Source organism: Acinonyx jubatus, chromosome A2, assembly GCF_027475565.1.
Source record: "Acinonyx jubatus isolate Ajub_Pintada_27869175 chromosome A2, VMU_Ajub_asm_v1.0, whole genome shotgun sequence".
Lineage (NCBI taxonomy): Eukaryota > Metazoa > Chordata > Mammalia > Carnivora > Felidae > Acinonyx > Acinonyx jubatus.
This window is the reverse complement of record NC_069383.1, coordinates 98,948,036-99,020,124: the sequence shown is the minus strand read 5'-3', so window position 1 is coordinate 99,020,124 and position 72,089 is coordinate 98,948,036.

Below are 72,089 nucleotides of genomic sequence, written 5' to 3'. Positions count from 1 at the left end.
ATCCCATTGTTCTGTATTGCTCTCTTCAGTCTTGTCGCTGCTGGCTGGGTGTGGAGGTTCATGTTTCCCTGGGTCCCACTGCAACCAGGCGTAGGATTAGAGGAGGACTGCGGTGCTTTCTAGCCCTGCCTGGCACTACCTTCTTCAGTCATGTCGATGTCAGTTTGATGCCAAGGGTCAGTTACCCAGAGGAGCCGAATGTCGTGGCAGTGAGCAGAGAGGGAAGTGATGGAAAACCAGCAGCTTGCCAGGCCCACCGACACCATCCCAGGAGGGAGGTCAGTGTATTTCCTGTTTCCATTGTTGAGGAGCCAGATCAGCTCCCTGCTCAACCTGCTGGAAGCATCCTGGAAGACTGTGAGCACGGCTGCTTGCCTCCTTAGGGCAGAATGGCGTGTGAGGTGAGGGGGTTGCAAGATCAGTTTCCCATGGGGCCTCCGCCAAAACCTTTGGAGAGGGGGAAATTTTCTGATGGGTGTTTCACTGAAGGTGGGCCGGCATTGCCAGAACGATTTTTTGCTGTCATCCGTTCCCTCATCCTTTGGTTCAAGGAATAGGCTTTATGGAAACTCTTTCTGTCTATTCCTTGTGGGGGTTTATGCAGCACCCTGATTGGAATATATTAAGGAGAACAGGGACATTTTTCCAATTTGGAGGTCTGTAGGCAGTCCCCTTCCATGTTCGGAAACTTCTCTGGTTGTTAATTGTGTTATCTCCAGGGTCCTTTAGTTGTAGGGGGAAGATGGGGAATGAATGGGACCATTTTGGCAGAAGGCCTATATACAGCTTTTGATATAATGTAGCTACTGCCCCTACAATTTTCTTCTTTTCAGGAGGGTTTGTCCATTCCTGTCCCTTTGATTTTTCTATGCAAGCTGCAGAATGAGCTAGTCAATTATTTTTTTCACAAATATCTATTCAGAATTTAATTGGTATTTCATTTAATATGAAACAAATGCGGAGAGAACTGACATCTTTATTGAGTCTCCCAATGCATGTAAACATGATATTTTCTGTTTATTTATGCCTGTTTAAGTTTATGCCAATACTATATTGAAGCTTACAGCATAAATATCTTTTTCACCTTTTATTATATTTATTCTGAAGTATTTAATTCATTGCTATTGTAAATAGTATCTTTGAAATTACTTATTAATTCTTTGTTACTGAATATATGAATATATATTCTAATTATTTAATATGAATATATGAATATATATTCTAATTATTTAATCCTTGAATGATCTTGATACACGCTGATTTCATCCACCAATAGTGCAGTTTTGTGGATTTTTCCTTCTTCTTTTTTTTTTTTTGCCTTACTTTATTACTCAAACTTCTAAAATAATACCTAATAGAAGCTATCAAAACCTTTGATTTTTTCTGAATTCAAAAAGAAGGAATTCAATATTTTTCTTTAATTTTTAAGTATACTCTTATTTAAACACACAGTATTTATTTGATTTATGTACTTAGAACGTTACAACAGCGATAATAACTCTTGGTTTTTATATGCTTCAAAGTACATTTCCTCCTTTCTCCAACATAAAAGTATCTTGGAATTGTAATCCCAGCATTTATCTATTTCTGCTTTCTGGATATGTTGCTCTGTTTTATTATACCACTGATTTTTGGTTGTTTCATGTGAAAAGATTGGGAATCTGATTCCCCTTTTTCTTAAATGTATTATTTTCTCTCTGTGGGAGTTTTATGAGTTTTGTTTTGTTTTGTTTTGTTTTTGTATCAGTGACTTTTAGAAATTCATGGATGTATGCTATTATGGTTGCTTTGTCTTAATTACTGTGTTCTTAGTTCACTTTTTTCAATCTTAGAATCAAGTCTTTATTGGGCTCAGTGAAATAAGTTTAGGATCATCAGTATTTTTCCATATCTCATTCTCGATGTTACCAAAGCCTTATTTACACAGTACTGTATTGTCTGGATTTAGTCTTTCTGTTCTTTACATGTGTTTTTACCCTTTCAAGACAATAGTAAAAGTCGGCCTTACATTATTCTTTAGGCAGGATTATCTCTTTTGTTTACATTAACAACGTCTGATTGTTGCTCTGATTCTTTGCACCTTGGACCATAGAGCCTGGTCCTATGTCTGGTGGTTATTCTTCCCGCATGGGTCTTGTTTCATCTTTGTGTTTGGCAGTTACGTTTTAGCATAATTGTATTGACTCTTGGTCACTTTCTCCTGAGGTCCTCTTTTATCCCTAAACGTGGTGAGAGGCCATCAGGATCACCAGCCCCAGCTGGTGGCATGTTAGCCCGTGGTGTCTGTAAACTTGAGCAAAGCGACATTGTGTGCCTTCGCAGATTAAGTTGCTCGGCCACCTGCATTCTAGTCAGGTGGATGTGATCAGAGCCAAGAACTTTCGATGTTTCTGAATTAAACTGAATCAAAGGGAGTGGGGGCCGGGATTAGGCAGGAAGCTTTGCTTTCCTGTGGCAATATGGAGGGTTGATCATGCTATCCTGCTTCCGCTTGTCACAACTCCTCAAAATTCTCAAGTTTTAGGCATCTGAAAAGGTTTCCTTTCCAATTACTATAGTCCAGCTATAGATAATGTGTAAATGAATGCCCATGGCTGTATTCCATTAAAACTTAGGCACAAAGTGGTCCCGTGTGTATTTTGCAACTCAAGTATTATATAATAAATTGGAGACAGATAAAAGGAAAATTAAAAAAAAGACAGAATAGAATAGAAAATATTCTACGAAGAGAAAACTAATTAAATTTTCTTTCCAAATAATATGATTTTCTACAGCGAAAGCCCAAGAAAACAATATAATTATAATATATATGATTATATATATTGTAATTTAAATTATAATAATATATGATATTATAACATAATAATTTACAAAATTATAATGTATATGATCACATATATTATAATATAAATTATATGTTTATATATAACATAAATTATATGTTATAATATATATGATATAAATTATGTGATCATATATGTTATAATATAAATTATAATAATATATGGTAATATATATTATTACAATATTGTAAATTATAATATAATATATATGTTACTGTAAGTTATAATATAACATATATCATATATGGTATTATAGTATAAATTATATAAACACAATATTATATTATATTGTATATGTAATATAATAAAAACAATTCAGAATAACCAGAGTTAAGTAAGATAGCTGAATGTACAACAGGAAATAAATATCAACATTGTAGAAACCAAGAACAACCAATGAGGCAGTGTTATTTTTTTGAAAGCTTCAATCACGATAGCAAACAAACTCAGATTTTGAGGAATGACTAAACACTGTGGAGAACACTATGAAATACTTTTTAAAGATATAAAATAAAATTAATTAAAGGGAGATGTAAATTATATTCATGGAGGGAAAAATCATATATACAGCAAAGTTTAATTCTTTCCAAAAGATATTTAAAATCCAGTCAAGATTTTAAGTTATATTTCACAAAACTTTACAGACCAATTTGAATAGTTATAAGCATGAAGAAAGTATAATTAAAAAAAGAAAGAATACAGAAAAAGAATTTGCCCTATTAAGTACCAAGGTTATAAAAATAAACCAGCATATTTTTGATATAGAAATGTACAAGTAGACCAATTAAAACTGTTGATCCCAGAAACAAACCAACATCAATATGGAAACCTGAAATATGATAGAAGATAATTTTATAATGAGTAGGAAAATGATGAACTATAGTAAAAGAAACAAACAAACAAATTTGAATCCTTAATGGAATATTTTTAAATTAAAATACTATAGAATATTTTTCTTCATAGTTTTATTTCTGTTGTTGAGTTAAATTAAGAGTTTTGGAAATCTACATGCCATCTTGCATGCTTTTCCATTGAAAAATGACATTATTTCATTTAAAGTTTAATGAGTTACATAAGATGAAATTTCCAACCTGATTAAACATTTAAAAATAAATCATTACATTGCTCTTTGAAAATTTCAAAAGATTATAAACACTACAGTGATTTGCTACCCTTCATAATGTGCAGCATTTCTTTACAGGTCAGAAACATTATGTTGTATCTTTTCTCCTCTATTGCGATTCCATTCCATTTCCCTCAAAATTACCACAGTACTTTATACTTTTAAATATATTTTATACTTGGGGCTCCTGGGTGGCTTAAAAAAAAAACTCTGTAATTATGTTTCTGAATTAATGGTATAGTTGGATTAACTGATTACAATGACTAGCATTCAAAGTTGATCAAATCATATAACTATATTATACATTTGAGTAAATCTTAAATGTAAAGAGGAATATCATTTAACTGTACCTGCATCGAAATAAATAATGTCATGATTTATTTTAAATTGTGTTCACATACCTCTAAGTGAGTACTACTTGGTGCTTGAATGAATCCGAGTTCAGTATCATTTCTCTAGATTGAAACATTGTGTCTCTGTTCACACAAATTAATAGACAAGCAGGGAAAAGGTTTGTCATTTGATTCTTTGAATTCCTTCTGAATCATATGTCAAAAATGTTCACAAAAATGAATAGACAAGCAGGTAAGAATTTTTGCTGTTTGATTTTTTTGAATTCCTTCTTAGTCATATTAGTGATTGAGTAGCTGACAGCTTGATTAATTCCTTCTTCAGTATTGTTGAAAGCAAAATAGGTGAAATTAATGATTTCAAAAATGTATTTTTTCTACTCAATCATTTGTAATCCTTTTGTAAAATAAGAGGAGGATGATTGGAAAAGGCTCACCTTGACCTTAACCAAAAATCTATTTCTAAAAGATTATTTTAGGAAAGATACATAATAATACTGAGGATGTGAATACACATGTCTTCTATAATATCTATGAACTACAGTTTAAACAATGCTGTTGGAGCACCTGAGTGGCTCACTCAGTTAAGCATCCATTCTTGGTTTCAGCTCAAGAAATGATCTCCCCATCATGAGATTGAGTCTGCATTGGATTCCCTACTGAGCATGAAGCTTGGCTTGGGATTTCTCTCTCTCCCTCTCCCTCTTTCCCTCTACCCTAGTCTCTCTCTGTCTCTCAAATAAATAAATATTAAAAAAATAAAAATAGGGGCGCCTGGGTGGCTCAGTCGGTTGAACGTCCAACTTTGGCTTAGGTCATGATCTCGCGGTCTGAGAGTTCGAGCCCTGTGTTGGGCTCTGTGCTGACAGGTCAGAGCCTGGAGCCTGTTTCGGATTCTGTGTCCCCCTCTCTCTCTGCCCCTCCCCCACTCATCCTCTGGCCCTCTCTGTCTCAGAAATAAATAAACATTAAAAATATTTAAAAAAATAAAAAATAAAAAATAAAAATAAACACTGCTGCTAAAGGGTATCTGATACTCTCTGATAGAACTAAGCTACAAGACTCATAATGGGTAAATCTCAAAAAATTTGTGTTTTTTTGTTATATTACAAGATATGAATAGAATGTATTGTGTCTTACCCTAAATTTTCAAAGCAACACAATGCAGTATTATATAGATATAGATATAGATATAGATATAGATATAGATATAGAGAGAAATATACACAAACACACACATAGACTTATGCACACATTTACACATGTAAAATTATATTCCATATGAGGCAGCATTAGACAAGTATAAAAGAGGATACCTACAGGCTTCAGGATACAATTCCCTATGATGGTGGTTTGGGTGATTTCTACTCTTTCTTTAAATTTATATCTCATCTAAAGGGAAATTAAAAGTCTGGAGCATGAAGAAAGTAGAAAGGGAAGGAAGGAAGCATGAAAGGAAGGAGGAAGGAAGGAAGCATGAAAGGAAGGAGGAAGGAAGGAAGGATGGAAGGAAGGAAGAAAGTCATAAAGGAGGGATTTATTTTAAAATATCCCCAACAGGTAAATTAAAGAATTACATATTACATCCTAGGAAAAATGTAGAAGACATGTTGCTCATTAGCTACACTAAATATATGCAAAAAGATAGAAGCAGGGGATGAGTAAATGTTTTATTGGGGTTGAGGATGAAAGCTAATATTGAGACGTTTCAAATTCTTCAAAATGTAAATTCCAAAACATAAAAAATAATCAGAATGGAAAGGAACCTGTTTTGGTTCGTTATTCGTTGAAAGCTGCAAAATCACAAATGACCGAAGAACAAACTCTTTTCATACAAACGAAAACCTAGAGTTATCCTACATAGTGATTGCATTGCTGTGTATAATCTCAATGCTTCTTCTTCTTCTTCTTCTTCTTCTTCTTCTTCTTCTTCTTCTTTTTTACTGATTCTACGTTTAAGTATTATAACAATATTTTCATTTATATTTCAAAACATTATATTGAATGGTATACGTACAAAACATCTCATCATTTTTTACTGTGGTCAAAACTGGATGAGAATTGGACAAAAATATTTTAGAGAGTAAAAATATAGCAGAATAGCTAACACACATAAAACTTTGACCTCTGGAATATCCAGAGAGATATTTGAAAACCCATTCCCTTAAGAGCCTCTGAGAAAATGGGTTTGCCTGGCTAATTCTTGTTCCCTACTGTGTCTGTGTACTATTAACTATTTTTTCCAGAATAAAAACAATCACAAAGGTTATTGGTTATGCTAGACTGGAGAAAATAAGGCCATTAGAGATAACCAACTCTTTCTTTATATTTCTGCGAATAGGAGGGGGTAGATGTCCAGCTTTAGCATTTGGGTGGATCAAATGCTTTAAGCCTCATTTCATAAAAAGAGCAGATTAACCATTCTCATAAAGGCTGAAATAAAATTCATAAACATAAATGAACAGCTGGTTTACAAATTTTCACAGTCTGATGACTCTCTCCAGTTTTACTAAATGAAGGAGGAAATGTCGGCTCAGACCTTGTGCTAACTATAGACAGCAAAATCTAGTTCTGGTGGCTATGAGAATGGCTTATGTGATCTGGATATGGGGGCACACATCCTCTCTGGAACTGGATATTGCCTACATTATTGGAGAAGTTGTTCGTAGTTTTCCACACTCAACCAGTTCTTCATATCACAAAGCAGAAAAGGTAAAACATCTGGAAATCCTGTTTAGTAGGAGCTGAGTTTACCTTACAAAACAAGAAAACCAACTCTGATGTTAAACCACATTTTAGACGCCATCATTGTTCGGAATGGGCTCTCTTTTCCTGAAATTTTGAAATTATACAATGAGTTCCCGACAATGTGATTGGTATAGCGCCTCCTGCTATATAGCACTGGATTTCAAATCCGTGTGAGGTTGAGGAAGATTTGTAGAAGCTACAAATTAACTTAAAAGCATTATGCCTTGCAACTTCACATATTTTCAGGGGCAAAAGATCTGTTAGGTTGCCGGAATTCTAATTAGACCAATATGCCATATTTATGATAAAAGCAGATTACAACCTGGCATTATGTTACTATGACCATAACTATGGACTGCCTTATACACCTTCTACCTCTAGTAAATTATATCTCATGGATATGTCTGAAATTGATTTCTTCAGCACATAACATCATGTATTGAATGTGAGTAATAATTTCAAAATAAGTGAATGATGTTGCATTTTTATGTATCGATTATTTTATTTAGGGTTTTTTTCTCATCCATTAATCATCTAGCCAGTTTATTAAAAGTGTGAGTATGGGAAGGAAGGTGTGCACAGCTGAAGAGGCTGTTGCAAAATGTAAAACAGCTTGTGGAGCATAAAAGAGGATACATTCGGATACAATGAAAGGGTAATTGTCATCCCTATGTATGCTGTTTAAAGTTCTTAGTGGTTACTCCAGGTGTGAAACTGGCTTGGAAATTACAGAGAACATACTGGTTGTTCAGTTGGGTGTAGAATTCAGGAAAACATAGTAAGTTAATAAATAAACAATCTGGGGTGCCTGGGTGGCTCAGTCTTTTAAGGGTTCAACTCTCGATTTCAGATCAGGTGATGATCTCATAATTGGTGAGATCAAATCCCATATCAGGCTCTGTGCAGACAGCATGAAGTCTGCTTGGGATTCTCCCTCTCTCTCTCTCTCTCTCTCTCTCTCTCTGCCCCTTCCCTACTTGAGTGCTTTCCGCTCCCCCCCCTTCTCAAAATAAATCAACCAACATTTAAAAATTATTTATTATTTGTTATTTATAAATAAGTAAACAATGTCAGAGAAACATGAGAAGTGGTTCAAGATAGGACTGAACACAGAGTGCAGAACTGCCTGCAGGACTGTTGAACCTGTATTTGTGCATTTTGGTGCACGGGTTCCACTTTTGGTGATGGAAGTAGAGGTTATGTTGGATCTGTCCTCTAACAGACAACAGTTGCACATTCTTGACAAATAACTACGTGAAAGTGATGGGAAAAAAAACTTGAAGGAATGACTCGGAGTAAGCATTGTGTTTGTACAGTTTTTCACCAGATGGTACATCCTAATTTTCCCAGTTGGATTAGTAAGCAATAATAGAGCAATAATAATAATAATAACAACAACAGCTTGGTCTCACTGGCTTGAGGAGTCAGAGAACAAAGATTGAGACTGCCAGAATAACAGGGAAATAATAGCAGAAATTCCAGAAAAGATGTTGTCACAAGGGAAGCCCAAAAGCTGCATATAAATCTCACCAAAATAATTGGCTGTGTTCTAAATAGTACACATACAGGAATGTAATGTCACCAGTGGAAGGATGAAGAAGTAAAGTGAATTGGTTGGTGCCCATCCCCAAAAAAGGCAGAGCTTGAATTTACATTTGAACTAAATTAATTCACTGCTAGAACAAAAACCAACACTTTTTCATAGACATCAGTAGAACCCATAGTCTCTAGACCATGTAATTCACAATGTTCAGTGTAAAATACAAGTCAATAAACTAATGAAGAATCTAGAAAATGAAACATAGTCAAAAGAAAAAGCAACCAATATAAATCAAACAATACATGCCCCAGATGTTCAAATAAGCAGAGAATAGTGCTTTAAAATCTATCAAAAGTATGTTTAATTAAAAAAAAAATGTATGGCAATGAAGACTGAACACACAGGAAAATCAGTAGAGAGACATAAACTATAAAAACAGATAGAACTTTTAGCATTTCAAAGTAAAATACCTGAAATGATAAGCTTACTAGATTGACAACATCCTACTGAAGATGGAAGACAAATTTATAAAACTGAAGAAATGTTTATAGCCACTAACCACTTTGAAAAACAGAGAAAAAGAACTATATATATATATATATATATATATATATATAATTTAAAAAAATTTTTTTCAATGTTTATTTATTTTTGGGACAGAGAAAGACACAGCATGAACGGGGGAGGGGCAAAGAGAGAGGGAGACACAGAATGGGAAACAGCCTCCAGGCTCTGAGCCATCAGCCCAGAGCCTGACGCGGGGCTCGAACTCACGGACCAGGAGATCATGACCTCGCTGAAGTCGGATGCTTAACCGACTGCGCCACCCAGGCGCCCCTATATATAATTTTAAATCAGCAGTCTGAAATGGCTCTGCAAGGCTGTGTTTCTTCTCCAAGGTCTATTGGAGAATCTGTGTCTTTGCTTTCCAGTTTCTGAAAGCCCCCTACACTTCCTGCGTATGGACCCTTCTTCCATTTCCAGTTAACAAAATAGTGTTTTCTCTCCTTTATGACTTTTGCTTTAGTCCTTGTTTCTCCCAGGATACACTTTGATACTCCTAACGTCCTTTCATTAGAACACTTGTGATTTTATGAGACCAACTGACAATTTGGGGTAATTTATCACCTCAAAATGCTTAAATTGGTCACATCTACAAATTACCTTTTTACCACGTAAAGTAATATATTCACAGGTTTTGGAGATTAGGATATGAAAATCTTTAGGAAGCGAGTATTCAATCAACCATGTTTAATTGAGTACTCTCTTTAAAAGAGGATTGGTTGTTTAAATGAAATGATAATAATAATGTATTGTGAGGATTATAACATATATTAAGATAACATGATTGACAATAAAATTAATAATTAATTATTAAATTATTAAATTAATTTAGTATAGCATAAATCCTGGCAGGTTCATTTATTCTATGTGAAGTTATATAGTATCAATTGGTAATAGGCAGTGATAAGCTTAAGATATTAACCTTAAGCTTAATGATAAAGTAACAAAAAAATAGTAACAGGTAATAAATAAATAAAATAATGGAAATGGAATATTTAAAAATAATTAATTTAAGAGAAGGCAGAAAACGATGATAAAGGAGAAAAAAGAACAGATGAGAAAAGTAGAAAACATGACAAGATGAGAGTCATACTTAGCACATCAATCATTGATGTGTCCAACTCCTGATTTAGGCTCAATCATGATCTCATGGTTGGAGAGATCAAGCCCCATGTCAGACTCTGCACTGATGGCTTGGAGCCTGCTTGGGAATCCCTCTCTTTTTGCCCCTTCCCCACTCTTCCTCTTTCTCTTAAAAACATAAATTAAACTTTAAAAAATGTTATAAATAAGAACAAATTAATCAAGAAAACATACTGAGGTTCCTGGGTGGCTCTGTCAGTTAAGCATCTGATTCTTGATCTCAGCTCAGGTCTTGATCTCAAGGTCATGAGTTCAAGCCTGGAGTTGGGCTCCATTCTGGGCATGGAGGTTACTTAAAAAAAAAAAAATCCTTAATACCTATGCATCTAATGATAGAGCTTCAAAACACACAAAGCAAGGGGCGCCTGGGTGGCTCAGTCGGTTAAGCATCCGACTTCGGCTCAGGTCATGATCTCACAGTCTGTGGGTTCAAGCCCCGCATCGGGCTCTGTGCTGACAGCTCAGAGCCTGGAGCCTGCTTCCGATTCTGTGTCTCCCTCTCTCTCTGTCCCTCCCCTGCTCATGCTCCGTCTCTCTCTGTCGCAAAAATAAATAAAAACGTTAAAAATAAATAAATAAATAAATAAATAAATAAAAACACACAAAGCAAAAATTAATAAAACTACAAGGAGAAATCAACACATCCATAATTATAATCGAATATTATAAAAATCTTCTTTCAGTAATTAATTAAAAAAATGGGCAGAGAAATCAACAAGGGAATGATAGACTTGAAAATACTATCGATCAGCTTGCTCTGATAGTTATAGAACAGTTCACCTAAAAATAGTAGGATATACCTTCTTCTCAAGGGTGCATTAAACATTAACTAGTGGCAATAAATTCAAAATTATGCAAGTCCTAAGGGGTGTTTTCTGGCCACACTCAAATAAATAATGGAAATATCTCGGCGGGGGGGGGGGGGGGGGGGAGGTGCCTGGGTGGCTCAGTTGATTAAGAATCTGACTCTTAATTTCAGCTCATGTCATGATCTCATGGTTTGTGAGATTGAACCCCACATTGGGCTCTGTGCTGACAGTGTGGAGCCTGCCCAGGATTCTCTCTCTCCCACTCCCCTGCTCTCTCTCTCTCTCAAAATAAATAAATAAATTTCAAAACAAACAAAAAAGGAAATATCTTTGAAAACCTCCAAGAATTGGTAATAACTAGATAACATATTGATCAAATAAGACATTAAAAAAGAAACTTAGAATGAATCTTGAACTGAATTAAAACATTTAAAAATCTAATTGGATTTAGCCAAAAACTTGCTTAGTGGGAAATTTGTGGCAATAAATACCTCTATTAGGAAAAAAAAAAATCAAAACAAATCAGCCTCAGATGGCACCTTAAGAAATTAGAAAAAAAAGAGAGGAAACTAAACCAAAAGCTGGCACGGGAAAGTAAATAATGCAGCGAAGAATGGAAATTAATGTAGTTCGGACAGAAATTGTAATATAAAACTGGGAAACAATGTTCGTGGAACCAAAATTGTTTCTTTGAAAAAATAAACAAAACTGATAAAATTTAGTTTCATTTACCCAGAAATAAAAGAGAACATATCAGAAATGAAAGACTGGTCTCAGTACTGACATTACATAAATTAAGATAATTATAATGCAATATTATTATCCACATTATGTCAACAAAGTAGTCATGTTAGATGAAATGGACAGATTTCTAGAACAACAAATCATCTAAACTGCCTCAATAAGAAACAGGGAATCTGAATACATTTATAACAATTATTAGAAAAGTGAAATTAGTACTTAAAAATCTTCCAACAGTGAAGAGCTCAGGCCCAGATGATTAGCGTGGTAAAATCTACCCATCAGTTATAGAAAAATTAATATCATTCTCGACAAACTTTCTATAAAATATATGATGAGAAACAACTTTCCAACTCATTCTCTGAAAAAAAGTATTTCCCTGACATCAAAGCCAGACAAATACTTCACACAGAGAGAAAACTACAGATGAAAAATCTATCATGAATGAGGACAAAAAGTTGCTCAAAAAATACTAACAAAATGCCACAAAAATATTATAAATATTACATAAAGCCACATAGGGAAAGGATTGTACATCATGAAAAATTTGGATTTTTCTCAGGAATGTAAGGTTGGTTGAACGACAAAAATAAATTCAGGTAATACCCTCTAGTAAGACAACCATTATCAAAAGACACATAATTACCTTAATAAATGAAAAAAAAATTTTTGATTAAATCCAATATCTAAGCCAAGATGATGATGAGGTAAGATTAGATAAGATGATAAGATAAGATAAAAGATGGGAAGGGCTGGGTTGGAATGAAACAAAACAAAATGAACAAAACAAAACAAAACAGGGAAACACAATGCATCCAAACTGGAAAATAAGTTAAATTGTCTTTACTCACAGATGGCATAATCTTACATGTAAAAAAAATCCTAATTCTCTCTTCCTCTCTGTCTCTCTGTCTCTGTCTCTGTCTCTCTCTCACACACAAAACTCTTTCTAGAACTAAAATTTGATTTCAAAAGTAGCAGGAAATAATATCAACTTCAAAAATCAGTTGTATGTTTCTAATAGTCATTCACAATTTACAAGTTAATTTTAAAAAACCATTTACTTAAATGATATCAAAAGAGCAATATACTTAACAAATTTAATAAAAACGCATGTAAAAACACTGAAAACTTTGAGAAATTGATAAGAATAAAGAAAATCTAAATAAATTGAGACAGTCCATTATCAATTGGAAGAATGCATATTGTTAAGATAGACATTCTCTTCAATTCATCAATGGAGTCAACAATCTCTGTCAAAATCCCAGCAGGGTTTTGTTTTGTTTTCGTTTTTGTTTTTGTTTCCAGAAATTGACAGAATGATCGTAAAATCTATGTGTAAATACAAAGAATATGCATTAGCCAAAACAATCTTGAACCTATTTTATTATTTTCATTTTATTTTATTATTATTATTTTTTAATGTTTATTCACTTTTTGAGAGACAGAGACAGAGCATGAGCAGGGCAGGGGGAAGAGAGAGAGGGAGACACAGAATTGGAAGCAGGTTCAAGGCTCTGAGCTGTCAGCACAGAGCCCGATGCGAGACTCAAACTCACGAACCATGAGATCATGACCTGAGCCGAAGTCAGACACTTAACTGACTGAGCCACCCAGGTGCCCCAGTCTTGAAGCTATTTTAAAGTTGGAAAACTTCCACTTCCTGATATAAAAACTTACTACAAAGCTGTGGTGAAATGAAATGTGTAGTATTGGCATAAGGATAGACATGCAGATCAATGAAACACAATTGACTGCCCAAAAATAAAGTCTCTTTATGGTCGATAGATTTTCAACAAAGGTACCAAGGCAATTTAAAGGGAACAGAGGATCAGAAAAAGGAGATGGAACTTATAGAAACAATTAGAAAAATCATAATCACAAATCCAAACATATCAGTAAATAGAATATGAACAGATTATACACTTCAATTAAATGTAGAGATTGTTGGAGCACCTGGGTGGCTCAGTTGATTAAGCATCTGACTCTTGATTTTGCTACAGGTCATGATCTCAGTGTCATGAGACTGAGTCCTGTGTTGGGCTCCACACTGGGTCTGGAGCCTGCTTAAGAGTCTCTCTCCCTCTCCTTCTGCACTTATCTCCTCCCAGACATTAGCCACTCTCACACTCAATTCTGCATCTGCTCTCTTGCTGGACAAGAGAGAACTCCAGATTCGAAATCTGCGACAGTTGGGATTCCTAGTAACAAAACAAACAACTAAAAATGACAAGACGTGTTGGCAAGGATGTGGAGAAATTGGAACCCTTGTACTCTGTTGGTGGGAATGCAAGTGGTATAGCCATTATGCAAAACAATATGAAGTTTCCTCAAAAAGTTAAAAATAGAACTGCTATATAACATATATATAAATATACACACACACACACACACACACACACACATATATATATATATATATATATATATATATATATATACACAAAAATTCCATTTCTGGGTATTTATCCAAAATAATTGAAATCCAGATCTCAAAGTGGGTTTAGCATTCTCCTATTCATTGCAGCATTATTCACAATAGCCAAGATATGGAAACAAATTAAATGTCCATCAACAGATGAATGCATAAAGAAAACATTACACATATATGTGTGTGTGTGTATGTGTGTGTGTGTGTGTGTGTGTGTCTACATTTATTTGCTTATACATACACATAATGGACTATTATTCAGCCTTATAAAAGAAGGAAATCCTTCAATATGCAGCAACATAGAAGAGTCTGGATGATGTTTGCACTAAGTGAATTAAGCCAGTCTCTGAAGGGTAAATATTGCATTATTCCACTTATCTTAAGTATCTAAAATAGTCATATTCATAGAAGCAAATAATAGAATGATGGTTGCCAGGGGCTGATAAGGGGAAAGAATGAGGAGTTGCTAATGAATCTGAATAAAATTTCAGTTATGCAAAATATTATGCAAAATAATTTAGAGTTCTATAAATTAGTTCTGTAAAACAGTGTGCCTATTAGATAACAACATTGCACTGGACATCTAAATTGTCTGTTAAGAGGGTAGATTTCATGTTAAGTGTTCTTACCAATATAAAATTTAAAAAGAAAAGAAAAAAGTTAGAGATGCTCAAACGGGATAGATCTAATATGTTCTGTCTTGCAGAGACATCTTTTAAATATAAAGATTAAGATTCAAAATAAAAAGATGGAAAGTACATTGCGTGCCAATTGTATATGTAAAAGAAACCTATAATAGCTGTATTAGCATCAGAAAAAAATTGACTTTAAGACAAAATGCACGAGCATAGATACAGAAAAAACATTTTGCAATGACAAAATGACTGATAGATCAGGAAGATCATTTCGAGCAACAATCCTAAATTTACATGCATCTAAGAGCAGAGCTTCAAAGTGGATGCAGCAAAACGGACAAAATTAAAGAAAGATATACAGAAACTCACAATCTTAGCTGGAGACTTAATACCCATTTCTTCTGAGAAATGCTTGATCCTGGGTGGGTGCAAGGATTCACTGCAAAGTTGCTCCCTAGAAAGTCCCAGGTTGAAGAAAATGTTCTGTATGTTGAGAAGGTCATGGATCAATTAGGTTTATAAACTCTACCAAAACTCATCCAATTTTGCATTTAAGATGTGTGAAAAATTTAAAACATATTAAGTGTACATTTAAAAACTAGGAGGGGCACCTGGCTGGCTCAGTCGGTTAAGCATTTGACTTCAGCTCAGGTCATAATCTCGCTGTGCCTGAGTTCAAGCCCCGCATCAGACTCTGTGCTGACAGCTCAGAGCCTGGAGCTGCTTCGGATTCTGTGTCTCCCTCTCTCTCTGCTCCTCCGCCACTCACACTCTGTCTCTCAAAACATAAATAAATGTTAATTTTTTTAAAAAAACAAAAGAAAAGAAAAGAAAGAAAGAATCAGAGCGTATTGGGGCTCCTGGGTGGCTCAGTCAACTCTTGACCTCGGCTCAGGTCATGATCTCAGGTTGGTGAGATGGAGCCCCATGTCCATCTCTCTCTCCCTTCTCCCCACCCCACCCCTGCTCTCTTTCTCTTTCTCTAAAAATAATTTTAAAAAACTGAACAATGAAGAAAACAATAGGACTATACAAATATTGAACTTTAGATGGTAGGTTTGTTTTTTTTACAGTGGTTTGACTCAGCAATTCTGAATCTGTTTTCTCCGTGTGCACCCTTGAGCAAATGCATAAATAGATTCAAAACAAATAAAGAAAACCAGATTTCTCACTTCAGACAATGGAATTACATTAAAGGTAGGGGAGGTCTGAGGGATCAATAGACAGGGCACAACTAGTTGTCTGACCAAGATGAAGGTCATTGTCTGTGCTCTGAAGGAAGCTCTAGGCTTTGAATCTAATCAGAAATCCATTAGCTACCTTTCTCTTTGAGTCATTCTCTACCTGAACAGTCGATCCCCAGGGACAATCCCCTACGGATACAAAAAGATGGGGAATCCTCTTACTAAAAGTAATTCAACAGGGAAGAAAAAAGGCATTAAGATGTCAATCTCCTGACTCTGATAATTGTAGGGTGCTCATGTAGCTTGATCCTGTTAGACGATACTGCAACGTTCTTCTAATGTCCAAAATTATTTCCAAATAAAAGGAAAAACGAAAAACACTACAAACCTCTGATTCTCTACTGCCAGAAGATAAGTGTTTCTTGTTTGTTTGTTTTTGTTTTTGTTTTTGTTTTTGTTTTATCCTCTAAGTGTCTGACTATAGGTTATTCTCAAGAAATACCCGAGTGCTCTCATGGGTGTTAAAACCGTCATTATCTCAGCAATTGTTATCTCTTGTGTGGTTCATACACTCACTTTAAAGATGGAATAGAGGTCTTTATTGATCAGTTTGGGTTCATAACTTTAAAATAAAATTAAAAAATTCACTGAGTTTGCAAGCTCCATATGGAAGGTGTTGGTAGCATCTGTTACATTAGAGACAAGTTTGTGGTTGTTATGATCTCGATGATTTGTTTTCACCATGAACCTGATGAAGTAAATGAAGTAAGTAAATGAAATCACTTAAAACGGAATGTGCACTGAGAGTGTGTGCTTCTGGAGGGCAGGGAGGAAGCCCCACTTAGGCACTCTTGGCACTGTGCTTTGAGAAGATGATCACACACTTCTTATTTTAAAATTAATTACATTGGGCAAATATATCTCACATCACGTCTCCAGTGATAATCCAATCTAATGAGTTGCTTTAAGATAAAACTAATTCAGTCCCTTGTATGCTGCCGTCAATTTTTCTTGTAAATTTACTTTTCTGTCTATAAAGGTATCCCACGTTTATTATAGAAAATTTAGAAAAAGTAAGATGAAAATAAAACTCCCCAGTAAATAACCCCACCACCTCAAGCTTACCACACTTAACATTTTGTTTTGTTTCCGATGCTTTTCTATGACTGCGTATTTCATGAAACGCGGGAAGTTCTTCAGACTGTACAACAGGATTTACCTCTGATCATTGTTAGTGTATAGTCTATTGCTTTACTATACCCAAAACATTTTACTTGTATAACCACTCCTTTCAAAAATATTTCCTATGCAATAATTCCTTTACTCCTAATGCCGGAGCTGTCAAATTCCAGTCGCATCAGGAGTTACGACCCTTTACAGGGGAGGAGATGACGACGTAGAAGGGAGAAGTGACTTGTCCATGCTACACCATCATGGAAAGTAAACGCAGGACACATTCATCCTGGAAAACGATTCCAGCCCATTTGTAGAAAGTGCATTTCTACCTGCACCTTTTAATGCGTTGATTTATGATTATCAAGAACTAGTAGTGTTACTATCTTCTTTTACAAGAAACATTTTATTTGTTCAGCGGTCGCAAAGCCCGGCTGAGACTATATTCCTTCGGCCAGACAAGATAAATCTACCTGCACATTTCAGTCAAAAGTGTAGCTTAAAACGTAAGGAAGTGCGGTACTTAGACAAACTCTCCACTTGTGTAATCCACTATAATTGTGCATAATCATTCAGTAAAGTAGCAGCAATGCAAAAACAAACCAATTAGTCTAATATCTGAGTCCACAAGATTAAGTGACACACGATTTCAAAGGGATAAATAAGCATATTGTATTAAATAAATGATATGCGTAAATAAACAATGAATTTGAGCAGGGGAGGATGTTCAGAAAGTTAAAAAATTCAGGATTTAAAATTTAATTACAAAGCGAGTGAATATATCACCTTAAAGAGCCCAGTTGAGGGGCACCTGGGTGGCTCAGGTTGGTTAAGCGTCTGACTCTTGGTTTTGGCTCACGTCATGATCAGGTGGTTTATGAGTTTGAGCCCCACATTGGGCTCTATGCTGACAGCTCAGACCTACTTGGGATTCTTTCTCTCTCTCCCTCTGTCTGCCCCTCCCCCATTTTCTATCTCTCTCTTAAATAAATAAACAAAACACATTTTTTAAAGAGCCCAGTTAAAAAAATAAATAAACATAGGAAAAGATTCACATACTTCACTGTGAAATACAAAAATATTAAGAACTGATATATGTTTTCACTCACTGGCCTCCTTCCTGCCTGTGTATCTATGACTGTTAGAATAAACACAGGAATAATGAAATAATAGTAACACTATAAACCCATGATTCTAACTTCAGGTCTGTACTCAGTGTTACCTGGCAAACTTATGAAGTGTTTCTAGTAAATGTGTTCTCCTAATATCTTAAATGACTGCGTTATAATTTAACGCGACCGCCTTGCACCCCTTTCTTCAGGAGAGAATTCTGTGTGTCCTTCATAGAAAATCAGAAAATTCACTAGGATGCCCCTCATCTCCTGGGCACTCTGTGTGCTGAACTAATACGGCTATCCGGGGAGCATTTTGATACGATGGAAGAGAAGATTCTCCTCCTGTCAAGGGCCAGTGTCTCCTATCCATGCTTCTAATACAGCATCCTTCCTGTATCCCCTTTTTTCTTTTTTTTTTTTTAACTGTTTTTATATTAAGGTTTTTTGTTGGTGGTGTTAATGTTTTTGGTTTTTTTTTTTTTTTTTTTTTTTTTTTTTTTTTTTTTTTTTTTTTTTTTTTTGAGAAAGAAAGAGAACACAAGCAGAGGGAAGAGCAGAGACAGAGGGAGACACAGAATCTAAAGCAGGCTCCAGGCTCGGAGCTGTCAGCACAGAGCCCGACGCGGTGCTTGAACCCACAATTGTGAGATCACAATCTGAGCTGAAGTCAGAGGCTTAACCAACTGAGCCACCCAGACGCCCCTGTATTAAGTTTTCTAATTCCAGTATAGTGAACATACAACGTTGTATTAGTTCCAGGTGTACAATATAGCAATTCAAGAATTCTGCACATTCCTCAGAGGTCATCATGATATGTGTATTCTTGACCCCCCTCACCTATTTCCCCTACCGCCCCCCCCACCACCACTTCCCCTTTTTTGGGGCCTTGCTCTAAGGGTTGCTTATCCTTCCAGGCACCTTCATCTTCTTTCTCTGTGCTGGTTTGTTTTCATCAGCATCCAAACATGATCAATAATTCTCTATCTTTAAATCAAAGGGAATCCAGAAGTAACAAACCAATCTTTTACTCCAAACCCCCCTTCACCATAAAAATAAACTTCCCCACCCAACGAAATCCTCAAATGTTTTCTATGCAACAGTTTGCATGTTCTTACAGTTTTTCTTCAGTTTGAATTTTGAAATGTTTCACTTATATAGAAAATTCCAAATCAGTGTATAACTATGAATTACATTGCCCTACTGAGATTTCATACTTGTTATTTAGTAATTGGCTCAGATTACTATTTTCAGAAATGAAAGACAAGTATATCATGTGAAATACCTTTCCAATTCACCATTTTCTCATTCCTCTGTGAAGTTAACTACTGTTTTGAAATTTAGGTCTAGTCCTATATGTTTACATTTTTACTACATTTTACTTACATTTTACTACATTTGTTTACAGCCATACATAATTGCAGTATTGTGCTGCAAAATGTAGTTTTTAAGCTTTTGAGGTTTATCCACACTATTCTGTGTAGAATTATATAACGTATTTCCGACGCTGTGTACTATCCCATTGACTAAAGCTATCATGCTCTGGTTATTCATTCCTTCAGATACAAAGTGAAGCTGTTTCTATGTTTCCATATTCCAAACCACGCTGTGATGAAAATCTGCCTTTCTGTCTCTTTAAGTACATGTTTGATCAGTTCCAGGAAATACCCAGGATATGAATTACTTGCTCATTGGATATGCTCATTTTCAACCTAAGTAGATGTCAAATTGCTTTGTAAATTGGTTTTATCAATTTACATTACCACTAACACTGTGAGGATTCACTTTCCTCCATCAGACCAACAGCATATGTTACGGTCAGTCTTTTGAAATGTTTGCCAGCACAATGTGTGAAATGCATTTGCATTTACTTGATTATTATTATGATTGACATGTTTTCATTTACTGGAGGTTTGGGTTTCCTCTTCTGTGAATTACTTTTTCACCTGCCTTGCCACTTATTCAGCCGTATGCCTTTGTCTAAATATAGGATTGATTGACATATTCTGGAATCAAAAATTTTTATGAGTATATGATGTCAAAGATCTTCTTGTGGACTATGCCCCTGCTTTAAAATTAATCAGTATCTTTTTGATATAAATGCTGTATAATTTTAATAATCATATGTACTGATAGTTTCTTTATAATTCTCTAAAAACTTTTTGTTAGTCTTGCTTTTCATATTTAAGTGACTAATTTATCTAAAATTATTTTATAGAAGCTGAGAATAAAAATTGATTTTGAGGGAGTCATAGAGATACACAATTGGCAACCATTGTTAAAATGTCGTTAAATCCACAGCTGATTTGTGATACTTTGTCACTCATACCAAATGTCCTCTTGATGTGAGACTGTTTCTGGACTCCTTGGTAGTTTATACTGGTTTTTAGGCTGCCTCCAACAATGCACGGTTTTAATTGTAATATTTCTGATACCTGAAAATGCAGATCCTACCACCTTAGGTTTTACTCATATTAGCTATTCTTTCCCCTTTATTATATTGTTATTGTATTTTCAAATTAGTTACTGCTGGTGTATGTTCATCTTGAATTCAGCCAGTGATAACCAATAAACTTTCTGACTTCTAGTTTTATGTCTGCATTTCCTTTGGACTTTCCTTCACAATTTTATGTAAAGAGATAAATACATTTGTAATTAATGCATTATTACTACCTCAAAAGTTTTGATATGTATTTCCGGGTTGTGCAATCAGAAATATTTCAAAATTTATCCTTTTACCCAACTAAGTGTTTAAGGCTGCCTTTTTAGCATTCCATCACAAGGGTTTCTTTCTTTTATTTTTTTGATTGACTTTTTTTAAGTTTATTTATTTTAAGACAGAGAGAGCCTAAGTGAGGGAGGGGCAGAGAGAGAGGGGAAGAAAAAGAATACCAAGCAAGCTCCACGCTCCACACAGAGCCAGACACGGGGCTCAATCCCATGAACCATGAGATCAAGACCTGAGCTGAAATCGGGAGTCAGATGCTTGACCGACTGAGCCACCCAGGCACCCCCACAAGGGTTTCTTCAGTCATTTTTATTGAGGTACAGCATACAGAGAATGAAATTTACCCTTTTTACATTATAATGCATTGAGTATTGCCAAAGGTATACAGTCAAGAGACCATCACCACAAACAAGATATAAAACAGTTTCATCATCCAAAAATATTCCTTCATACCCCTTTGTAGTCAAACTCCTAAGCCCACCCCCGTTTTTGAGTCACCTTTAGTTTATATTTTTTTTCTAAATGGTATGTTTGTTGTGAATTTTACGATCACCGAATTTAGATTGCAAAGCATAGTTCCGTACTTTAAATGCTTTCTGAAATTGATGAGCAATTACTTGTGATTTAATATTCATTGCATGAGTGATGAAGAGGCTCTGAGCATCTACACATTTGTCTGCGAAAATATTCCAGGGCCCCCTGCTTTGTAGAGCTAGCTTCATACCAAGCTTTGTTCCTTTTTTTTTTTTTTTTTTAATTATTTGCCACTAAATGTATGTCTTTCAGCTTTGATTGAGGGATGTTGTCATCTTTTTTTCCTGTTGTTTTCTTTGGAGACTACCGCATAAGGGGATTACTGAAAAGGTCCCAGATCCTGATGCCTAACATGATTTGAATGAGAAATTCATGAAGTTCCATCTCATGCTTGGAGTCTCCATGCTGCTCTTGATCTGCCTGGCATGACATCCATCTTGCCATCCTAACCACCCATCACCTACCCTGTGGGCTTCAAGCTCCAGCATGTGAAGACAATGGCCTTAGATACACTGCTTAACCAGCTCCCACAAATGCACAAGAACAAAACCCGTAATCCCTCTCTCCCTTCCATCTGTCAATCTTTTTCTGAGGCAGAATTATTGTTATTTATCTATCATCTATTATCTATCATCATCATCATCATCATCATCATCATCATTATCATTTATCTGTCACTATCTACCATCTATCATCATCATTGTCATTTATCTATCACTATTGATCATCTATCTATCTATCATCTATCTATCATCTATCTCTATCATCTATCTAACAGTAGCCTTAATTCTGCTTCTCTGGTGAAACCCGGAAAGATACACAGTTTGGAACTGTAAATTGGTTATGGTTGACAAGTCCTCAGTGACTTTTAGTTTGAAAAATCATTTTTCATAATTTAATATGGACACATTTGTGTTCGTGTATTGGTCAGGTTCAGAAAACGAAATCAACAGGTGATGTGTGGAGAGAGAAAGAGGGAGAGAGAGAAACAGAGACAGAGAAAGAGAGAAATTGAGAGAGATATTTATTTTTATGGAATTGGCACATATGATTGTGGACATCCAAGTCCAAAATATGGTGGGGAAAGACAGGCAGGCTTGAAAAACATGGAAGCATTGTGGTTTTAGTTGAAAGGTCGTAAGCTACAGAATTCCTTCCTGCTCAAAGGAGGTCAGTATTTGTTGCAATACAGCCTTCAACTGATTGGATGCAACTGATTGGATGGAGATCAATCTGCTTCACTCGATTGCTGCAAATTTAATTTGTTTTAAGTTTATTTATTCATTTTCAGAGAGAAAGGTGGGAGAGGAGTGACAGGGAGAGAGAGGGAGAGAAAGAATCCCAAGCAGACTCTATGCTTTCAGCTCCAGCCCAACGCAGGGCTCAATCTCATGAGCTGTGAGATTATGACCGGAGCCAAAACCAAGAGTCAGATGACACCTAACTGACTGAGCCACCCAGGCACCCTGATTTAAATGTTAATCTAATCAAAAGCCACCTTCACAGAAATTTCTAGAAAAATGTTGACCAAATATCTGGGCACTGTGGCCCAGTCAAGTTGATATAGAAAATAAATGAGTTGATACATTTTTCTTTTTTTTTAACGTTTATTCATTTTTGAGAGATGGAGAAAGAGCACGAGTGGAGGAGGGATAGAGAGAGAGAGAGAGAGAGAGAGAGAGAGAGAGAGAGCATCCAAAGCAGGCTTCAGGCTCTGAGCTGTCAGCACAGAGCCCAACGTGGGGCTCAAACTCATGAACCACGAGATCATGACCTGAGCTGAAGTTGGACACTTAACCAACTGAACCACCCCGTCTCCCCTGATATATCTTTTTCAATCTTTACTTTTTAAATGTTCCATGTTTTTTATTAGTTACATCTCTTTTAAACATTGTTTAACTGTATCTAAAAGTTTTAATGCAATCTGTCTCTTTTAATTGGTGAAATTGTCCTAGTTGTATTTCCCTACATATTTATAATTATTTCTTACATAATAGCTCATATTTCCTATTTGCTTTCATGTTTCTGGGCTTCTCTTCAATTTCTCTTGCTTAAAGTTGGATTGATCCATTTTTATATGTATTTTTATTTTTTCTCTGCTTATTTGAAAGCTATAGAGAAAATTTCAATTGTTTACTTGTTACCTTAAAATGTTAACATGTTTAATCAAATTTTCAATGTCTCTAACAAAGTCTAAAGTTATTCAGCACCACTCTCCTCTTCCTGAATAAAGCAAGGTTCTTAGCAAAATTTAACTTCTTATAGGCACCTTCTCTGCAATTATTTTTTGTGTTATTGCTGTCTAGAGAGATAGCTTTGCTTTGTAAATACAAAACACTAGTCAAGGTTTTACAGTCAATAGTTAAATGAATTTACATGTATGTTGCATTTACTATTTGCTTACGCCCATCTTTAATATTTTAGACCTTGTCCTTGGGAACCTTTGATTCCTTGCTTAAGTAGAGTCTTCTAGCATCTCCTTTAAATTCCTTAAAAACTGAAACCCCTTGCTGTTTTGTAATGCCAACTAGATTACTTCTGTAACACCCTGCAGTTGATTAACACGCGTGTTTCTAATCCTGCAGAGGGTTCACTGTGACGATCAACTTTTGAAAACATTTCAGGAGCTGTAAATTACTAAGATTAAAAAGTATCTTAGTATACATTGTTTTTGCTGCCTGTTTAATAACTTCATATTCTCTCTTTTTCTTTTTTTGGATAATTTTTCCTTCCTTTGCCTCTTGGAGAATCCTAAAAATACTTAGTTTAAAGTTGTGTTTCTTTTCCCTCTAGTACTTTCATCTGACCCAGAATAAATTCACATTGTTGTTGTAGATATGGGTGGCTTTTTTAGCATTAACATTCTTTATGTGTTTTTAAATTTTTTTTTTTTTTTTTTGGAAATCCAACTTAGGAAACATTATTCTGTGCTTTATGTTTTTGGTCTTGTGTCATTTAGTTTTTCAATTCCTTTTCTATTTTCTTTTCTCTTTTATTTTGGTGGCTTTCTAAGTGTTTCCACTCAATCCTGGGAACCAATAGTATCATAGGTGTCTTGGAACTTTTGCTAAATGGTTACATGTGGATAATACAGATATGATATCAAGCCAGTGGCTCATATTCTATTTATGAGAGACTATCTGTGTCATTCCACTTCCCTAGAGGGCAACGGCACAAAACCTGTAACTTCTTCTTCAGCTTGTCATGTGTAGAAACCCTACAGCAGGCTCTGATTTTGAGGAGAGAGTGTGGTTCTTGATTTCTGCCTCTTGGCAGGAACTTCATGTCTCTCTATGCCAGAGAGAGGAACTGTCATTTCTCTCGCTGTCCTGGGGGTATGGAGGACACTTATTCTTGGCACACTCTTATTTTGGCTTTCTTGATAGTACACTTTCCTGATGTCCTTCCCATTCTTTGGATTCTCATTTTTAATTTATTGTATAGGCACTTCCTTTTCCAACTGTGGGACCTCATTTTCCTTTCCTTTTTTTTTTTTAATTTGTTGTAATTTTTGTTTGTTTGTTTGTTTTGTTTTTGTTTTTTGTTTGTTTGTTTGTTTGTTTGTTTTTGAGGGAGAGAAAGACTGAGCACAAGCAGGGGAGGGACAGAGAGAGAGAGAGGGAGACACAGAATCTGAAGCAGGCTCCAAGCTGTCAGCACAGAACCTGACACAGGGCTTGAACCCATGAACTGTGAGATCATGACCTGAGCAGAAGTCAGACATTTAACCTACTGAGCCACCCAGGCACCCCTTTTATTTCGTCACTGCATTCTAAAATGCACCAAGTTGACAAACATAAAGATTGGATATTGGCTTAGCAAGATGCAATTAAATTATTAGCAAGAGAGGGGTCACATGATAAGTTTGGTAAATTGTTTACTGTGTCACAGTTGACCAGGTGGCCTACTCTTTGTAAAAAGTCCTGTAATAAATCAAGTATCTGATGGAACACATGAATCCATGGTATACATTACTTTCCAGCAAATGCATGAAAACTTAGCCTAACTGTCCCTCACCTTAAATCCTGAAACTGATTTAGGAAAACCTACATGATCAAAAAAAAAACCACGCTCTTCCATGCTTCTAGCTAGTCTATTTGGTTAAACTACGTGAAAGATACAAACATCTCTGTTCTTAGAAGAAACACATTTACTAGGGATAGAGTGTTCTAAGATAAGCCAGTATGCTCTCCTGTTCCCACCTCACCCTTGGTCTCCAGATAGAACAGTTTTTCACATCCAGTCGTGATTCTTATCGAGATGATGGCAGAGAGTGGATATGCTAACAATGATGTTTAACTCCCCATAGCTTGGCTGTTTTTTCCACGAGAGGGGGTGCGAGCACTAAGATGTAAGGCATTACGTGGATAAGCAGGATTCTGGAAGTCAGTGGCTAGATTTCCAAGCTGGAGCTAGAGTTCACTTTTGTTGTTATTGTTGTTGTTATTGTTGTTTTTAGTCTTTCTCTATGTACACCCCTAATGACACATGAGAAGACTAGGAACTTTCTCATCCCAGGTCCATTCTGCACTGGTTAATACTTCATAAAGGATGTCCCTCTTGATCAAATGATTTGTAATTAAGGTTACCAGGTGAGAGAAGGAACTGCCACTCATAGGAGTTTAACCTCTTTTAATTAATGAAGATTTGCTCTTGAGAATAACAGCGGTGTATGTCAATTATAAACATTTTTAGTTTTTTATTAGTGGCACAGCGCATCCACAGTGTTATTCATATAAAAAGTGTTGATTCAAAGTTTGTGATATTTTGCGTTTAATTTTCAATCTCTCTCTCTAAATTAAAATCTGGAAGCTTGAAAGTGTGATCATTATCATTTAAATTTTAGATTGGAGGTGGGAGTTTTTAGAAACCACTCAAAATATTTTCACCTCAAGGTATAAAGACACCATCTTATCTCTTTTTTTAGTTGAAGTTTTTTTTTAATGTTTCAAGTTTTAATTAATTCTAGTTAGTTAATACATGATTTAATATTAGTTTCAGGAGTAAAATCTACTTCTGTACAACACTCAGTGCTCATCACAACCTGTACCCTACATAATGCTCATCACCCATTCAGCCCATCACCGTGCCCACCTCCTCCCCAGCAACCCTCAGTTTGTAATCGCGAGTTAAGAGTCTGTTTCTTGGTTTGCCCCTCTGTTTTCGTTTTCTTTCTCCTAAGTTCATGTGTTTTGTTTCTTACGTTCCACATATGAAGTAAATCATATGGTATCTTTCTTTCTTTGACTAATACACTCTAGCTCCAACCATGTCACTGCAAATGACAACATTTCACTCTTTTTTGGTGGCTGAGTAATATTCCATTGTATATGTATACCACATCTTCTGTATCCATTTATCAGTGGATGGATATTTGGGCTCCTTCCATAATTTGGCTATTCCTGGTAATGCTGCTATAACCATCAAGTGGCATGGGTCCCTTCAAATCAATATTTTTCCATCGTTGGCCTAAATACGTAGTAGTGCAATTGCTAGGTCATGGGGTAGTTCTATTTTTAAATGTTTAAGGAAATTCCACACTGGTTTCCAGAGTGGCTGCACCAATTTGCATTCCCATCAACAGTGTAAGAAGGTTCCCCTTACTCCTCATCTTCCCCAACGTCTATTGTTTCCTGTGTTGTCAATTTTAGCCATTCTGACAGGTGTGAGGTGGTATCTCATTATGGTTTCGATTTGTATTTTGGTGATGAGAGATGTTGAGGATCGTTTTATGTGTCTTTTGGTCAGACGTATGTTCTTTGGAAAAATTCTATTCGTGTCTTCTGCCCATTTCTTACCTGGATTATTTGGGATTTTTTTGGGTGTGAGTTTGATAAGTTCTTGATAGATTTTGGATACTAATTCTTTATCAGATATATCATTTGCAAATATCTTCTCCCGTTCTGTCAATTGCCTTTTAGTTTTGTTGATTGTTTCCTTTGCAGTGCAGAAGATTTTTATCTTGATGAAATCCCCATAGTTCATTTCTGCTTTTGTTTCCCTGGCCTCTGGTGATGTATCTACTAAGAAGTTGCTACAGCAATGTCAAAGAGTTTGCTGCCTGTGCTTTCCTCCAGGATTTTGATGGTTTCCTGTTTCATATTTAGGTCTTTCATTATTTTGAATTTATTTTAGTGTATGGTGTAAGTGGTCCAGTTTCATTCTGCATATGGCTGTACAGGTTTCCCAACACCATTCATTGAAAAGACTGTCTTATTTCCCGTGGATAATCTTTCCTGCTTTGTCAAAGATTAGTTGACCACATATTTGTGGGTCTATTTGTAGGTTTTCTAATATCTTCCATTGATCTATGAAACTATTTTTGTGCCTGTACCACCCTATTTTGATCACTACAGCTTTGTTACATAAGTTGGAATCCAGTATCGTGATACCTCCAGCTTTGTTTTTCTTTTACAAGATTGCTTTGACTATTCGGGGTCTTTTGTGGCTCCATACATATTTTAGAATTGTTTTGTCCTACCTCTGTGACAAATGCTGGTGGTATTTTGATAGGAATTGCATTAAATGTGTAGATTACTTTGGCTAAAATAGATATTTTAGCAATATTTGTTCTTCCAACCCATTTGAATGGAATGTTTTTTTTTTTTTCCATTTCTTTGTGTCCTCTACAATTTTTTTCGTAAGTGTTCTCTAGTTTTCAGAGTACAGTTCCTTTACCTCTTTCATTAGGTTTATTCCTAGGTATCTTATGGGTTTGGGTGCAATTGCATTTAGGGTCAATTCCTTGATTTCTTTTTCTGCTGTTTCATTATTGGTGTATAGAAATGCAACAGATTTCTGTACATTGATTTTGTATCCTGTGACTTTATTGAATTTGTCAGTTCCAGCAATTTTTTGGTGGAGTCTTTCAGGTTTTCTACATAGAATATAATGCCGTCTGCAAAATAGTGAAAATTTGACTTCTTCCTAACGGATTTGGATGTCTTTTATTTCTTTTTGTTGTCTAATTGCTGAAGCTAAAACTTCTAGTACTATGTTAAATAACAATGGTGAGAGTGGACATCCCTGTCTTCTTCTTGACCATAGAGGAAAAGATCCCAGTTTTTCCTTATTGAGGATGATATTAACTCTGGGTCTTTCATATATGACCTTAATGATGTTGAGGTATGCTCCCTCTATCCCTACTTTGTTGAGGATTTTTTTTTTTATCAAGAATGGATGCTATATTTTGTCAAATGCTTTTTCTACATCTATTGACAGGATCATATGGTTCTTATCCTTTCTTTTATTTATATGGTGTATGATGCTGATTGATTTGAAAATAGCTAACCAGTCCAGCATCCTGGGAATAAATCCCATTTGATCATGGTGAATAATTTTTTTTTTTTTATGTACTGTTGAATACGATTTGTTAGTATTTTGTGGAGAATTTTTGCATCTATGTTCTTCAGGGATATTGGCTTGTAGCTCCCCTTTATAGTGGGGTCTTTGCCTGGCTTTGGAATCAAGAGAATATTGGCCTCATAGAATGAATTTGGAAGTTTTCCGTCCATTTCCATTTTTTTGGAACATTTTGAGAAGAATAGGTATTAACTCTTCTTTAAATGTCTGGTAGAATTCCCCTGCAAAGCCATCTGGCCCTGAATTTTTGTTTGTTGGGAGGGTTTTGATTACTGGCTCAATTTCTTTTCTGTTGTGGATCTGTTCAAATATTCTGTTTCTTGTTTCAGTTACATTTATAGTTTATCCATTTCTTCCAGATTGCCCAATTTGTTGGTATATATTTTTTTAATATTATTTTCTTATAATTGTTTGTATTTCTGTGGTGTTGGTTCTTATTTCTCCTCTGTCATTCATGATTTTATTTATTTGGGTCCTTTCCCTTTTCTTTTTGATAAGTCTGGCTAGGGAATTTATGAATTTTATTAATTCTTTCAAAGAACCAGCTCCTAGATTTATTGATCTGTTCTACTGGGTTTTTGTTTCTATAATGTTTATTTCTTTCTAACCTTTAGTATTTCTCTTCTTCTGCTGGCTTTAAGATTCTTTTGATTTTCTTTCTCTAGCTCCTTTTACATAAGGTGAGGTTGTGTATTTGAGATTTTCTTGTTTCTTGAGGTAAGCCTGTATCGCTCTGTACTTACCTTTTATGACACTTTTGCTACATCCCAAAGGTTTGGGTCATTGTGTTTTCATTTTAAATTTTTTCCATGTATCTTTAAATTTCTTCTTTAATTTACTGGGTAACCCATTCTTTCTTTAGCAGGATATTCTTTAACCTTTATGTATATGTGGTCTTCCGAATATTTTTTTGTGGTTAACTTTAAGTTTCATGGCATTGTGGTTGGAAAATATGCATGGTATGATCTCAACATTTTTGTACTTGTTGAGGGCTGATTTGCAACCCAGTGTGTGATCTATTCTGGATAATGTCCCATGTGCCCTCGAAAAGAAAATGTATTGTGCTGCTTTGGGATGAAATGTTCTGAATATATCTGTTAAGTCCATCTGATCCGGTGTGTCATTCAAAGCCATTGTTTCCTTACTGATTTTCTGCTTAGATGATCTGGCCATTTGCTATAAGTGGATTATTAAAGTCCCCTCTTATTACTGTATTATTATTACTGAGTTTCCTTATGTTTATTATTGATTGTGTAATACATTTGTGACCTTCAAGTTGGGGGCATAAGTATTTACAATTGTTAGATCTTGATGGACAGACCCCTTAATTAGGATATAATGCCTTCTTCTTCTCTTGTTACAGTCTGTGTTTTCACACCTAGCTTGTCTAATATAAGTATGGCTACTCTGGCTTTCTTTTGAAGTCCATTAGCGTGATAAATGGTCCTCTATCACTTCACTTTTAATCTGCACACATCTTTACGTCTAAAATGAATCTCTTGTTGACAGCATATAGATGAGTCTTGGTGTTGTTCTTGTTTCGAATCTATTCTGACACACTATGTCTTTTGATTCGAGCATTTAGTCCATTTGCATTCAGAGTGATTATTGATAGATACGAATTTAGTGACATTGTATTATTTGTAAAGTCATTGTTTCTGGAGATTTTCTCTGTTCCTTTCTATTCTTTGGTGCTTTTGGTCTTTCTTTCCCACTCAAAAAGTCCCCTTTAATATTTCTTGAAGAGTTGGTTTAGTGGTCACCAAGTCCTTTCATTTTTGTTTGTTTGGGAAACTCTTCAACTATTCTTCTATTCTGAATGACAGCCTTGCTGGATAGAATATTCTTGGCTGCATATTTTTCCCATTCAGCATGTTGAATACATGATGCCATTCCCTTCTGTCTTACAAACTTTCTATGAAGAGATCTGCTTCTAACCTTATTTGTCTTCCCTTGTAAGTTACATTTTTTTTCCCTGCTGTGTTTAGTAATGTTTTCCTTATATCTATATTTGCATATTTTACTACAATATGTCATGGTTTGGGCCTGCTTTTTTTTTATTTTGATGGGAGTTCTCCATGCCTCCTGGAAATGGATGTCTGCTTCTTTCTTAGATTAGGGAGGTATTGAGCTGTAAGTCTCCCAGATAAACCTTCTGTCCCTTTTTCCCCTCTCTTCCTCTTCTGGAAATCTTGTGATACAAAAATTATTATGCTTTCTGAAGTCACTAAGTCCCTAAATCTACATTAGTGATCCAATATTTTTCTTTCCCTCTTTGAGTTTTTTTTTTTTTTAATTTTCCATAATTTTATCTTCTATATCACTTATTTGTTCCTCTGCTTTTTCAATCATTGTGGTCATTTCATACAGTTGGTTTCACATCTCTGTTATGGCATTTTTTATTTTCAACTGACTAGTTTTTAGGCCTTTTGTCTTTGCAGTAAGGGTATCCCTGGCATCTTCCATGCTTTTCTCAAACCCAGCTGGTATTCTTATGATTGTTGTTTCAAATTCTGGATCAGGTATATCATTTATACCTCTTTTGATTAGATAGATGACTTTTTCCTGTCCTTCCTCTGTCTTGGCATTTTCTCTAGCTCTGTATCTTCTGTGTGTTAGGAAAGCCTATTATGTTTCCTGCTCTGAGAGCAATGGCTTTATGAAGAAGAAGTCATACACTGTCCAGGGACTGCTGCTTCAGGAAGTGTTTTTGGTGTATGCTGTGTGCACTCTGCTGCTGTGTGTTGGCTGTTCTTTCCCTCAGGTCTGTCTTCTGTAGTTTCTTTTGGCCTGCGCTGGGGAGTTTTTGGATTTTTCCCTAAGTGTGGTGTGTTTTAACTAAGCACGCGCTGGTCTGCGTGTTAAGAGGCCTGATGCTATTTCCACTAGAGCCAAAGCTTTGCAACACTCTGTGATCAATAGACTTGGTGCATGAAGGGGTTTGTGCTGGTCTTCTGGGGAAAAAGCCTGCTGCTCATGTGCATGCTCATGTTCTCATGCACATTCTTCCTGGTAAAGAAAACCTGCAGAGTGCAGGGTGAGGGGGTGGCGGGGCTTGGTGTAAGGGGCTCAGTCTTCCACTGTCAGCACTGTTCTGCTCACTTCAATAAGTCCATGCTAATGAGCAGGGGAGAAAAATGGCACCAGGCCTCTCCTTTGTCTCTGGAGGGGTGAGTTCCCAGAAGAGTTAACAATCTCCCCCAGGTCTCCTTCAGATCTCTGCCTTTGCTCTGAATGTGTCTGGGCCATTTGCCCACCCAGTAGCACAGTGCACCTGTGTTTTTTTCTCAGGCATGCCGCCTAAGTTTCAAAACTCTAAACTTTAGGCACCTGACACAGTAAAAGCCCTTGCTGGTCCTCTGGGGGAGGGACTTGCCACGCTGGGACCGGTGTAGGTTTGTTGCAGAAGGGGAGTCATGCCAATGCAAAAGAGCTTGGAGTTTAAAGTGCAGCAAAACACCGGGGTCCATGTTAGCCATACTCAGCAGGTGTCTCTGTCCCTATGCTAAGAAGTAGGGAGTACAATGGTGCTTTCTAGCTTTTTTGTCCCCAGAGAGGCAATGCCACCTCTCCCATGTGCACTCCAAGAAGGAGGAGCCATGTGTCCCAGTGTATTCAGAGGATCCTCAGATTGCACCATCCACTCCTGAACCTGTGACCTCCTTCTCCACAGGAGCTGGGCTCAACATGGCATGAAGTCCTAAAACTTCATTTGCTGAGCTCTGCTAGTTGTGAAAACTCATGATAATCAGCTCCTCCCATTTTCCAAGTCAGTGGCTTTGGGGAAGTGTTTTCTTTCTGTAATGCCTTGTGCACTGTGCTCTCTCTGTCTCTCTGTCTCTGTCTCTCTTTCACAGTGATCAGGGGTCTCTCCTCTCTGCAACACCTGTGATCCTTTTCTCCCCCAAATCTTACCTCCACACCTCCTATCTTCTATGATGTGATTCTTCTCTCCCTCTAATTGTGCAGTTTATTGTCAGTCCTCAGATCGATTTCTTGGGTATTCAGAATGATTTGACATTTATCTAGCTGTGTTTAAAGAATAAGGTCCTCCCACCAGTCTACCAACTTAACTCTCACCCTCCTGTCTTTTCAGTATCGTACATGGAATCCTCCAAAAAACTATTTTTCACAAAAGGAGTCCATCAACAATTATTTATCTCATTAACTCTGCTGAAAAGTATGAAAGACATACTGTGGGTATGTATGGTGACTATATATTCCATGCATGTTGTACTTACTAAGAATCTAGGCTCCTTTTATTTTACCATTTTTTTTCTTTCAACTCATTTTTACACAAAACACATTATAACAAATATACTGCTATATGCCTATAAATTTTTACCTTAACTTGTACTCAGTTTGAAACTATTTAAATTACACTTTCATCTCCACAAAGGTGATCACTATTCTTTTCAAGAACACTGACAATTCCCATGTTTCCAATTTCCATGACCATTCTTAGGGTTCTTATCCTCTTACCTTCTGACAACTTTTGACAGAATTGATAGCTCTCTTTATCTTAAAATTCTTTCTTTGCTTGACTCTGAAGTCCCTTCCTTGTCGATCTTTTACATAACAGACCAATCCATCTGTCTCTTTCTACCTTGCTAACCCCCCCCTTCTTCTTCCCCCCAAGAGAGTGCCCTGTGGCTCATTAATTGTTCTCCCAGTTGTTCCCTAGAAGACCTCATATCATCGTATGCCTTTTAATTCCATCTCTTTGCTAAGGACTTTCAAATTTATACCCATGGAATTGATCTTTAAGCTGACCCCTAGACTTAAAACTTTAATGCTTAATTCTCATTTTTATTTCAGTGTTTAATAAGATGGCCAAATTCAGTACATCAAAGACAGTACTACCAAGTTTCATCCTTTTCTGAATAAATAAACAAACACAAAAATTCCTTCTCTCCTATCTCAGCTTTGACTTCTCAGAATATGGCACTCTGTTTACTTAATTGTTCCAGAGAAAATTCCAGAGGCATTCTTTTCTTCTCTTTTTACTTTCATATCCAACATCCAGCTTTCCAAAAGACTTTTTTCACCTCTGCCTTTGGTCAGTTATTTAAGATTTACCACCTTACACAAAGTCACCAACATATTTCACCTTAACAAACAAAAAGATCCCTAGAAGTCTCCTTGCTCCCACTTTGCCCTCTATACACTATTTCTGTGTCAGGACTAAAGTTATCATTTGAAAATATAAGTCAAGTTATGAAAATGTACTGTGTTCAAAATATTCCAATATTTTCCCATCTTTCTAAAACAAATTACGATCCTGACTCTGCTGTGCCAGTTCAATGACCTGTGCTGATGCTCAGATTACAAAATAATTTGAATAAGCCACACCAGCTACTTAGCTCCAACTATGGAGGCTTTGTACTTTTTCACTCCCTCTGCCTGTAATGATTTGTCCTCAGCTCTTTGAACAGCTTACTCTTTACTTCACCAAGGCCTGAATCCAGAGAGGATGTTCTTATAAAATACATTCTTCTTTGTTGTCTGCAACAAAAAAGTTCTAACACTTAGTTAGAGCTCAATAATTATTTATTAGATGGATGAATTATAGTGCAAATCACATATACTATCGTGTGAACCTGGAGTCAGTATAGTTGCTTATGTAGAGTACAAGCCTGTCTAAAGTATATTAGACAGGTGATATAAAGTATATCATCAAATATTTTTGTATGGGTAGGGCCCTTGTCTAAACAAACAATTTGGCCTAAAAAATATTTTTTCAACTTGTGGGATCATGAAAAGTATAATGATTATTGGTAAAGGTTATAATGATGTGTAGAGAAAAAATTACTCTCCTACATATTTGTTTAATATCCAATCAAATGCAGATGAAGTCTTCGTAGCGTCTAAGTAAACTCTTCTTCTATGTCTAGGAAACTTCTTTTCATATTCCTTATTTTGAAAAGTACAATTTGCTCATAATTCCATGCCTCCTACCTACGGAGAAGGTAGCAGTGCTATTACTCATCCCAGGGCTTGCTGCACCCTATTTGTATTAAAACAGTATACGTCCTCTTGCCTTTGTTGTTCCCTAATACCATTTATCTAATGCTATTACATTATTATTTATGATGCCTCATCTATTGTACCCATTTTGCAACAGCGACTTTCTCAAAAGTTGTCCCTTGTTCATTATGGACAATCCCAAGTGCAAATCATGCCAAAACTGTGTGGGAACATGTGAATGGTAATTTATTCCCTTGCCATGTTAATTAAATTTCATAGTGTAAACTTACAAACATGCATGTTTCAACCATGTCTAGTCTAGAACACTTTAGGCTACAGAAAGGGTGTCTTTCAATGTTTGAGGACACAGGACTCCCTTATACTTCGAGAGTGGCAAGAATGGTCAGGACCATGGACAGAACAAGCATAACCAAGTCCTTCCTTCATAGAAACACCCTGGGACAGTCCCGTGTCACCACTGCTGTGGATCCAAAGGGCCTGAGGGCTTTGCAGAGGAAAAGACCCCATGTCGGCCTGACCTTGGGCCAAGACTGCAGAAGGGGTGGCTGACCTGTACACCGAGCCACAGAAGAGTGCAGACAGAAGGCAGAGGTGGGTGGGAACCCATGGACCTGTCTCCAAAGCAATTAAGTCTTACCCGAAACCAGTGTAGCAGTACCATTCTGGTAGGGTGCCATACGATGGGTGCCAACCCCCCTATCTCTTGAGCACCTGAAGGTTCCCAGGAGGAAAGGGAGTAGCAGGGTGAAGAGTCAAAGAAGAGAAATAGGAGCTGGGCCATGTGTTCTATTAGTTGCTCAGAGCAGTCTGTCTGATCCACCCTAGGGACTAACTGGCTCCAGGAACCAGAGAGGGACTTGGAATCCAAGGAGCTTCTCTAAAACCTGGGTTCCCAGAGACTCCAAATCCAGGCTTTCCTGCTTGGGTCTAGGGACTCGACCAGAGGACATAGCTGTTTCTATGTAACCACTACCAGAAGGAAGATTAGATTGTTTTAAGACCAAACGTTCTTTTAAAATAGTCTCAAATATGGTAAACAAAGATCCTTAGAATAAAGATTAACATTTTATAAATGGATGAAAATTAATAATTGATAAATTTGGGTATTGTTCTTGTCCAAAGTGAAACGAATTACAACTTTCAAATAACAGGATACTCATTTTATCGTTTAACCTGAAAAACTGATTGCAGGCTGTTGCTGCAAAGAAAATGTAGAATTGTTTAGAGCAAGTATCAGAATGAGTACTCCACCTGCTGTAACTATGTCAAAGGATAGCATTTATCTGTCTGTGTATGCGCCATTACGCTTATTTAAAAACTGAGTCTTATTACTGATCTAACAAAGTAGAATAAACAATTCCCTGGTGATCTTAGGCAAGCTATGTGTCTCATCTGTATGGTGTAGGCAAACACTCACTTGATGGTTAATTTCCCAATTTTAAATGGGCAAAAAGTAAACTGGAGAGAGAAGTAAAGCAAGCAATAAAAATAATTGGAAGACTAGAAGATACGAGTAGGATTTAATTTAGTTGACTGAAAAAAAAAGTGCCCATAGGGTAAAAGGGATGCCTTTATTACTCTGCTCAAATAAATGACAGGAAATGCTCATTACAGAGCATGTGTACACGGAAATGACTTCTTTGGCAAGAGCCGTTTTGTACTGTGCATACATTTGCAACATGCACTACAGTCCTGTGTTGACCCAGCAGTGCAAACTGAAGACACCGAACACAGACACACACACACACACACACATCACTAGCCCCAGGATACAAAGATTGATGCATGCTTATGATCAACCTGGTAGAGCGTTGCAATAAATTGGTTCATGATTGATCCGTAATATTTTGAAATCTTTTTCCTATAAGAATACAGTCTCCGAATATTATCCTTCAGAAAAGGAATTTGGGGATTAGTGGGAGGCTCAGTTCAGTGCCCTCATTTTAGGTTCAGTAGTGTCATAACAGTTTTGTGAGTTGTATTTCCTGTCGTTACTATAGCAACTTACCATGAACTTAGTGGCTTAAAGGAAATTTATTCTCTCTTAGTCCTAGAGGCCAATACTCCAAAATCTGTACCACTGGGCTACAATGAAGGTGTCACCAGGATCTCCCTGTCTCCGGAGGCCTTGCTACTTCTAGTTTCTGACTTTCCTTGGCAAGTGGCTGCTTTCCTTGGCAAGTGGCTGCATCACTACAAGCTTCAAACCAGTATCTTCAAATTTCTCCTTGACCCATTTTCATCCCACTTCTCCTCTGTGGTATGTATTCACCTATGTATAAAATCTCCCTTTGCCTTCCTTTTAGAAGAATATGTTTGATTGCACTTAGGACCCACCCAGAGAATATGGACAATCTCTCCATCTCAAGATCCCAGAATTAATCATATTTGCAAACAACCCGCCTTTTTTTGCCATATAAGGAAGGTAACACAGATTCCAAGAGTTAAGCTGTGGAAATATGGGGGGGAAGGGGGTTGTGGATTTTTCAGCCTACCGCACGAGACTAAGAAGACTTTTTGCATCATAAAGTAGGTTCAAGGTAAACAACAACTCACCATTTAAGACATATGTCAAGATTCATACTGTCTGGTCTCAAGTATCACAATTTCTATCCTTGAGTACTGGCTGTCCCTTAATGGAATTTTCTGGACTTGGTGCCGGAACCCCTGATGACTGCCTTACTTAGGTGTGGATAGTCACAGAAAACTTGAAACGGCACTTCAAGAATCATTGTTGCTAATGCAGTCTAATCGTGTCTGCTTCTCCCTCTCATGCTACCCATCCCTGGGTGTAGCTTACTATTTGAGAGCTAACCTTTAGCATTATGAATATTTGGATTTACCCCAAATTCAGGTGCCACATCTTTATTTATCCTTATAATTTTGGTTTACATCTCAGTTTGGGTTTTACCACTGTGGCCCATCTGGCTACTTTCCCGAGTTTCTATCGGAATGTTATCGGTCTGTCATTATTCGCCCCATGGCTCCACCAGTAGTAAAGGCGAGTATCGAAACCATTGCATGTAAGAAATTGACACAATGGGAGGCCGGACAATGAAGCATTTGTCTGTGTCTGAGATAATAACGAATAGATGCATCTCAAAGAGTCATGACCAGAGAATCATATCCGGCTTGATGATAAGATTTACTCCCAGGGAAACATTTACTTGTAATACAAAATAGTATGCAAAGGGTCCTTGATATCGTGTGGGGGAAAAAATCCATATTATGTTTGTAGTTTATTTTTTTCTCATGGTGGCTTTCTAAATGGTTTAGTGGGTGTATTCATTTTCACATAAAGGAAGTTTTATTTAAGTTTTATTGAACAATACATTTGAAATATAATTCATACCGTGTAAGATTCGCATGTTTTAAGTGAATAGTGTAATGGTTGTTAGTAAATGTACAGTATTGTGCAAACACCACCACAAGGCCATTTAAGATTTTGATTTCTATCACTTCAAAAGGTTCCTTGTGTCCACTTAAGGGATTCTTTCTTTTTACCGTTAGCTCTCAGCAGGCACAAATCTACGTTTTACAGTTCTAGAGTGTCTTTTTCTGATATTTTCTATAAATAAAATTGTAAAGCATGTGAACTTTTGTACGTGGTTCCTTTCCCTTAGAATAATACTTTTGAGATTTGCTCATGCTGTAGCATACGGCAGTATTTTTTTAAAAAAAATAATACTTCATTAGGGCACCTTCATAGCTGAGTCAGTTGATTTTTTTTCTTTTTAATTTTTTTTAATGCTTATTTCTGAGACAGAGACAGACAGAGCATGGTGGGAGAGGGGCAGGGAGAGAGAGGGACACAGAATCCGAAGCAGGCTCCAGGCTCCGAGCTGTAAGCACAGAGCCCAATGCGGGGCTCCAACTCACAGACCGCGAGATCATGACCTAAGCCAAAGTTGGAGGCTCAACTGACTGAGCCACCCAGGTGCCCCGAGTCAATTGATTTCTGCTCAGGTCCTGATCTCATGGCTCATGGGATCGAGCCCCACATCAGTCTCTGTGCTGACAGTGCGGAACCTCTCTTTCTCTTTCTCTGCCTCTTCCCTTGCTCATGTGAGTTCTTTCTCTCTCTCTCAAAAATAAATAGGTAAGCTTTAAAATAATAATAATAATAATTTTGCTTTAAATTATATAATATTTAAATATCTTTAAATTATATAATATTTTTATTATTATTTGAAATAATAACGATAATACTTCACTTATGGGTATAGCACATTTTGTTTATCCATTCATTGGTTAGCTGATCAACATTTAGATTGTTTCTACATTTCACTATTACAAATAAAGCTGTTATGAGTACTTGAAACAAATTTCTGCAGGGACATATGTTTTGCTTACTCCAAGCAGCTATCTAAGAGTGGAATTTAAAAATTGCGACGAGGTAGGGGTGCCTTGGTGGTTCAGTTGGTTAAGTATGCCACCTTGGCTCAGGTCATAATCTTGCAGTTTGTGAGTTCAAGCCCCACGTGGGGCTCGGGGATGACAGCTCGGAGGCCAGAGCCTGCTTCAGATTCTGTGTCTCCCTCTATCTCTGCCCTTCCCCCACTCGCGTCTGTCTGCCTCTGTCGCTCAAAAATAAATACATGTTAAAAAAAAATTAAAAATTGTGACCAGGTAAAGCTGACAATTTTTGTTAATGCCTCTTAAAGTTTGGATGGAAATTCAAAGAATCATACAAAAATTCAAAAACAGCAGTTCATTAAATGGCTGCTCCCGTCTGAGAACTCTTTCACCAACTACCTAATTTAGACAACCTACTGTAGGTTTTGTCTTCAGGTTTCCAATGTTTAGAACAAAACAAAAAAAAAAAAGGAATTTTATAGTTTGAAACGAAGCAGTGCAATTCTCAGCCACTCCCCTAGTATTTGCTCCCTGATTCAAAAAGGCAACACATTTATAGCCAAAGCAACTATGAAACTATGATGCCACCCATTGCCGGCAAGTGTCTATTTTTTTTTTTTTTAAGGTAGCTGGACACCTAGCTTGTCCACCACATTTCTCATGACACACCCGTTAGGTGGCCTCGATGTACCAACAAACACTCAGGAAAAAGAGACTGGTGCCAGGCCCCAGTGGACCGTGTTGCGGGAGAGAGGACAGATCCATTTGAGTAGACCCAAAAGAGCAGAATGGAGGCAGGGAGACTCGGATTTGTTTTCCATCTGTTTCTTCCTTGGTTTGTCTGTTTCATCGTGCTGAATCTATGTTTAGTGTCAGAATGTAAATGTGTGGTGGTAATAGAATATTCCATCTCCAGGTGTGAAACGGAGCTTAAGCAACAATCTCCAACACCGGTTTAGTCATGATTATGATTTGTAGCACGTCACCCATCACGCTAATGTAGGTGGATAAAAAAAAAAAAAAAGTTGTTGTTTGTTACTGAATTTGTTTGTTTTGTAGAACCTAAAAACCGAGATGCACAGAGAAGGGCTAGTGAGGCCTCTGCATGGCAGGTTCACATTTCTCTTATCCTGCTGTTCTTTATATATATATATATATATATATATATACATATATGTATATATATATATAAATATATATATATACATATATGTATATATATAAATATATATATGTATATATATAAATATATATATATAAATACACATATATGTATATATATAAATATATATGTATATATAAAAATATATATACATATATGTATATATATATAAAAATATATATACATATATGTATATATATATACATATATGTATATATACATATACATATATGTATATATATAAAATTTTTTCACGTTTATTCATTTTTGAAAGACAGAGATAGACTGTGATTGGGGGAGGGGCAGAGAGAGAGGGAGACAGAATTGGAAGCAGGCTCCAGGCTCCAAGCTGTCAGCACAGAGCCCGACGCAGGCTCAAACCCACAAACCATGAGATCATGACCTGACCTGAAGTGTTTTGACAGTGGGGCTCCAGCTCTAGTCTTTTTATTCACTTTCAAGCAAAAAGAAGGACCAAGTGAGGAAACAGATGCATCCTTCATGTGGAGAAAGCAACGCAAAATCAGCATTTTGTGCTTATTGAGGAATTTTATAGAGAGGACATTATGAAAGCCATTCTTGCAAATATCCAATGCAAATTTTTCAGAATGATCTCCAAGAGGTAAAATACGATACAAAAATTCTCAATTATCTTTAATCGTTTTTTAAATTATTTTATCTCTTATGTAACCATTTCATACTTAATGCATTTCTCCTTTTGTTTTTTACATTTTATTTGTTTTAAAGCTTTTATTTTATTTACTTATCTTATTTAATGTTTATTCATTTTTGAGAGAGTGAGCATGAGCGGGGACAGGGCAGAGAGAGGGGGACAGAGGATCCGAAGCAGGCTCTGTGCTGACAGCAGTGATCCCAATGTGGGGCTTGAACTCATGAACCGTGAGATCATGACCTGAGCTGAAGTCAGATCCTCAACCAGCTGAGCCACCCAGGTGCCCTGTTTTTTATATTTAAAACATAATTAGCTCTTGCAACCCTTCACACACAGGTAATCTTTTTGGAAAACTATGCATTCATGCTTTTCTCTGTAGCAAATTTATCCCTTTGTTCCTTTTTCTATTATTTATTTTCTTTCCTTTGCCATCTAATATTATTATTTTACTTAATTTGTCATCTAATCTTTTATCTGGCTGTATTTCATTGATATACCTTCTCACTTTAAAAATTAAAATGTCTCTATTTTCCATACTTGATAACTCTAGAAATAATTTCGATTTGAAAGGAAAAATTAACCATATAGTGTTTTGCTCTTTCCTAGGAAAAGCAGAAGATACTGGTTTCATTTCTATCATCTGCTTGAATGTTTTCTGTGTTGCATATTCATTTTGTTGTAATATGCTCTACAGTTTAGTTAATTTGCTATATTCTGAGTCATTTTGTCATAAAAAAATTATACGTCTTTTACTATTACCTACCTTAATGGTTTCAGTGTTCCACACACATATTTGGTTCAATCTTACTCTACATAATGACCATCAAGGAGGAAATGCTATATTTATCTATAGCAGTTTGGCAAACTACAGTCTTTCCCACCATATCCACTTCCTTCTGCCTGTTTTTAGAAATAAAGTGTTATTAAGATGCAGCTACATCCATTTGGTTTCATACTGTCTATGACTATTTGCTCACTGTAGTATCAGAGAAGAATAATTGTGACAGAGATCCTAGGCTGCAAAAGTCCACAGTATTTACTCCCTATCCCTTTACAGACAATATCTGTCAACCTCTGGTCTAAACACGCATACATTCCCCTTTGATGTGTAAAGCAAATTGTAAACACCAAAATAAAGTATTGACAATTTATTATTATATTCTATAGGTCCAGCACTTAAAGGTTATTCTTTCAAAGTGTAGAAATAAACTTAAGGTAGTCCGGGAAATCTAGAAATACATTCGGTTTTGAGAGAAAAAAACTGTGCTTTCACAGTATGACAGCCCAATTACATAGAATTGAATTTCTTACTACAGGAAATATCTATAATAAGGCATACCTCTTTAAGGGATCAAAAAAGGTGACCTTTCTTAAAGGTATGTTTGCCACCCGACATTTGTCATTATAGTTCTTTACAAAAGCCTTCAAATTATAGAAACAACAGCCTTAGCAATTGTAGATGGGCAACAACATATACATATTAGAAAACACTTCATTTTTTTTACTTTGTGTGAAGCCCACTTTAATAGTTTCTTATTCCTTATAAAGCAGAGAACTAACTCTATTTGAATAAATGTACTTCATTTCACATCAATGAACCCCCAAGGGTGACATAAAATTTGACAGTGATGTAAGTGGCAAACCACTATCTATTTCTTGCATGTCTGATCTGGAGTATTAATCGTGCTGTTGGTATTTAAAGGGTTGCGACGAACATTCCCATTGGTATTCTATAGCAATTTAATCGCAATACTATTCATCATTAAGTGTTACCCTGTGGATAATATCATTCACCGTAGGACTGATATTACGATACACTGGGGGCACCAGACAGCTTTGTCTTCATTAGCTGATTTACGCAGTGACTTGCAAGATTAAATGTCATCAGTGACCTCCTAATTGCAAAAACCATTGGCCTCCTTAGCGTCTCATGCTAATCGTCCTTTTTTTGCAGTTGCTCGACCCTGCTAAACACCATGTTCTTTCCAAACCCTTTTCTCTCCACGTCCCTGATACTACACTCGCCTGATTCAGTCCTTTTCCCAAACTGTTCATTTCTGGTCAATTTCGAGGACTGTTATTTCCTTTGCATTGTCCATAAATCAGGCATTTCCAAGGTTCCTTCAATGAGCTGTTTTTTTTTTTTTTTTTTTACTCTGTGTTCCTCTCAGGGTCATTTCCACTCTCATGAATTTACGTTCTCGCTGGGGTGTCCAGCGTCCTAGGTTCAACTACTTGGCTCACATGGAGGGGGGAGGGAAGGTTAAAAAAAAGGAGTCAGCCGACTGAGCCATCCAGGTGCCCCAAACGCTGTTTTTATTTTAACTTTTATTTTCCTAAGATGAGAGTTCTTTTCCTTTACACAACTCATTGCATGTGTGCTCATCAACCAAACCTCTTTGTGCCATCCTGTGTGCTGTGGGGCACGAATACGGATACTGTAGCTACTGTCACTGCTCTGAGTACTAAACTGTCCCTTGTCTTTGGCTCAGAGGTCTTGTGTCTTCTGCTAGGATCCATAGAGCTGCAACAAGCTGAATTACTAACTTGTTAATAGGATAAAGCCTCAGAACCTTCATAATTTTTGATAAAGGATATTACCAAGGAATCACAAAAATGATTCATTAAAATTTAACCAAATATATACTTGCTATTTACTATCAAAAGTCCAATCTTCAGCAGGGAGATATGGACTTTAATATCAGGTAGTACAAATGTAGCTTGGGTGATTTTTACTGAAATCCATACGGTTAAAAAAAAAAGGCAACAATTCTTTATATCAAGCCTAACATGGAATATATAGGAGGGAATTAATTATCTAAAATAAAAAGCTGTTTTCTTGTATTAAAAAAATGATGTTTATTTATTTTTAAGAGAGAGGGAGAGAGCAATCGAGGGAGGGACAGAGAGAGAGGGAATCTGAAGCAGGCTCCAGGATCTGAGCTGTCAGCACAGAGCCCGATGCAGGGCTCAAGTCCACAGACTGTGAGATCATGATCTGAACCGATGACCTGAGCCAAAGGAGTCTAAGGATTCCAATGCTTACCTTTTCAACAAACACCTTCATAGGTACACCCAGAAATAATGTTTTATCAGCTATTTGGATATCCCTTCGCCCAGTTAAAATGACAAATAAAAGAAAATACCAACATTCTACGGACTGTTGCCTTAGAGGAAGTCATTATCTTTATCACACTAGACAGTGAACACACCCCCTCTTTACTCTGGGGTGTAGAGGTGTCAGGGCATAGGGAAGACACTCGCTTCAAGGTCATTCAGTGTATCATTCTTGGAAAGATAGTCTGGACCAAAAAGCAGCCCCACTCCCGGAACTTGTAGCAATGTAAGAGACCCACGGAAAAATTTCTCCCGGTAATATTTTCCCATTTCTTCAGCTACTCTAATTAATCTGACTGGCAGAGGCTGGTACCACATCCATTCAGTGTATCTCATACATCATTTAATTAAGTCTACTTTCAATAGGACTCCTGAAGGATGAGTCTAACCTAAAATATTGACTTGAGCTATGCTCCCAGAGTCCTAGACCCATCTTTATTGGACCCCAGGCAATAATCTAAGGAGAGAAGGATGTAGTCTCAATTGCCCAGTCTCTACCTTTACCTGCCAGAAGGACATTTTAGGGCAATTCTATCATCCCTAACTATCCCGGCCAGGATATTAAGGCTTTCCAGGGCTACTGTGGTGTTGCGGATCGATTCAGGTAAAGCTAGATGCACACTTTTGTACCATCTAGTCTAACTGGATGATTCCGTTCATAGAGAAAATTTGCCAAAAGTGTGTGCTTAAATCATGAATGAAGTTATCTCTCTTTACTTACTTAATGAATTAATTATCTTCTAATTATTAGAAGCTTCCCTGGGTAACCAGGGTTAGTGTCTTTTGAGAGAGATGTCTGAAATTGTGTCAAGGCTACATGACCTGTTGATGGTATTTCCTTAACATTTTAAGATTACTATGACCAGTCCCAAAGTGCATTTCATCAGATTTATTTGGGGGCTGCGGGGCAAGCTAATACCTGGTTTCAACAAATTTTGGGACACCTGGGTGTCTCAGTCGGTTAAGTGTCCTACTTTGGCTCAGGTCATGATCTCACGGTTTGTGGATTTGAGCCCCACGTCGGGCTCTGGGCTGAGAGTTCAGAGCCTGGAGCCTGCTTCTGATTCTGTCTCTTTCTCTCTCTGTCCCTTCCCTGCTCACACTCTGCCTCTGTCTCTCTCTGTCTCTCAAAAATAAATAGACTTTAAAAAATACATTAAAAAATAAAAACAAATAATACAATTTTAGGGGCACACATAGTGCCCCTGGAAAGAGTGTTTCTTACAATTGTTGGGATCTTCCAAGTGGGACCTAGATCTGTCAGGGGCACTGATGAATGATGCCTACAACATAGTTTCCCGGATATTGTTAGCCCTAAGAGGTTTACTTACCTCCTCAATTTTTCCTTTTTCATAGGCAATATAGTAGAGGACCATTTATTCCCATATGATAATACAATTTGATGAACATGTTCATCACTGCTTTCCATGGACTTCCCTCAAATCTTTTTAATTAATCTATGAGGTCTTTGTACTTCCTCTTACATAAAGATGCATCTGTATACCATTCTATTCGCATCACCCAAAGTCAAGACCTGCGAAAGGTTTGATGTTTTACTTTTCTAGAAAACTAGCAAACTAGTTGCCTTCGTTATATGGATGAAGGCAGAAGGCACAAACCTACTGAATCAGAGAAAATAGATTAATACATACATAGCCATGGTTGAATACCAGCATTTGCTTTGGTTCCTCAAACCCCAAGTCCTGGGTGACATAGAGATGGTCAGGTTCCTGTACATGCAGTGAGTTATCCAGGAAAGGGAAGCCGAGTGTAAGAACCCAAATATTTCACACTTGAGTGGAAGCCTCCTGGCCTTTGACTTGGAGTGGGACAATACGTTTCTATCGATCATACCGGAGATATTTATCAAACATGAACTTTGCTCCTGTCTCTCTATTCTAAGACTCTTCACTCTCCAGACGTTCCTGGAAAGATAACCTGAAACAACAGCATCCAGTACTTCTGGTCACAAGATGTAAATACATGACATACTCGTGGAGAATACTCTCCCCACATCCTGCGTTGAAGTAGTAACTAAAGAGAAAAAATCAAAACTAGTATTTATGTAGCCTTTCCAAAAAAAATGTGAAGCAAGTAAATTGTTCTTTATAAACCATGTCTCTAATATTAGTCACCTAGAGCAATTAAGGACATAAATCAAAATAATTTTTTCCGAATTCACTTAAAATTATTTCCTTTCATTGCTGGAGATTACCTCTATGGTGATTGAGGAAGACAACAGGTAACTTTCTAGTCAAGGAAACTAGACTTTTTTAAAACATTTTTTTACATTTTTATATTTAACACTTTCACATTTATACTCTCCTTTTCTGAGATGGGCTTTCTAAACGTATGTGTGCAAAGCCTGAAGTCTCTTCTATTTCCTACTGTAATAGCAATGGTGATTTTTTTTTTTCATTTTAGAGAGAGAGAGAGAGAGGGAGCAGGGTTGGGGAGAGGGCCAAAGGGAGAGATTAAAAAATCCCAAGCAGGCCCCATGCTCAGGGTGGAGCCCAACGTAGGGCTCAATCTCACAACCATGAGATCATGACCTGAGCTGAAACCAAGAGCTGGTCACTCAACCTTCAGAGCCACCCAGGAGCCCCAGCAATGGTGAGAATTTAAATAATAAAGGCTCGTATGGAGTGAAACCACTGACATTCTTTTAGGAAATTTTGAGCAACCTGCAATGATAAATTGCCTCTACTCAAGTTGCCTTTTGCCAGCACTGGCTGCTTTCCTATCCTTAATACATGTCTCCTAGTCCACGTTCTAGGTGGCAGGTGGAACATAGCCTACTGAATCAAACAATAAGGGAAATAAAGGCAAACACAGTAAAAAAACATAATGGGTATAGATAGCTGTGGCAAATTTGGGGGCTGTCCAAACACAAGCAAACAGGTTCTCTTCCCAGACAGCATTGTCATAATTTGTAACCTTTCCCTGACAGGCAAAAGGTTGATATTTTAATTTGTATGTTTGTTTCATGTAGTGTTATCACTTTTTCACAAGCTTAGGAACTAATTATACTTCCTTTTTAATCTTTTAATTTCTTGTTAATCCTAATTTAATTTTCCTTTAACTAGCTAATTGTATTTCCTTTTTAATTCTATGTTTCCTCTTTAATACTACTTGCTTATATAGTTTATCTATTATCCTAGGAAGTATTTTTCACTGTAAAACTTTTTAACTTTAAGGAAATTGGTCTCATTTATTTTATGAGATGTTCTTAAAAAAATTTCCAACATTTTTTCTAAACACAAGTCATAAAATAATCCATCCTTCCAGGATTATTTTAAATTCACTTTTATGGCATCTTAAATCACTAGAGACTCATGAATTTATTTTTATGTGATTTGATTTGATTTCCTTGAAAAGACCATACTTTTTGATTACCAGAGTTTAGAGTATATTTTAATAAGTTGTAAGACTAATTTCCCATATTTTAATCTCTTATTCAAGTGTATTTTCAAGTTATTTTTACCTGTATATAGTTTAATTTTTGAAAGTTATCTAATTCCACAAAAAAGTTGATATTTTATTGGAATTTTATTTCATTTTATTTAAAAAAAAAATTAATGCTTATTTTTGAGAGACACAGAGAGAGAGAGAGAACACAGCAGAGGAGGGGCAGAGAGAGAGATAAGGAGACACAGAATCGGAAGCAGACTCCAGGCTCTGAGCTGTCAGCACAGATCCCAACATGGGGCTTGAACTCACGAGCCATGAGATCATGACCTGGGCAGAAGTCAGTTGCTTAACTGACTGAGACACCTGGTCACCCCAGAATTTTATTGTATGGAGATTAAAATTTAAAGCACTCAGTCTTAAAGGTCAGCACTACAAATCGAAGCATATCCAGTGTAAGATGTTTGAATTATCTTTAATATAAGCATAAACACTCAGTTGAATCTGGTAATGACCCAGGATATTTTGTCTCTCCACGTACTGCAGAGATTATCTTGTTCTATATGCATATACTTCCTCTCGTGGTGCACACACAATTTTAGCATTTTTTAGTTAGTTGACTATGTAAATGATTGCATCTGGTCTTTAAGTCTAGAAAATAGGATCCTAGCTAGCCCATTCCCTCATTTCTCAGGTGACACATTTCTTTAGAAATACCTTGGGCAGAACCATTTCTGCCTGGATCCTTGAAACTACTGTTTTGCCGATGATCTGTTTTTTGAGTAGCTTCTTTCATTGGCCTATTTCCCTGATCTTTAGACATTTTGCCATGAAACTCTAGAACCCTTTTCTCTTGCAGGGCAAGCATATTCAATTCCATTAGCAAGTTTAGAATTATATCATAAATTCTGAGTAATGTATTTCAGTTATTTTTAGCTTGGTTTATTGCTCCTATTTGATTTAGGCAGGTGGAAGTCAAGATACATACTGTGTTGGCTACCATTCTGTCCCCAGACAAAGACCTTTAGTAGACCTACAGAATAATTGCTAAATGACTAATCTATTACCAATTTTCTCAAAAATATAGCTGGCTTTCATTGAGTCATCATTTCAATGGTCACAGAGAGGTCAGATATGGAATCTTAGAGCAAGTGCTAAGTGTTCAGACTTCACACCTTCCACCAATTCATTGCCAGCAAATCTCAAAACAGAAAAGGGCTGAATAATCATTGATCTATAAAACAGTTTATCTTTCTTTGAATTGTCTTTGGCTCCATTACAATACTTTGCAAAGAAATTTGTACATGTAAAAAATCAAGAATGTTTATTCACCATAAACTGATAATTACCATGGTTAACCTGTGGCTTCTAAACGTCAACTAAAGGCCATGGTTTTCAATATTCATATGTAAATGAAGAAGATCATAAAACAGAAATCTCAGCTAAGCAAGAAAGGATCAATGTTTTCTTAGGAAAAAGTGGAAACTATGCAAGCCATAAGCTGGCTATCCTAGTACTTGGAACTTGGTCATGGAACCATGAATATGTTTGCTGAAGAACAAATCTTGATTCTACCAAGACAAATAATTCTGTTAACTTACATTTCCTCACCTCCTTACTGGCCTTGACTGCAGATCATGCGTTGTGATGTCCTTGATTTTTGCTTTTAGGTTTGAAACCCTAGAATATCTAAGTTTATGGTGATAAAAGGGCAATATTAATGTTCTCTTACTGGAAAGTCAAATTAACATGTTTTTACTAGGTACCTGGAGATAGATACCATATTTCTAAGTCAATACAGCTGTATAGATACAGATGTAGATATATTATATGTTAGAGATCTATGCAATATATCAGGAGGAGGAAACAGACTGTCATTGGAACATAAACTTTCGACTAGGCATGTCCAGTTCCAATTTTTAACCCCCTCCTCTTCATGGCCTAAAGTCTCCACTGCTCTGTTTTCAGCTTCTTGTACTTGAGTATGTGGGCCTTGCCTTCCTTTCTTGACCCAGTTCCTCTCCTGAGTGCCATCTTCTGACCAGTGTCTAGAAACCACTGGCAGTTGCCCACTGTATCACTAGAAACCTAAGGAAGTAACTTCATAGTACTTTTTCATATGTGTCCATGGAAGACAATAGACCTATTTTCTTACTTCACTGTGTAGGATCTGGGGCAGCTAAAGTTGGATCAAGGAATCCAACCTCTACCAGTGAAGCGCATCTTTGCAGCCTTTGAAGGACTTTCCTTTTTTGACTGTATTCCCTCTGCAGATAAATTTAAATGTATTTGCAGATAATTTCCAAATTTATATCTCTAGCGTGTATATCTATTTTAAAGAAACCTTTGCTTGTATACGCCATAGGTTTTGGTTGCTCAACTTGTGCATAAAGGCATAAATGTGCCCAAACACATCCTTACTAAAGTGACCCCATTCATTATATACCTCAGACCTCAAACCTAGGATTTATCTCTGGTATTGGCCACCGGACTCAACAGTTAAGCAGGCTTTACTGTTTCTGCAGTACATACATTTGTTCTTCTCTATTATTTCAATCACCTTAGAAACCATGTATTTTGCCCTAGCCTATTTCCCTATTGGAAATGTTTACATTGACCACCACAATCTATTATCCTATTGCAAATATGAAACAGATAAATTCTTTGCCTGCTAACACATTCCCATTAGCTCCCCAGAGTGCATATAGAGTAAAACCTAAATTCTCACATCTGGTTTACAAGACCTAAAACGAGAACTCTGTCAATTTCTGTGACCTAATCTGCTACTGTCAGTCTTCTGTTTCTTGAATCCACAAAACTTGAGAGTTAGAAGATTTTATATCCTCTTTTCTGGAATGGTCTTCACATTGATCTCCATATAGATGGCTCTTCCTCATTAGTCAGGTTCTCTTTCTCAGACTTTTCTGCAAGACCAGTGATATCGAAAATTAATATCTCACCCTCAGTCACTTCCCAAATAACTCTCCTGCTTTATTGTTCTCATAACATTTTATTTACTTCTATATTTACCTAGTGAGTCTTTAATTTCCTTCTTCCCTTACTAGATTACAAGATCAATGCAAAGAGATACCTTTGCTATATTCTGCCCTGTGTGTTTCCCAGTGCTTCGAATAATATCTGACACATGGTAGGCTCAACAACTATTTGTTTCCATGAGTGAATTATTTGGTATAAAATTTGAACTGAATCCCTACACATTCCTTACCGTTTCCACCCTTCTCAAGGGGACTTTTCTTTGAAGACATCCTATGTGTCATCTACCACTTTTAATTGAGTATGTCACAAATAATTAAATGTTACTGTTGGTCATAGACTTTAAAATTTTATGAGAAGCCATATAGGTTCAGATTGAGAGAAATAGAAAAGACCCAGAGATTGTGAACTTACAATTTAGTGCAACGATTGGTTGTAGTTTTTGAATAGGTGTGTTTTTGATGGTATGTTACATTTTTGTATTATAATAACAAGGAATACATTTAGATATTATTTTAAAAAGGTGTCATATATCTATTTATGTGCATGTGTGCACCAGGCAGGCAAGAATCGACTGCATTTAGTGTTTATTGTTTTTTATGTCAAGAACAGAACATTGTTTTTCTTAGAAAACCACTCTTCATTTATTCGAACTATGACAGCACGTACTCTGGTCCCAAGTGGCAGTGACACATATTTATGGACAACAGCGGGTAACCTTGACATAGCCTGTGATCTAGCTGGGTCTACCCCATGTATTGCTCCTTCCACGTTCTAGTATCACAGATATGGAGGGTTTGAGAGTAGGAATCAAGCATGCAGAGAAAACTGGAGACAAGAGACAGTCATGAAAAATGAAATGCTGGGGCGCCTGGGTGGCTCAGTCGGTTAAGTGTCCGACTTCCACTCAGGTAATGATCTCACGGTCCGTGAGTTCGAACCCTGCGTCAGGCTCTGTGCTGACAGCTCAGAGCCTGGAGCCTATTTCAGATTCTGTGTCTCCCTCTCTCTCTGGCCCTCCCCTGTTCATGCTCTGTCTCTCTCTGTCTCAAAAAGAAATAAACGTTAAAAAAATTAAAAAGAAAAATGAAATCCTGACGGTCTGGTTTTATCTCTAACCTACGTTTCTGGGTTTTACTTATTTGAACCAATCAATTACTTAATTTTGTGCAAGCAAATAGGACTTGGAAGTAAGATCCTTGTAACTTAAGTGGCAAATAACTTCAAAATTATAATAAATGCTGTGGATGTGCTCTGAATATCTGGGTTATCTTCTTGTCCAAGTTGCTTTGCATCTCAAAGTATTTGCTTCTTCATTTCTTAAATGGGGGTAATAACACTGACTTTTTTTTTATATTGGATTATATATATATATATATATATACACATATTGTTTAGTATTTTAATATTAATTTTAAATATTTAGGCATTTCATATTTAAAGTGGTTAATATTTAATAGTTAAAGATGTGTAAAGTACTTTTGAAAATATTTACCCCAAAACACTCAGTTTATACCCTGACAACGACCACCACCAGCATCATGCTGTATGCCTATGTAGTATTATTAAAGTGATTTATCCAAGGACACTCTAACTCTCTGGATCTCTCATTACTAACTCTAGAATTTATTTACTGTACTTCTTGCCAAACATTGATGTGTAGAAGGTATTTGTAATATTCAATAGATATGATTTTATTACCAATAGTTAAAAACCAGATATGTATTGTCTTAGAAAAGTAAATACTTGAGGACAAAATTGTTTGTCTCTCAACATGTTATTATTACATTAAATAGAAAGAACCAGAGGTGCCTGGGTGGCTCAGTCAGTTAAGCGGGCCGACTTCGGTTCGGGTCATGATCTCGCGGTCCGTGAGTTCGAGCCCCGCGTCGGGCTCTGTGCGGAAAGCTCAGAGTCTGGAGCCTGCTTCAGATTCTGTGTCTCCTTCTCTGCCCCTCCCCTGCTCGCACTCTGTCTTTCTCTGCCTTCCAAAAAAAAAAAAAAAGAAAAAGAAAGAACTAGAACACGAATTTTCAGGTGAAAAATACCATGAATTTGTTCCTAGTAATTGTTCATTTCATGTGTAATTATTTTCCACACACTGAAGATACATAATAAATAACCATAAATTAATGCCAAAGTGTTCATGAAATAATTTTTCTGTCAAAATTCCTCTTAGCGATGTTACCTAATTTTCAAGCATATTGGATAATTGGCGAACGGCAACTACTGATAAATTCAAACTCTACCATGTGGAAAACATCACAAAGTAATAAGTTGACTGAATAGTTCCATGAATGGATGAAGTCCAGACTTCCCGACTTCTCAAGACCCTTGTTATATATTCATTTCATTCTTATTTCCTTACATTTTGTAAGAGATTCAATAGTTAATTAAAAATATGAAGAAACTACTATCTTATCTTCTAGAATAAATTATTTTAAGGGGTTGTTATCTCTAGTTTGCTGCTGCGGAGTTGAATACCACAGGTTCTAAATTCATATAGTAAGTATTACTGAATTTACTAACAGTTGCATTACTTCACATTATTCAGCTAATAATATTATATGCAACATCTCTCTTCTACCAAGCAAAGTTGGTGACACTAATTTTCTATTTATCTAGTTAGTAAGAAGTGCATTTAGATGCATCCTACATGTTCTCTTCCAGGATATACTTTGGCCATATATTACAATGTACTAAAATTTTGAGAGAGAAGACAAAAAAATGACAAAGTTTTATGAAATAAAAATGTTTAAATAGCTGCATCATAGTTTATGAGATTAAACAGATATATTAATGTTACATGTCTAAACTTATCACTTGTCTTTAGTTATTAGAAGAGTCTATACACGGTAACACCGAGCATTGACAATAGTTTTATTTGTCAATTATCTTAGCAGTAGTCAAATGTTTTTCTGAATAGCTGACAATCGATCATAGCAGGATGAATTCTGCTAAATTTGGTAGCATCTCTATTAAAAACCAGAGTGGACTGAAAACACTAATGTCAGTTTCATATTTGCATTTGAATTTTGGTGCTTAAAAAGTTAAAATGGCATTCAGTAAAAACAAAACAACAACAACAACAACAAAAACCTAACAACTAACTTTGGTTATATCTTGAAATCTCAACAGTAATTTTTACAAAAGTGTGGTTTACTACTGTGACAGTATTAATGGTATATCAAGTTTTTGGTTACCAGTATGATCAATAACAGATACACTCTTTTAAACCATTTAAACAACACATAACGTTTATACTGAAACCTTTGAGATAAGCCATTGCTTTGTCTAGTATCCCCTTTTAAGGGGATAGTTATACATTCATCAGTCAACATTTTTAAAAATGTATAGCAAATGAATAATAAATGATAATGGAGAATAAATATTCTGGCAGAAATTTCATCATATTTAGCAGTTTTTATTCAACAAATATTTTTGAGCACCAAGTTTTTAGGCATTATTTTAAATATCAGAGACAGAGCAATGAAGGTGGGGAACTGAAAAAAACCCTGCTTTGAGGAATTCACATTCACTGGCCCAACATATAGTGTCCATTTGGATGAACATGGCATCATACTCGACCTTGAGGGATGAATGAAGAAGAAAATTTATAACAACATCATTTGAATTGTAATTGTTTCTGAAATAATGACATTTAAGAAATAGAAGTTCAAATAACAGCAAATTGGTAGCTCAGTATCATCAGAAAAGATAGAATCTCTACGTGCACATTTGTTATATTAATGTTTATTCGTATAATTCAGATTATCTCCATTTTAGAGGTAAAGTGTCACTAACTCACACAAACCTGGTTAATTACAAATTAAAGATAAAAACAAAAATAATGGGATTACTGTTACTAAGTATTTTCTAAATGCCTAATCAATGCTCACTGTCATTTGATTTTAATTTTTTCTGACCAACATAAATCACTTTTTTCTTAGGACACACATATCAGATACATTATAAAATCTAAAACCACGTCAAAAAATAAAAATTAAAGGGGCGCCAGGTGGCTGGGTCGGTTGGGCGTCCGACTTCGGCTCAGGTCATGATCTCACGGTCCGTGAGTTCGAGCCCCACGTCAGGCTCTGTGCTGACAGCTCAGAGCCTGGAGCCTGTTTCAGATTCTGTGTCTCCCTCTCTCTCTGACCCTCCCCTGTTAATGGTCGGTCTCTCTCTGTCTCAAAAATAAATAAAAATTAAAAAAAAAAATTTAAATAAAAAAATTAAAAAAATTAAAATTAAAATTAAAAAAAACATGTCAAGAAAAGGTAAAACAAGTATGTAGAATAACAATAACAGAAATTTTAAAATGAACATATGCAGATACATTGATTTTTTTTTCCTGGCTTTTAAATAATCATCTTTTATTATACGACCTATATAAATATTTTTTGTTTTGTTAAACATTTTTTAATAATTAATAAGAAATATACGGTAACTATTTGTTACAGGCTGACCCCCAATGGTGTCATGGGACCTGTGAATATGTTGCCTTGGATGACAAAAGGGACTTTGCAGACATGATTCATCGAAGGATTTTAAAACGGGAAGATTGGCCTGGATTCTGAGTGAATCCAAGGTAATCACCAGAGTACCTGTAAGAAAGAGTGCAATAGAGGGTCACAGTGGGACAAGAGAGTTGGTGATGGAGACAGAGGTTGGAAGGATATGGGGAAGGAGATATTTGCGCAGGAAGTGCGTGGCCACCAGAAGCTGAAAAAGACAAGAGACCTCAGAGGAGACAGAGCTCTGCCACTGCTGATTTTTGTCCATAAGACCCTTTGCAGACTTCTGACCTTCAGAACAAGATAATTAATTAGTGTTGTTAAGTCAGCAGTAATTTGCTACAGCGGCAATAGGAAACCAATATATTAATAATGAAAACTTATATTCTGTGCAGACTTAGGATCACTCTGCATCATAATTATTCTTACTCCAATTTCTTATTTCTTAAAGCTGTGGTATATAGCTTTCAGATCATTGTAAATCGGCATTATGTTCTCCTCTACCTGTACCCATTTCAACTGGGTTTAGTTATTTTAGGTTTGCTGTTAACGAAGCATTCATTCCACTTCTTAATACTATTCGCTCTGAATAATTTTCATTGTCTTCGCATAAAACATAAATGATCTTCGAAAAGTATTTGAAAGAATGGGAGAAAATATGGAGTTGAAGAAACATCCATACTTAAAGCAAAATCAAGATTTCTCAGACCGGTAAGCAAGTGTGTAAAATAACAGAAGGCCAAAGGGGACATGACAAGCGTAGAAAACCACACTGAAACAGGTCAAGACATTTGACGTGATCCTTCTGTACTCCAAACTCTGCTTAATAAATAAGTTTGACCTAATCTTTCCACCAAAGATGACTGTACTCTTTGATTATGATGGAAGTACCCCTTGAAATCCTAAAATTCACTCGATAAATGTTGCTATTTCCATTTCACCTGGCCTATGTGGTAAGGGATCATTTACTATAACATCCAAGAGCCATTTTACTTTATTGGAAAGGCTAAAACTGACACTGAATGAAGTGGGCACGACCTCGAATTTCTGAATAGTCTTCTGGCTTCACTTTGTTATTCAGAAGCCAAAAAACCCCGGGAGGAACACTGGTTTCTTTCAGGATACACAGTAAGTAAAAAGCCCTCGTGAATTATTTTAAATTCTACCAAGCATCTAATATCAGTTGAAGAGATTCAGATTACAAGGGTGTGTCAGGTGAGAACTCCACTGATTGTGGGAATACACCCGTAATCCCTGAGGCCGACTTTTTGACTGTATCTCAAGTTGTCAGTGTGGACATAGAACCATCTCAGGAAGAAGTGAGAATCTGAAGTTAACTCTGGTTTGAAATGTATTACTAGATAAATATTGTCCAAAGTTCGTGGTAAAACATATGCTGGGTGATATATACTTAAAAGACACAAATTGGAAATAACACACAAAAAAGGAAAGGAATGAGGTAGGGTTAAAGGGAAAAATTTTGCAGGGTGCCTGGGTAGCTCAGTCAGTTAAGCATCTGACTTCGGCTCAGGTCATGATCTCACAGTTTGTGGGTTTGAGTCCTGCATCAGGCTCCGTGCTGACAGCTCAGAACCTGGAGCCTGCTTCAGATTCTGTGTCTCCCTCTCTCTCTGCCCCTCCCCAGTTTGCATTCTGTCCCTCTGTCTCTCAAAAATAAATAAAGGTTAAAAAAATTGTTTTAATAAAAAAAAAAGAGGAAAAATTTTTCTCGTGGACACCCTAATCTTTCAGCCTAACCAACAGGGGCAGTGTAATGAAGGTATTGAAACAAACTAATAAACGGAAGAAAATCCCAACAATTTCACCTAACTTCTGCATTCGCCAAAATTCAGATAAAACTAATTTCTACATGTTCCTAAACGTGAACCAACAGCACCCCTATTGTGGAGCAGGTGCTTATGGTTTGATCATAACCATGTAGATACCTACGTCAATGTCATCATCAGAAGTGTTCTCACTTTCGTCATACAACCAATTCAGGTTTTGAATGTTTTAACTGTGAAAAAAACCTCATAGCTACTTAGGCAATGGGTTGTACCTCAGAGGCATCATCTGTAGATGAACAAAGTCACAGTCTCTTTCTCAGGTGCTGGAAGGGGAAATTTAGAGAAACATTCCAAGAATGATAGAGGCATCGGAGCAGAGGGTGTATTGGAGGCATTCATCTTGCTGTCAAACGGGGACCAGAGAGTTGAAGAGGTCTGGCCCAGGGTCAGGAAATCAGGAGGCATAAGATCAAATATATGACCAAACATTCAGAAGGGATCAGATCCATATTATATTTAGTGACACTTTCCCAGCTCCAGAAATGCTATAAGGTGCTGCAATAGATGATATGGGCATCACTCACTCCCGAAATAAAGGTACAGATGCTGTGGGTCATTACAGATTCTTTGGAAAAACAATTAAAAAGCAAACACTTTCCAATTTTCCCAAGTTGAATGTTAAAAATACATCAGTGATGTACCTGGGTGGCTCAGTCGTTAGGCATCCGACTTTGGCTCAGGTCATGATCTCGTGGTTTGTGAGTTTAAGTCCCGTGTCAGGCTCCGTACTGACAGCTCAGAGGCTGGAGACTACTTGAGATTCTGTGTCTCCCTCTCTCTCTCTCTGCCCCTCCCCTGCTTGAATTCTGTCTCTCTCTCTCTTAAAGATAAATAAACATCTTTTAAAAAAAAATTAAAAAATACATCACTTAATAAAACAATAACACCAACTTTTTAAAAAAAATGTGTAACATTTATTTATTTAATTTTGAGAGACAGAGAGGACAGAGTGTAAATGGGGAGGGGGGGCAGAGATAGAGAGAGGGAGACACAGAATCTGAAGCAGGTTCTAGGCTCCGAGCTGTCAGCACAGAGCCAGACTTGGGGCTCGAACTCACGAATGGTGAGATCATGGCCTGAGCTGAACTCAGATGCTTAATTGCCTGAGACACCCAAGTGCCCCACCAAATTTTTAAATAAATATTGGCATGGCATGATAAACAAACTCTACAGACTTAAGAACACAGATAGTAAAAAAAGAATTTAAACCTATAAGCAAGTTAACTTGAAAAGTATGTTAAAATAATTATCCACTATACCAACTACTTTCTTTTTTTTAAAGTTTAGTTAATCCTTTCAGGATGTTCCTGCTCTATCATCTATCTGTTATCTACATATCTATCTATCTATCATCATCATCTATCATCTATTAATCTGTTATTTATTTATTTATTTATTTATTTATGCATTTATTTATTTATTTGAGAGAGAGAGAGAGAGTGTGAGTAGGGAAGAGGGGCAAACAGAGGAGAGAGAGAGAATCTTAAACACGCCACATGCTCAGCGCAGAGTCCAGCGTGGGGCTCGATCCCATGACCCTGGGATCATGACCAAAATCAAGAGTTGACCGCTCAACAGACTGAGTCACCCAGGTGTCCTATAACAACCACTTTATAATCATATCAATGCCAGGTTGGTAATTTTAGGATATTTTAACATGATTGGAATCATACAGATGATCAATAAATACATCACCATCTAAATAAAAGTCTGAAATAGTTTGATTCAATTTCTTTATATTCATGGTAAAATGACCTTTAAAGTCTGAAACAGATATTTCCTCAAAACACATTTGTTTGAAAGTCATGCCAATAAATCTTTTTTTAGCTATCTACACTGAAGTGATTTAAAAATTCCTTGTCAAGAAATAAGGAATAGAAAAATAAGTAAAGCACATGCTAACTGAAAACAGGATCAATTGAATGATTTATTAAAAGTAGCAATGTACAAATTACTTATCAAATGCAATAGCTTTCCTTTATATTAGCAATACTTAGCTGAGAACTGTCATGGGAAAAGAGTAGCCATGTTGGATAATAAACAATAATAACAAAATAAATGGAACATTGCAGGAAGAATTTATGTACCTTTATCAAGTGTGTGAATGGAGGTACGTAGATAGAATGACAAACCGTATTATTAGGTAGAAATATGGAATAGTGTAAATATGGCATAATTTCTAAATTAATGTCTAGCTTTAAAATAATTTATATTAATTCTCAGCCATATTATGTTCTAATGACTCAAAGATGTCATTAGTCTAAAAGTTTACCACATTTAGTCATTCTCTTAGGATCCACTTTACTTCAACATCACCCATTAGTATAAGCAAGACATTACTGAATATAGTTTTAGACAAGTTGTTCTCCATTTTGACTGCAAATTAGAATCACGTAAGAATTTTTCCAAGTCTTTAAGGAAGGGACCAGGTGATTTCAAGCAGAAAATCTAGGTGTCAGCCAGGCAGCCCTCTTTTAAAAACTTCCACGGGAGTTCCAATGTGCAGTCACAGTTCAGAGTAAATACTGGAAAATTACTTTGGCAGAACTTTTATTTTGTTGGAATGAATTGCTAGGACAGAAATTACATGTGCCAAAACACATTTAAGGAGTTGTAACAAATCTGTATATTCTTTCAGGAAGGTATGTATAATTTCCGCAGGCAGAGGATGAAAGAACCCACTTTCTTTGCATCTGATCACTATGTTTTATAATTTCCATTGTCCATTGTCCACGTTCTCACAACAGCAATGACAATATACAGAGATAATGCTAATATATGTTTTTTGAGTTGCAGTGTTTGTATGTCTTTTGTAAATTTCCTTTTCATGGGGCGCCTGGGTGGCTCAGTTGGTTAAGCGTCCAACTTCGGCTCAGGAGATCATCTTTTTGTTCAAAGGTTTGAACCTTGGCATCAGGCTCTGTACTGACAGCATGGAGCCTGCTTGGGATTCTCTCTCTTCCTCTCTCTCTCTGCCCCTCCCCTGCTCATGCTCGCACTCTCTCTCTCTCTCATAAATACATAAATATTAAAAAAATAAGTAAATGTCCTTTTCATAGTTATGACAATATTTAGGCTACTGGATTCCTTTTTTACATCCTGCTTTTAAGGCTTCAAATAATATGAAGTCTTAATCTTTTGACTTTCTCTGTCTTTTTCTGTGTGTTTTAATTTTACTGAGTTATAATTATTATACTTCTTTACAAATTATCAACCATCTCCTTAAAAGAGACTATAAGTTTTTGATTGTCTCTATACACACATGTGATTGTGCTGTGATATTATATTTCTATTATATTAACCTCTCTACATTTTTATCTTTAGGATTTAATTTTTACCGTTTTCTATTTAATACATTAGGAATTTAATCACTTGTGTTTCAAATGTGAGCTACATGTCTGTAATTTCTTTCTCCAAATAGTAAACCTTCCAACTGATTTGATAAATAATTACATAATCCATATTTTCCCTATTGATTTCAAATGCCATTTATATCGTATATCAAATTCTTATGTGCACTTAAATCATTTAAATAATGTATGCAGTTTTATTTTATTCCACTGAGCAGCTGATATACAATGTCAACTGACACTGTTTAAGTTAAATAATTTTAGTTTACTCTCTATTTAGTATTTGGTAATAAAAAATTTCCTTCATACTCTTTCACCAAAGGGGACCTTGCTAGTTTCATGCATCTCTTTTCACAGATGAATTTTAGAATATTTTTGACTCACTGAAGAATTAAGTGTCCTTGATATTTCATTGAAATATATGAAATATATGTATATCTATACAAAAGTTAATATTTTCCCTCAGAAGTTTGGCATATTTCTGTATGTGTTCAAATCCGTAAAGACAAATCAACTCTCAGGGGGGCCTGAGTGGCTCAGCTGGTTGAGTATCTGACTCTTGATTTCAGCTCAGGTCCTGATCTCATGGCTGTGAGATCAAGCTCCACACTGGGCACTGCTTAAGATTCTCTCTCTTCCTCTTCTTCTGACTCTCCCCCACTTGTGCTCTCTCTCTCTCTCTGTTTCTCTCTCTTTCAAAACAAAACAAAACAAAACAAAACAAAACAAAACAAAACAAAAAACACATCAACTCTCTCAATAAAGTGTTTTGGTTTCCATCATGTAGCATATGACATAGATGTATATGAATGTATCATATCATTTGCAATTAAAACATACACACACACTCAGTTCTAGTTCCTATGTAAATTGGGAATCTTTCTTCCTATTGTGGAATAACTGATGATTTGAGATTAGTAAGGAAGGTGTGGATGTTTGTCTATTTTATGCAGGCAGCGTGACTGAGTCCCTTAAGAGCTCTAAAAAGATTTCAATTGTTTCAGTTGCTAGTTTTTTGTTTGTTTTTGTTTTCAGGTAGAACACTGTATTTGCAGGTTGTATTTCCTAAAGAGGGCTGCAACGATCTCCCCAGATTTAGCTTTTGTCTACAATGCAACCTTGTATTTCTCCTGAGGTGACCCTGGGTTAGCTAGTGAGGTCCCCGCAATTGACAAAATAATAGAGCGCTCTCTAAGGCTCAGGTCATAAAGGATAATTTCCGTTTCCATTCTGTTCTTCAGGGTCCTAGGTCAACATGTGATCAGTCCAGCTGCTCTGAGGCCACCGTGGTATGGCCACATAGGACAGATGTGAGACTAGGAGACAGAGGAAGTAACAACACATTTCTTTCTTTCCTGATATTGTTATCTCCTATCATTTATTGTTTTACTTTTCAATCTACCTTATTGCCTAGAATCTTTGGAACAGTATTAAATTACATCAGTGATAGTGGCCTTCTTTCCCTAGTTCTGCCTGGATGACATTGCCAAAAAGGATTGTACTGGTAAGCACGCTTTTTGGCATTACCATTTAGGCAGTAGGAATAAAAGAAGGGGCCACTATATGGCACTTAGAACGTATGATCAATTAAATATACATTTCATATCAACAGTGCTGAGTATCACACCTGCTTTATACCTGAGGAGGCAGGCCATTCAGTTCACCTTGAACTCTGCCTGGTTTTCCTAGGTCATTTTTGAGATAGTACCAGGAGGTTCTGCCAATTGTTAACATCTCCTACCCTAATAGCAGAGCTCAGTACCAGTCTGATAAGAAGTGTGTTTAACAGAATTAATAACAACAACAAAAATGTTAGGTATATAAATAACTTTGCCACTACATTGCTTATTTTGTTATTTTCCTAGAAATTCTAATTGTATAGAACATTCTAAACGATCTTTAATTTGTTCATTTAAAGTACAGAGTTATTGCTTAGTTCTTACTATTCAAAACGAAGGCAGAATGATAAAAAAAAAAAAATAAAACAGCTTCTTGGACACTAACCTTGTATATCTAAGCCCATAAAGTTAAAGCAAATGCCATTGGGTCATTAAGCATAGCCATAGGCAACTAAATTAACTTTTCCTTAATGAGGAATTTGTCTTGTGATTTCCTCAGAAGAAAAAGTCAATTAGCACAATCTTACCAGAATTATATTCTGATTTAAACGAATTTGATATTGTCAATTTCCATCCTACTATATCTCATTATTCATTTATGTTTATAACTCATCTTGTACCAAAAATTGATTCATGATAATTTGCGAGCATACATGAAGGTAAACAAAATAAACACTAATAAGTGAAATAAGACTGGAATAGGAAGAATGAAAGCTAAAATCATAACAAAAAATAAAGAATAGTGAATCCACAGAGGAGTCACAGGGGAGCATATAATTTTGGTTCTGAAATTTTTAAATGTGATATTTTATTTTGAACGAAGTGGTAATAAACAATAATCCTAAATAACACCAATATCGTTTTAGCCAAAATACTGATATTACTTTTATTCTGAGACTTGAGATCAGGCTAGAATTTAAGGAGGATTGAACTGGATGATGGTTTGTACTGGGAACTTGAGAAACATCTCCTGCTGGTGAGTAGATTTGCATTTTTCTTCAATCTAATTACGGAAAAATAATGAAGTTAATTCATATCGATAGAGAGTTTTACAGAAATTGCAAAAAGACTGTATGTATCCAGGAAAGGACATTATCAATTATGCACTGATTAAGAACAAAATGGTTTAAACTGTGTGTTATTGCTGGCAGGTACATGGCCCCTCAAGTCACAGTGCTCTCTCAACTAGATTGGCAGTTTCACTGAAAATTAGAGTAAATCATATAAAGAGGCTGAATAATAGTTTCAGAGAGTGTGGTTCATATTCCTGCACTAAAAGTGATGTATTAATTTTAACTTCATTACTCTTACACATATCAGCTTTTTAATTAATTACATTTATTTTTTATAATTTTTTTAGCTCATTGATGTATAACTGAGAAATAAAATTATATATATTTGAGGTCTGAATGTGATGACTGGATATACATGTACATCGTGAAATAATCACCATAATCAAGTTAACAACCCCATCCCCCCACAGGTACTTTTTTGTTTTTCTGGTACGATGCTTAAGATTACTCTCTGAGCAAATTTCAAATATGTGATACAGTATATATTAACTGTTAATCCTTGAACAATATGAGGATGTGGGGTACCAAACTCTGATGCAGTTGAAAATTCATTTATAACTTTTGAGTCCCCCAAATCTTAGCTATTAACAGCCTACTGTTACCTGAAAGCCTTATCGATAACATAGTCAGTTAACCCATATTCTATGTGTTATATGCATTACATACCGTTTACTTATAATGAATTAAACTAGAAAAAAATTATGAATCATTAAAGAAATGATAAGGAAGAGAAAATACATTTATAGTGCTGTATTAACAAAAAGAAATCAAGGGTCACTATGCTGTATATTAGATCTTCAGAACTTATTTATCTTATAACTGAAAGTTTGTATCCTTTGACCAATGCTCCCCATTTCCCTCACCCCCCAAAGCTACAGATAACCACCATTCTACTCTTTTTTTGTTTGTTTGTTTGTTTGTTTTGAGATTTCACCTATAACTGATACCATACAGTATTTGTCTTTCTCTCTCTGGCTTACTTCACCTAGCATAATGCCCTCCAGGTTCACTTATGTTGTTACACCCATGATTTCATTATTTTTATGGCTGAAAAATGTTTCATTATAATATAATATAATATAATATAATATAATATAATATAATATATAAAATATTAATATAATAATAAACAATATATTATTAATATAATAAACAATATATAATAAATGAAATAAATAGAATATAGAAACAGATATATATTTATTTATAATATATTTATATATAATTATAATTATATTATATTTATATGTTATATTTATATAATTTATATAATTTAAATATAATTTATATATAATTTATATAATTTATATTATACTATATAAATATAAATTTATATTTATTTATAATATGAAATAAATAAAATAAAAAATATAATACATAATATAATGTACATAAATTATATTATAATATAATCATAATATGATATGATATGATATACATAATACATATAAATAATATACAATATATACAACATGTACAATATGTATACCCAGAATTGAGATTGCTGGATCACATGGTACTTCTATTATTAGTTTCTTGAAGAACCTCCACACTGTTTTCTATACTGGCTGTTTCAATTTACATTCCCACCAGCAGCTACAAGAGTCTCTTTTCTCCATATCCTCACTAACACTTGTTATCTTTTGTTTTCTTTACAAAAGCCATCCTGATGGGTGCGAGGTGATATCATCTTATTGTAGTTTTAATTTCCATTTCCATGATGATGGGTGAGCACTTTTTCGTGTACCTATTGGCCATTTGTATATCTTTGGAAAAATGTCTATTTAGGCCCTCTGCCTATTTTTTAATTGGATTATTTGGGAAATGGGTGTTGATTTATGAGTTCTTCTTATATTTTGGATATTAAATCTTTATCAGATATGTAGTCTGCAAATAACATCTCCTATTCCATATGCTGCCTTTTCATTTTGTCAATGGTTTCTTTTGTTGTGCAGAAGTGTGTTTTGTTTTGTTTTTTTCTTTTGTTGTCTGCTTTTGGTGTTATAGCCAGAACATTGCCAAGACCAGTGTCAAGGAGTTTTCTACCTGTTTTCTTCTAGGAGTTCTATGGTTTCAGGTCATTTAAGTTTTCAATCCATTATGAGTTAATATTGGTGAATGGTGGAAGTTATAGGTTCAATTTCATTCTTTTGTATGTAGAAAACCAGTTTTCACCGTATCATTTACTGAAGATATTATTCTTTCCCCATTGTGTATACTTGTTGCCCTCATCAAAAATTAGTTGATTGTATATGGACACGTTTATTTCTGATTCTCCATTCTGTTGTATTTGTTTGCATGTCTGTTTTCATGGTGGTGCCACACCGTTTTTGTTACTATCTTGAAATGAGGAAGTGGGATGCCTCTAGCTTTGTTCTCCTTTCTCAAGATTACTTTGCCGACTGAGGTCTTTTGTGGTTCAAAACGAATTTAGAATTTTTTTTTCTATTCCTGTGAAAAATGCCATTGGGGTTTTGATAGGGATTGCACTGAATTTGCTGATTATTTTGGGTAATACGTCTGTTTTAGCAATATCAATTCCTCTGACCAATGAACTTGGGATATCTTCCCACTTACTTGTGTTCTTCGAATTATTTCTGTCCTCATTTGTGAATACATCACATTTATTGATTTGTGTGTATTGTACCATCCTTGCATTACAGTGATGCATCCCAGTTGATCGTGAACATAATCCTTTTACTCTGTTGTGGAATTTGGTTTGCTAGTATTTTGTTGAAGCTGTTTGCATCTCTCTTCATCAGATATGTTGGCCTAATTGTATTTTCGCTTAGTGTCTGCCACCTAGCTGACATCCCTCTAGATTTCCCATCCCAGTTTTTATGAAGAGTTTGACTGGAGAGACAGAAACAGTGACAGAGTCCTCAATTAGAAATGTTACTTGGGGCACCTGGGTGGCTCGGTCAGTTAAGCGTCCGACTTCGGCTCAGGTCATGATCTCACGGTCCCTGAGTTTGAGCCCTGCATCGGGCTCTGTGCTGACAGCTCAGAGCCTGGAGCCCATTTCAGATTCTGTGTCTCCCTCTCTCTCTCTGTCCCTCCCCTGTTCATGCTCTGTCTCTCTCTGTCTCAAAAATAAATAAACGTTAAAAAAAAAAAAGAAAGAAATGTTACTTACCCGAATGACACAAAGTAACTTAAAGGGTTGGTTGATTAATTTTATTCACTATTTTCTTACTTAGTTACTTACTTTTCTTATTATGTTCCTTATTAACAACCCCTGGATCAACAGTTTAATTTCATACATTGTTATATTAATAATTAATTCCTATTCATATGTTTTACAGATATAGATATAGATATAGATATAATTTTCTAATTTATTTCTTTTTAAATGTTTTATTTTTATTCAGTTTCCTCTTTTGAAAAAATATTGTCACATTTTAAATGTCCAGTTCTGACTTAAGTCTCTCCTGAAAATAATTTCAAAGATAAAAAAATAATTCACTATTGTGTATTTTACAAGCAATTAGTAATTATTACCATCATTAAGGTAAAAATTCCCAAATAATTAGAATACCTTCTGCAACTGCCCTTATTAACCATATTAACTAATTAAGTATCTTATTAATTAATCCTTGCTTATTCAGAATCTCAGGGTATCATTTAAATTTAGAATTCAAGTTTATCTCTGTAATTTCTCTGCAGGAATTTTGCAAGCAAATAATTTTTAACTAGACTTTTATTTTCCACATGGCAAAATATTGAATGTTTTCATTAAATACATTTTATTCCATATAACTTATGCTCATATATATGCCTTTCTTCTCCCCATTTCTATTCATCCCAATCTGGAAATAATTAATAAGATCTGAGCAAGAGAGTTGCTACCCTAGGGGCAGATTTTGGGTACAAGGCAGATATTAACTAATAACCCAAATAGTAAGCTGTCACTTTGCTTGGAAGGAAAGATACCACCTCAGACAATAGGACCAAGGTTTAGGGGATGGCTGGTAGAGAAAAAGATGCCAAGAAACAGCTAAATTAGCTTTGGTTGTGCATACAGAAGAGGGGGACAGAAAAAGCAGCACATTCCTGAACCTTCCAGAACTCATGCTTCAGTCCAGACAACTCTCTTTGTGTTCATGCTTAACATTTTCCAGAGTGACTCCCATCTACTTTGTGAAAGAAACAGCCCACAATTCCCAGTGTGTTTAATACTCAAGCATCAGATGAAATTCTTGCAGAGTAAGAACTGAATTTTATTGGCTGGTGAGGTTCAACTTGGCCCCCAAATTAAACCTTTCTTGCTAATGAAGTTGGTGCTACTATCTTTCAATGGCGTGTGGCCTAGTGTCTTAGTTTTCCTTGCTGTTTTTTTTATTATTATTAATTTTTTTAATGTTTATTTTTGAGAGAGAGACAGAGTCAGAACGTGAGCAGGGGAGGGACACAGAGAGAGGGAGACACAGAATCCAAAGCAGGCTCCAGGCTGTGAGCTGTCAGCACAGAGCTTGATGTGGGACTCAAACCCAGGGGCCGTGAGATCATGACCTGAGCTGAAGTCCGATGCTTAACCTACTTGAGCCACCCAGTTGCCCCATCCTGCTGTTTGTTTGATGGAAGCTGAGTGGTGGCACGGGCTTTGGGATGGAAAATGCCAAATGCCTCCAAAGCCCTTTCTTGTTCTCTCAGTGATGTCATAAAGAGCTTTTAACGCACTAGTTTGTAGTGGTGTTGAAAGTTATACTACTGTTCGGGCATTAAAACAAAACAAAACAAAAACAAAAACAAAACAACAAAAAAACTCAGGTATGATTTTAAAAACTGTTCTTTAGGGGCACTTGGGTGGTTCAGCCAGTTAAATGTCCGACTTCAGCTCAGGTCATGATCTTGCGGTCTGTGGGTTCGAGCCCCGTGTCCGGATCTGTGCTGACAGCTCAGAGCCTGGAGGCTGTTTCAGATTCTGTGTCTCCCTCTCTCTCTGTCTCTCCTCCACTCATGTTCTGTCTCTCTCTGCCTCAAAAATAAATAAACGTTAAAAAAAGTTTCTTTTCTTTTTTTTTTAAATGTATGAATGCTGTGGGAAGAGAATCAACCAATTTTTGCCAGCTTCTCATCTGTATGAGGCCTGGTCGCTAACGTCAACCCCAGACCCTGTGCACTTGGCTCAAGAAAATGTAATGCTGGCAAACCACAAAATCCACTGTGAACCATCCAGGCCATTTTCAGTAAGTTTTCTGTCATCCTCTTCCTGTAAGTTTCAATTTCCCAAGACTCCTCCAGTCCCCTTTTGTCTTTCCCCCCTTTATATTTCCCGTGGCTTCTTTCTGTTTTCTCTCTGTTGTCCCTTTAAAATCTCAGTATTCCTTTGTTAGCTGGAATTGAGATCACTTTATACTGGGGTCTCTCCCTGACTGCAGCGGTCTGAAGGACACCTGTTTTGCCACCTGTAAGAAGCCTCTGGTTCTCTTTCTCTGTGATTTCTTTTTCCCATTAAAATTCTTTCAGATTACTAACTAGTCAATTCAGGATTCTCCATTTCTCACTCTTGCCCACTTCCCTTTTCCTGGGTGCTTCTTATTCCAAGAGAGGACTGCTTAACGACAAGGATGCTTGTCTTTAGTTTTCTTCTTTCCCGGTTGTCATCTATCGGGCTGTGGACAAGGATTTGGAATAAATGTCTATGCTGCCTGCATTAGCCTTGGACCTATGCCTCTGTCGAGGCAACAGATTCTCAATCCCTCCTCTTCCTCCTTCCATCCTTGCCAACCTTATTGACACCATCTTACCATTCTCAGGAAATGGAAATTACTGGCTGCCCCTGGGATTTACAGGACCCCAAGAAGTTGTCCCCAGAACCACATGTGTTTCGTCCCCCACTCAGTCACTGCCTCTTTACTGCCCACACACACCTGGATCAATTATTGCGCAAATCCTAGGAAGGTATGCATTTTTCCTCTTGCGACAAGAATTGACATCAGTTCCCTTCCTGAGAACCTACCAGTGTCTAAACCCCAATCATCTCAGATTGCTTTCTTTCAACTCTATCATTAAACATATTTACATTGGGTCAGCAAATTGATCTTATTTTTCCAAATATGCTTAATTTTTTTTTCATTATTAAACTCTTACTATTTAAGCCAAGCTTTTGGAGTTGATACAAAGCAACGATGTTGAATTGTTCGCTCGGATTTCGTAATTGAAAGCCATGATTTCCAGAGCATTGTCTTCATCAAAAAGTAAAGAATACCTCAGAACTCCAAAAATGATGGTGATTTTTTTTCTCTTTGTAATCCTTATTCTCAAGGAAGAACACTGGGGCGCCTGAGTGGCTCAGTGGGTTAAGCGTCAGACCAGCTCAGGTCATGATCCTGCAGTCAGTCTGTGACTTCAATCCCCCATGGGGCTCTGTCCTGACAGCTCAGAGCCTGAAACCTGTTTCAGATTCTGTCTCCCTCTCTCTCTGCCCCTCCCCCACTCATACTTTGTCTCTCAAGAATCAATAAATGTTAAAAAAAATTAAAAAATCATAATAAATGAAGGAAGAACACTGAAAAAGTTCTTTCTGTTAACTGAATAGTGAAAACAGACATGACAACAACTCAAGAGTTGAACACTTTCAGAATTAACACATCTATTAGGCAACATGGCCTCATTCTTCATTTCCTTGTGGCACTTCCTGGAGGAACATGTCATCCAGAGGTTTTGGTGACATTCATTTATTTGATGCGCTGAGTTGCATCTTAAAGTGTCTCATGAGGGAACTGATATTCTCCTTTCTCACCTAGAGCAATTCTTTACGTTTCTGAAGGAAATTGTGCTATTCAAGATTTGTATTTCCACAGTCAGACTTGAACGTTTAATTCCAAATTTATCTTTATTATTTTATTCTTTTTTTTTTTTCCTGGGGATCTGCTTGCATTTTCACATTTAGAAAGACTCTTGGCTCCTGTTTCCAAATTCCATGATACCAAAATGAGCTTGTCGAATAAAATTGTTGTCCTTAGTGAACTGCTTCCAAAGACTGAGGCATGAGAAATGAACAATGGTAACATTACAGTGGGAGAAGCTGGAAGATGTTCCTGTAATCAAAAGGCCGATGTTAGCATCACCAGTGAAAAGACGTATTACTACTGTGTAACCCTGATATGATGTAATGAGAAGAGCACTAAACTTCTGTGGTGTTCTTCCCCAAATTCCATAGCCTCAGTCTACTGATGGTAAATGTCAAACAAATCAAAACTGAGACACATTCTACGGAATATCTTCAAGAGTATTGGGGAAATAAAAGAAAGAGGAAAACAAGAAAGTAACAGATCAGAGAGGACTAAGGAAAAATGTCAAATGAATATTATGTTTTATCCTGATTGCATCCTGGAACATAAAAGAGACACTACTGGAAAGGACATTAGCAGGAAAACCGAAATGTGAATAAACACTCTAGTATTTGTGCACTTGGCTCAAATAGTATTGCGATAGTATTGTACCGATGTTAATTTCTTAGTTTTAATAAGTATACCTTGGTTGAATAAGATGTCAACATCAGGAAAATCTCAGTGAAGTGTTTACAGGAATTATACTATTTTTTGCACCTCTTATATAAATCCAAATTATTTCAAAATAAAAACTTTTTTTTTAATGTCCACTTAAACCTGACATTTCTAGAACTGAATTTCCATCTTTCTATTTGACATATGTCACAGGTCCAGAGCATGGCCCTGAACAAAGCTCTTCCTTCCTCCGGAATTAGAAACTACATAGATAAACCAGTTTCGAAAGCTCATTCATCTCACAGTTTTGCACTCTGCTTTTTCTTGGTTTTAATTCTACTGCTTTTCTGTCTCTGTTGTGGGGTCCTTTTCTTGGTTTCAACCACTAAATGTGTTGTGGGGTCCTTTTCTTGGTTTCAACCACTAAATGTTAGTTATCTATAGTGGTCTGTCTTATGCCATCTGTTTTTCTCCACCTATGTACGATGCTTGGGTGAACTTGTGCTCGCCCGGGAGATGAAGCCACACATCAACTAGGATAAATCTCCATTCTCTGTGTACAACCCAGGGTCATCTGTTGAGCACATCTGATTGACTACTGTATTCCTACATGGGAACACCTTACGCGCCTTTAATTTAATACATCCACAAGAACTCAAAAGCTTGGAAATGTTACTGAGCCTCTGATTCCTGCTCTACCAAATGACATTGGCAGCTCAACTGAAAAATCAGAAGCGAATTGCACCAGGCTTCTTCTACTTAACCTCAGTATGACTAACCAAATTTTAATGATACCGACCCTGCCACTTAAAATCATTTATCCTGCCTCTCATTACCTGTGTTTCTAACAGTATTCTAATAGTATTACATCTAATGGTATTTAACTATTTCATACTGTTACCAAGCTTCCTTCAGCAACATTGCCCACTGATCTCTTTAAAATACACATCTGATAAACCATGCCATGACTCTGATGAGCCCCTCTGCTGCTTAAAATGTTTTGATGGCACTCCATATTTGCTGGCTTGGCACATTGACCTCTTGTGATTGGCTCTGATGTAAGAACAGTGGGAGAAGTTATTATTTTTCTGATACCAGAAAAGCAAAAGGGGTTGGTTGGATTCAGTCTTGTTCTTCTTCTTCTTCTTCTTCTTCTTCTTCTTCTTCTTCTTCTTTTCTTCTTCTTCTTCCCCTCCTCCTCCTCCTCTTCTTTCTTTCTTTCTTTCTTTCTTTCTTTCTTTCTTTCTTTTTAAGGTGTTGATTAAGCATAGGTAGAGGTGAGGTAGTTCTTAACAGATGCCTTCCTTTGTCTTTACCTGTGTCATTGTGAAAAAGATGAAACCTGATAGGGAACTTAAGTAAAAAAATGTTTGAAGCAATTGGCTGAGAAGAATGAATATGAAATGCAGAAAAATGATAAGTAAATATGTAAGTACAACTCAGACTGGAATGCAAGAATTTACAGTAACAGGGCGCCTGGGTGGTTCAGTCAGTTAAGCATCCAGCTCTTGTTT